This window comes from Hypanus sabinus, chromosome 9, assembly GCF_030144855.1.
Source record: "Hypanus sabinus isolate sHypSab1 chromosome 9, sHypSab1.hap1, whole genome shotgun sequence".
Lineage (NCBI taxonomy): Eukaryota > Metazoa > Chordata > Chondrichthyes > Myliobatiformes > Dasyatidae > Hypanus > Hypanus sabinus.
Window position 1 is genome coordinate 3,451,049 of NC_082714.1, and position 72,089 is coordinate 3,523,137.

General features: G+C 43.4%; 1 pseudogene; it reads left to right on the forward strand.

The window, feature by feature from the left end:
- The first annotated feature begins 31,847 nt into the window (after positions 1–31,847).
- Positions 31,848–45,397, forward strand: LOC132398774 (peptidyl-prolyl cis-trans isomerase FKBP3-like; annotated as a pseudogene).
- The last annotated feature ends 26,692 nt before the right edge of the window (positions 45,398–72,089 follow it).

Below are 72,089 nucleotides of genomic sequence, written 5' to 3' on the forward strand. Positions count from 1 at the left end.
AGCGTGATCTGACACAACTGTGTGGTCCTGTTGGTGACTGAGGTGACACAACTGTGTGGTCCTGTCGGTGACTGTGATCTGACACAACTGCGTGGCCCTGTCGGTGACCGTGATCCGACACAACGGTGTGGCCCTGTCGGTGACTGAGCTGACACAACTGTGTGGTCCTGTCGGTGACTGTGAGCATGATCTGACACAACTGTATGGTCCTGTCGGTGACTGTGATCTGACACAACTGCGTGGTCCTGTCGGTGACTGTGATCTGACACAACTGCGTGGTCCTGTCGGTGACTGTGATCTGACACAACTGCGTGGTCCTGTCGGTGACTGTGATCTGACACAACTGCGTGGTCCTGTCGGTGACTGTGATCTGACACAACTGTGTGGTCCTGTCGGTGACTGAGGTGACACAACTGCGTGGTCCTGTCGGTGACTGTGATCTGACACAACAGTGTGGTCCTGTCGGTGACTGTGATCTGACACAACTGTGTGGTCCTGTCGGTGACTGTGATCTGACACAACTGCGTGGTCCTGTCGGTGACTGAGGTGACACAACTGTGTGGTCCTGTCGGTGACTGTGATCTGACACAACTGTGTGGTCCTGTCGGTGACTGTGATCTGACACAACTGCGCGGTCCTGTCGGTGACTGTGATCTGACACAACTGCGTGGCCCTGTCGGTGACTGAGGTGACACAACTGTGTGGTCCTGTCGGTGACAGTGATCTGACACAACTGCGTGGTCCTGTCGGTGACTGTGATCTGACACAACTGTGTGGTCCTGTCGGTGACTGTGAGCATGATCTGACACAACTGTGTGGTCCTGTCGGTGACTGTGATCTGACACAACTGCGTGGTCCTGTCGGTGACTGTGATCTGACACAACTGCGTGGTCCTGTCGGTGACTGTGATCTGACACAACTGCGTGGTCCTGTCGGTGACTGTGATCTGACACAACTGCGTGGTCCTGTCGGTGACTGTGATCTGACACAACTGTGTGGTCCTGTCGGTGACTGTGATCTGACACAACTGCGTGGTCCTGTCGCTGACTGTGAGCGTGATCTGACACAACTGCGTGGCCCTGTTGGTGACTGTGACCGTGATCTGACACAACTGTGTGGTCCCGTCGGTGACTGTGACCTTGATCTGACACAACTGTGTGGTCCTGTCGGTGACTGAGCTGACACAACTGTGTGGTCCTGTTGGTGACTGTGATCTGACACAACTGCGTGGTCCTGTCGGTGACTGAGGTGACACAACTGTGTGGTCCTTTCGGTGACTGTGATCTGACACAACTGCGTGGCCCTGTCGGTGACTGTGATCTGACACAACTGCGTGGCCCTGTCGGTGACTGTGATCTGACACAACTGTGTGGCCCTGTCGGTGACTGAGGTGACACAACTGTGTGGTCCTGTCGGTGACTGAGCTGACACAACTGCGTGGCCCTGTCGGTGATCGTGATCCGACACAACGGTGTGGCCCTGTCAGTGACTGAGCTGACACAACTGTGTGGTCCTGTCGGTGACTGATCTGACACAACTGCGTGGCCCTGTCGGTGACTGAGGTGACACAACTGCGTGGTCCTGTCGGTGACTGAGGTGACACAACTGTGTGGTCCTGTCGGTGACTGTGATCTGACACAACTGTGTGGTCCTGTCGGTGATCGTGATCCGACACAACGGTGTGGCCCTGTCGGTGACTGAGCTGAGACAACTGTGTGGTCCTGTCGGTGACTGATCTGACACAACTGCGTGGTCCTGTCGGTGACTGTGATCTGACACAACAGTGTGGTCCTGTCGGTGACTGTGATCTGACACAACTGCGTGGTCCTGTCGGTGACTGTGATCCGACACAACGGTGTGGTCCTGTCGGTGACTGAGGTGACACAACTGTGTGGTCCTGTCGGTGACTGTGATCTGACACAACTGCGTGGTCCTGTCGGTGACTGTGATCTGACACAACTGCGTGGTCCTGTCGGTGACCGTGATCTGACACAACTGCGTGGCCCTATCGGTGACTGAGGTGACACAACTGTGTGGTCCTGTCGGTGACCGTGATCTGACACAACTGCGTGGTCCTGTCGGTGACTGTGATCTGACACAACTGCGTGGTCCTGTCGGTGACCGTGATCTGACACAACTGCGTGGTCCTGTCGGTGACTGTGATCTGACACAACTGTGTGGTCCTGTCGGTGACTGTGAGCGTGATCTGACACAACTGTGTGGTCCTGTCGGTGACTGTGATATGACACAACTGTGTGGTCCTGTCGGTGACTGAGCTGACACAACTGTGTGGTCCTGTCGGTGACCGTGATCCGACACAACTGTGTGGTCCTTTCGGTGACTGTGATCTGACACAACTGCGTGGTCCTGTCGGTGACTGAGCTGACACAACTGCGTGGCCCTGTCGGTGATCGTGATCCGACACAACGGTGTGGCCCTGTCGGTGACTGAGCTGACACAACTGTGTGGTCCTGTCGGTGACTGTGATCTGACACAACTGCGTGGTCCTGTCGGTGACTGTGATCTGACACAACTGCGTGGTCCTGTCGGTGACTGTGATCTGACACAACTGCGTGGTCCTGTCGGTGACTGTGATCTGACACAACTGTGTGGTCCTGTCGGTGACTGAGGTGACACAACTGCGTGGTCCTGTCGGTGACTGTGATCTGACACAACAGTGTGGTCCTGTCGGTGACTGTGATCTGACACAACTGTGTGGTCCTGTCGGTGACTGTGATCTGACACAACTGCGTGGTCCTGTCGGTGACTGAGGTGACACAACTGTGTGGTCCTGTCGGTGACTGTGATCTGACACAACTGTGTGGTCCTGTCGGTGACTGTGATCTGACACAACTGTGTGGTCCTGTCGGTGACTGAGGTGACACAACTGCGTGGTCCTGTCGGTGACTGTGATCTGACACAACAGTGTGGTCCTGTCGGTGACTGTGATTTGACACAACTGTGTGGTCCTGTCTGTGACTGTGATCTGACACAACTGCGTGGCCCTGTCGGTGACCGTGATCCGACACAACGGTGTGGCCCTGTCGGTGACTGAGCTGACACAACTGTGTGGTCCTGTCGGTGACTGTGAGCATGATCTGACACAACTGTGTGGTCCTGTCGGTGACTGTGATCTGACACAACTGTGTGGTCCTGTCGGTGACTGTGATCTGACACAACTGCGTGATCCTGTCGGTGACTGTGATCTGACACAACTGCGTGGTCCTGTCGGTGACTGTGATCTGACACAACTGCGTGGTCCTGTCGGTGACTGTGATCTGACACAACTGTGTGGTCCTGTCGGTGACTGAGGTGACACAACTGCGTGGTCCTGTCGGTGACTGTGATCTGACACAACAGTGTGGTCCTGTCGGTGACTGTGATCTGACACAACTGTGTGGTCCTGTCGGTGACTGTGATCTGACACAACTGCGTGGTCCTGTCGGTGACTGAGGTGACACAACTGTGTGGTCCTGTCGGTGACTGTGATCTGACACAACTGTGTGGTCCTGTCGGTGACTGTGATCTGACACAACTGTGTGGTCCTGTCGGTGACTGAGGTGACACAACTGCGTGGTCCTGTCGGTGACTGTGATCTGACACAACAGTGTGGTCCTGTCGGTGACTGTGATCTGACACAACTGCGTGGTCCTGTCTGTGACTGTGATCTGACACAACTGCGTGGTCCTGTTTGTGACTGTGATCTGACACAACTGTGTGGTCCTGTCGGTGACTGTGATCTGACACAACTGCGTGGTCCTGTCGGTGACTGTGATCTGACACAACTGTGTGGTCCTGTCGGTGACTGTGATCTGACACAACTGCGTGGTCCTGTCGGTGACTGAGGTGACACAACTGCGTGGTCCTGTCGGTGACTGAGGTGACACAACTGTGTGGTCCTGTCGGTGACTGAGGTGACACAACTGTGTGGTCCTGTCGGTGACTGTGATCTGACACAACTGTGTGGTCCTGTCGGTGACTGTGATCTGACACAACTGTGTGGTCCTGTCGGTGACTGTGATCTGACACAACTGCGTGGCCCTGTCGGTGACCGTGATCTGACACAACTGCGTGGCCCTGTCGGTGACCGTGATCTGACACAACTGCGTGGCCCTGTCGGTGACTGAGGTGACACAACTGCGTGGTCCTGTCGGTGACCGTGATCTGACACAACTGCGTGGTCCTGTCGGTGACCGTGTTCTGACACAACTGTGTGGTCCTGTCGGTGACTGTGATCTGACACAACTGTGTGGTCCTGTCGGTGACTGTGATTTGACACAACTGTGTGGTCCTGTCGGTGACTGTGATCTGACACAACTGTGTGGTCCTGTCGGTGACTGTGATTTGACACAACTGTGTGGTCCTGTCGGTGACTGTGAGCGTGATCTGACACAACTGTGTGGTCCTGTCGGTGACTGAGGTGACACAACTGTTTTTTCCTGTCGGTGACTGTGATCAGACACAACTGTGTGGTCCTGTCGGTGACTGTGAGCGTGATCTGACACAATTGTGTGGTCCTGTCGGTGACCGTGATCTGACACAACTGTGTGGTCCTGTCGGTGACTGTGATCTGACACAACTGTGTGGTCCTGTCGGTGACTGTGAGCGTGATCTGACACAACTGTGTGGTCCTGTTGGTGACTGAGGTGACACAACTGTGTGGTCCTGTCGGTGACTGTGATCTGACACAACTGCGTGGCCCTGTCGGTGACCGTGATCCGACACAACGGTGTGGCCCTGTCGGTGACTGAGCTGACACAACTGTGTGGTCCTGTCGGTGACTGTGAGCATGATCTGACACAACTGTATGGTCCTGTCGGTGACTGTGATCTGACACAACTGCGTGGTCCTGTCGGTGACTGTGATCTGACACAACTGCGTGGTCCTGTCGGTGACTGTGATCTGACACAACTGCGTGGTCCTGTCGGTGACTGTGATCTGACACAACTGCGTGGTCCTGTCGGTGACTGTGATCTGACACAACTGTGTGGTCCTGTCGGTGACTGAGGTGACACAACTGCGTGGTCCTGTCGGTGACTGTGATCTGACACAACAGTGTGGTCCTGTCGGTGACTGTGATCTGACACAACTGTGTGGTCCTGTCGGTGACTGTGATCTGACACAACTGCGTGGTCCTGTCGGTGACTGAGGTGACACAACTGTGTGGTCCTGTCGGTGACTGTGATCTGACACAACTGTGTGGTCCTGTCGGTGACTGTGATCTGACACAACTGCGCGGTCCTGTCGGTGACTGTGATCTGACACAACTGCGTGGCCCTGTCGGTGACTGAGGTGACACAACTGTGTGGTCCTGTCGGTGACAGTGATCTGACACAACTGCGTGGTCCTGTCGGTGACTGTGATCTGACACAACTGTGTGGTCCTGTCGGTGACTGTGAGCATGATCTGACACAACTGTGTGGTCCTGTCGGTGACTGTGATCTGACACAACTGCGTGGTCCTGTCGGTGACTGTGATCTGACACAACTGCGTGGTCCTGTCGGTGACTGTGATCTGACACAACTGCGTGGTCCTGTCGGTGACTGTGATCTGACACAACTGCGTGGTCCTGTCGGTGACTGTGATCTGACACAACTGTGTGGTCCTGTCGGTGACTGTGATCTGACACAACTGCGTGGTCCTGTCGCTGACTGTGAGCGTGATCTGACACAACTGCGTGGCCCTGTTGGTGACTGTGACCGTGATCTGACACAACTGTGTGGTCCCGTCGGTGACTGTGACCTTGATCTGACACAACTGTGTGGTCCTGTCGGTGACTGAGCTGACACAACTGTGTGGTCCTGTTGGTGACTGTGATCTGACACAACTGCGTGGTCCTGTCGGTGACTGAGGTGACACAACTGTGTGGTCCTTTCGGTGACTGTGATCTGACACAACTGCGTGGCCCTGTCGGTGACTGTGATCTGACACAACTGCGTGGCCCTGTCGGTGACTGTGATCTGACACAACTGTGTGGCCCTGTCGGTGACTGAGGTGACACAACTGTGTGGTCCTGTCGGTGACTGTGATCTGACACAACTGTGTGGCCCTGTCGGTGACTGTGATCTGACACAACTGTGTGGTCCTGTCGGTGACTGTGATCTGACACAACTGTGTGGTCCTGTCGGTGACTGTGATCTGACACAACTGTGTGGTCCTGTCGGTGACTGTGATCTGACACAACTGTGTGGTCCTGTCGGTGACTGAGGTGACACAACTGTGTGGTCCTGTCGGTGACTGAGCTGACACAACTGTGTGGTCCTGTCGGTGACTGAGCTGACACAACTGCGTGGCCCTGTCGCTGACTGTGATCTGACACAACTGCGTGGTCCTGTCGGTGACTGTGACCTGACACAACTGCGTGGCCCTGTTGGTGACTGTCACCGTGATCAGACACAACTGCGTGGTCCTGTCGGTGACTGTGACCGTGATCTGACACAACTGTGTGGTCCTGTCGGTGACTGAGCTGACACAACTGTGTGGTCCTGTTGGTGACTGTGATCTGACACAACTGTGTGGTCCTGTCGGTGACTGTGACCATGATCTGACACAAATGTGTGGTCCTGTCGGTAACTGTGACCATAATCTGACACAACTGCGTGGTCCTGTCGGTGACTGTGATCTGACACAACTGCGTGGCCCTGTCGGTGACTGTGATCTGACACAACTGTGAGGTCCTGTCGGTGACTGTGATCTGACACAACTGCGTGGCCCTGTCGGTGACTGTGATCTGACACAACTGCGTGGCCCTGTCGGTGACTGTGATCTGACACAACTGTGTGGTCCTGTCGGTGACTGAGGTGACACAACTGTGTGGTCCTGTCGGTGACTGTGATCTGACACAACTGTGTGGTCCTGTCGGTGACTGAGCTGACACAACTGTGTGGTCCTGTTGGTGACTGTGATCTGACACAACTGCGTGGTCCTGTCGCTGACTGAGGTGACACAACTGTGTGGTCCTGTCGGTGACTGTGATCTGACACAACTGCGTGGTCCTGTCGGTGACTGTGATCTGATACAACTGCGTGGCCCTGTCGGTGACTGTGATCTGACACAACTGCGTGGTCCTGTCGGTGACTGTGATCTGACACAACTGCGTGGCCCTGTCGGTGACTGTGATCTGACACAACTGCGTGGTCCTGTCGGTGACTGTGATCTGACACAACTGCGTGGCCCTGTCGGTGACTGTGATCTGACACAACTGCGTGGCCCTGTCGGTGACTGTGATCTGACACAACTGTGTGGCCCTGTCGGTGACTGAGGTGACACAACTGTGTGGTCCTGTCGGTGACTGTGATCTGACACAACTGTGTGGCCCTGTCGGTGACTGTGATCTGACACAACTGTGTGGTCCTGTCGGTGACTGTGATCTGACACAACTGTGTGGTCCTGTCGGTGACTGTGATCTGACACAACTGTGTGGTCCTGTCGGTGACTGTGAGCGTGATCTGACACAACTGTGTGGTCCTGTCGGTGACTGAGGTGACACAACTGCGTGGTCCTGTCGGTGACTGTGATCTGACACAACAGTGTGGTCCTGTCGGTGACTGTGATTTGACACAACTGTGTGGTCCTGTCTGTGACTGTGATCTGACACAACTGCGTGGCCCTGTCGGTGACCGTGATCCGACACAACGGTTTGGCCCTGTCGGTGACTGAGCTGACACAACTGTGTGGTCCTGTCGGTGACTGTGAGCATGATCTGACACAACTGTGTGGTCCTGTCGGTGACTGTGATCTGACACAACTGTGTGGTCCTGTCGGTGACTGTGATCTGACACAACTGTGTGGTCCTGTCGGTGACTGTGATCTGACACAACTGCGTGATCCTGTCGGTGACTGTGATCTGACACAACTGCGTGGTCCTGTCGGTGACTGTGATCTGACACAACTGCGTGGTCCTGTCGGTGACTGTGATCTGACACAACTGTGTGGTCCTGTCGGTGACTGAGGTGACACAACTGCGTGGTCCTGTCGGTGACTGTGATCTGACACAACAGTGTGGTCCTGTCGGTGACTGTGATCTGACACAACTGTGTGGTCCTGTCGGTGACTGTGATCTGACACAACTGCGTGGTCCTGTCGGTGACTGAGGTGACACAACTGTGTGGTCCTGTCGGTGACTGTGATCTGACACAACTGTGTGGTCCTGTCGGTGACTGTGATCTGACACAACTGTGTGGTCCTGTCGGTGACTGAGGTGACACAACTGCGTGGTCCTGTCGGTGACTGTGATCTGACACAACAGTGTGGTCCTGTCGGTGACTGTGATCTGACACAACTGCGTGGTCCTGTCTGTGACTGTGATCTGACACAACTGCGTGGTCCTGTTTGTGACTGTGATCTGACACAACTGTGTGGTCCTGTCGGTGACTGTGATCTGACACAACTGCGTGGTCCTGTCGGTGACTGTGATCTGACACAACTGTGTGGTCCTGTCGGTGACTGTGATCTGACACAACTGCGTGGTCCTGTCGGTGACTGAGGTGACACAACTGCGTGGTCCTGTCGGTGACTGAGGTGACAGAACTGTGTGGTCCTGTCGGTGACTGAGGTGACACAACTGTGTGGTCCTGTCGGTGACTGTGATCTGACACAACTGTGTGGTCCTGTCGGTGACTGTGATCTGACACAACTGTGTGGTCCTGTCGGTGACTGTGATCTGACACAACTGCGTGGCCCTGTCGGTGACCGTGATCTGACACAACTGCGTGGCCCTGTCGGTGACCGTGATCTGACACAACTGCGTGGCCCTGTTGGTGACTGAGGTGACACAACTGCGTGGTCCTGTCGGTGACCGTGATCTGACACAACTGCGTGGTCCTGTCGGTGACCGTGTTCTGACACAACTGTGTGGTCCTGTCGGTGACTGTGATCTGACACAACTGTGTGGTCCTGTCGGTGACTGTGATTTGACACAACTGTGTGGTCCTGTCGGTGACTGTGATCTGACACAACTGTGTGGTCCTGTCGGTGACTGTGATTTGACACAACTGTTTGGTCCTGTCGGTGACTGTGAGCGTGATCTGACACAACTGTGTGGTCCTGTCGGTGACTGAGGTGACACAACTGTTTTTTCCTGTCGGTGACTGTGATCAGACACAACTGTGTGGTCCTGTCGGTGACTGTGAGCGTGATCTGACACAATTGTGTGGTCCTGTCGGTGACCGTGATCTGACACAACTGTGTGGTCCTGTCGGTGACTGTGATCTGACACAACTGTGTGGTCCTGTCGGTGACTGTGAGCGTGATCTGACACAACTGTGTGGTCCTGTTGGTGACTGAGGTGACACAACTGTGTGGTCCTGTCGGTGACTGTGATCTGACACAACTGCGTGGCCCTGTCGGTGACCGTGATCCGACACAACGGTGTGGCCCTGTCGGTGACTGAGCTGACACAACTGTGTGGTCCTGTCGGTGACTGTGAGCATGATCTGACACAACTGTATGGTCCTGTCGGTGACTGTGATCTGACACAACTGCGTGGTCCTGTCGGTGACTGTGATCTGACACAACTGCGTGGTCCTGTCGGTGACTGTGATCTGACACAACTGCGTGGTCCTGTCGGTGACTGTGATCTGACACAACTGTGTGGTCCTGTCGGTGACTGAGGTGACACAACTGCGTGGTCCTGTCGGTGACTGTGATCTGACACAACAGTGTGGTCCTGTCGGTGACTGTGATCTGACACAACTGTGTGGTCCTGTCGGTGACTGTGATCTGACACAACTGCGTGGTCCTGTCGGTGACTGAGGTGACACAACTGTGTGGTCCTGTCGGTGACTGTGATCTGACACAACTGTGTGGTCCTGTCGGTGACTGTGATCTGACACAACTGCGCGGTCCTGTCGGTGACTGTGATCTGACACAACTGCGTGGCCCTGTCGGTGACTGAGGTGACACAACTGTGTGGTCCTGTCGGTGACAGTGATCTGACACAACTGCGTGGTCCTGTCGGTGACTGTGATCTGACACAACTGTGTGGTCCTGTCGGTGACTGTGAGCATGATCTGACACAACTGTGTGGTCCTGTCGGTGACTGTGATCTGACACAACTGCGTGGTCCTGTCGGTGACTGTGATCTGACACAACTGCGTGGTCCTGTCGGTGACTGTGATCTGACACAACTGCGTGGTCCTGTCGGTGACTGTGATCTGACACAACTGCGTGGTCCTGTCGGTGACTGTGATCTGACACAACTGTGTGGTCCTGTCGGTGACTGTGATCTGACACAACTGCGTGGTCCTGTCGCTGACTGTGATCTGACACAACTGCGTGGCCCTGTTGGTGACTGTGACCGTGATCTGACACAACTGTGTGGTCCCGTCGGTGACTATGACCTTGATCTGACACAACTGTGTGGTCCTGTCGGTGATTGAGCTGACACAACTGTGTGGTCCTGTTGGTGACTGTGATCTGACACAACTGCGTGGTCCTGTCGGTGACTGAGGTGACACAACTGTGTGGTCCTTTCGGTGACTGTGATCTGACACAACTGCGTGGCCCTGTCGGTGACTGTGATCTGACACAACTGCGTGGCCCTGTCGGTGACTGTGATCTGACACAACTGTGTGGCCCTGTCGGTGACTGAGGTGACACAACTGTGTGGTCCTGTCGGTGACTGTGATCTGACACAACTGTGTGGCCCTGTCGGTGACTGTGATCTGACACAACTGTGTGGTCCTGTCGGTGACTGTGATCTGACACAACTGTGTGGTCCTGTCGGTGACTGTGATCTGACACAACTGTGTGGTCCTGTCGGTGACTGTGATCTGACACAACTGTGTGGTCCTGTCGGTGACTGAGGTGACACAACTGTGTGGTCCTGTCGGTGACTGAGCTGACACAACTGTGTGGTCCTGTCGGTGACTGAGCTGACACAACTGCGTGGCCCTGTCGCTGACTGTGATCTGACACAACTGCGTGGTCCTGTCGGTGACTGTGACCTGACACAACTGCGTGGCCCTGTTGGTGACTGTCACCGTGATCAGACACAACTGCGTGGTCCTGTCGGTGACTGTGACCGTGATCTGACACAACTGTGTGGTCCTGTCGGTGACTGAGCTGACACAACTGTGTGGTCCTGTTGGTGACTGTGATCTGACACAACTGTGTGGTCCTGTCGGTGACTGTGACCATGATCTGACACAAATGTGTGGTCCTGTCGGTAACTGTGACCATAATCTGACACAACTGCGTGGTCCTGTCGGTGACTGTGATCTGACACAACTGCGTGGCCCTGTCGGTGACTGTGATCTGACACAACTGTGAGGTCCTGTCGGTGACTGTGATCTGACACAACTGCGTGGCCCTGTCGGTGACTGTGATCTGACACAACTGCGTGGCCCTGTCGGTGACTGTGATCTGACACAACTGTGTGGTCCTGTCGGTGACTGAGGTGACACAACTGTGTGGTCCTGTCGGTGACTGTGATCTGACACAACTGTGTGGTCCTGTCGGTGACTGTGATCTGACACAACTGCGTGGTCCTGTCGGTGACTGTGATCTGACACAACTGTGTGGTCCTGTCGGTGACTGTGACCGTGATCTGACACAACTGTGTGGTCCTGTCGGTGACTGTGACCGTGATCTGACACAACTGCGTGGTCCTGTCGGTGACTGTGACCGTGATCTGACACAACTGCGTGGCCCTGTCGGTGACTGTGATCTGACACAACTGTGTGGTCCTGTCGGTGACTGTGATCTGACACAACTGCGTGGCCCTGTCGGTGACTGAGGTGACACAACTGTGTGGCCCTGTCGGTGACTGTGATCTGACACAACTGTGTGGTCCTGTCGGTGACTGTGATCTGACACAACTGTGTGGTCCTGTCGGTGACTGTGATCTGACACAACTGTGTGGTCCTGTCGGTGACTGTGATCTGACACAACTGTGTGGTCCTGTCGGTGACTGAGGTGACACAACTGTGTGGTCCTGTCGGTGACTGAGCTGACACAACTGTGTGGTCCTGTCGGTGACTGAGCTGACACAACTGCGTGGCCCTGTCGCTGACTGAGATCTGACACAACTGCGTGGTCCTGTCGCTGACTGTGAGCGTGATCTGACACAACTGCGTGGCCCTGTTGGTGACTGTGACCGTGAACTGACACAACTGTGTGGTCCTGTCGGTGACTGAGCTGACACAACTGTGTGGTCCTGTTGGTGACTGTGATCTGACACAACTGCGTGGTCCTGTCGCTGACTGAGGTGACACAACTGTGTGGTCCTGTCGGTGACTGTGATCTGACACAACTGCGTGGTCCTGTCGGTGACTGTGATCTGATACAACTGCGTGGCCCTGTCGGTGACTGTGATCTGACACAACTGCGTGGTCCTGTCGGTGACTGTGATCTGACACAACTGCGTGGCCCTGTCGGTGACTGTGATCTGACACAACTGCGTGGTCCTGTCGGTGACTGTGATCTGACACAACTGCGTGGCCCTGTCGGTGACTGTGATCTGACACAACTGCGTGGCCCTGTCGGTGACTGTGATCTGACACAACTGTGTGGCCCTGTCGGTGACTGAGGTGACACAACTGTGTGGTCCTGTCGGTGACTGTGATCTGACACAACTGTGTGGCCCTGTCGGTGACTGTGATCTGACACAACTGTGTGGTCCTGTCGGTGACTGTGATCTGACACAACTGTGTGGTCCTGTCGGTGACTGTGATCTGACACAACTGTGTGGTCCTGTCGGTGACTGTGAGCGTGATCTGACACAACTGTGTGGTCCTGTCGGTGACTGAGGTGACACAACTGTGTGGTCCTGTCGGTGACTGAGGTGACACAACTGTGTGGTCCTGTCGGTGACTGAGCTGACACAACTGCGTGGCCCTGTCGCTGACTGTGATCTGACACAACTGCGTGGTCCTGTCGGTGACTGTGACCGTGATCTGACACAACTGTGTGGTCCTGTCGGTGACTGAGCTGACACAACTGTGTGGTCCTGTTGGTGACTGTGATCTGACACAACTGTGTGGTCCTGTCGGTGACTGTGACCATGATCTGACACAAATGTGTGGTCCTGTCGGTGACTGTGACCATAATCTGACACAACTGCGTGGTCCTGTCGGTGACTGTGATCTGACACAACTGCGTGGCCCTGTCGGTGACTGTGATCTGACACAACTGCGTGGTCCTGTCGGTGACTGTGATCTGACACAACTGCGTGGCCCTGTCGGTCACTGTGATCTGACACAACTGTGTGGTCCTGTCGGTGACTGTGATCTGACACAACTGCGTGGTCCTGTCGGTGACTGTGATCTGACACAACTGCGTGGTCCTGTCGGTGACTGTGATCTGACACAACTGCGTGGCCCTGTCGGTGACTGTGATCTGACACAACTGCGTGGTCCTGTCGGTGACTGTGATCTGACACAACTGCCTGGCCCTGTCGGTGACTGTGATCTGACACAACTGTGTGGTCCTGTCGGTGACTGTGATCTGACACAACTGCGTGGCCCTGTCGGTGACTGTGATCTGACACAACTGCGTGGTCCTGTCGGTGACTGTGACTGTGACCTGACACAACTGCGTGGTCCTGTCGGTGACTGTGAGCGTGATCTGACACAACTGTGTGGTCCTGTCGGTGACTGAGGTGACACAACTGTGTGGTCCTGTCGGTGACTGTGATCTGACACAACTGTGTGGTCCTGTCGGTGACTGTGATCTGACACAACTGTGTGGTCCTGTCGGTGACTGTGATCTGACACAACTGCGTGGCCCTGTCGCTGACTGTGATCTGACACAACTGTGTGGTCCTGTCGGTGACTGAGCTGACACAACTGTGTGGTCCTGTCGGTGACCGTGATCCGACACAACTGTGTGGTGCTGTCGGTGACTGAGGTGACACAACTGTGTGGTCCTGTCGGTGACTGAGCTGACACAACTGCGTGGCCCTGTCGGTGATCGTGATCCGACACAACAGTGTGGTCCTGTCGGTGACTGTGATCTGACACAACTGTGTGGTCCTGTCGTTGACTGTGATCTGACACAACTGCGTGGTCCTGTCGGTGACTGAGGTGACACAACTGTGTGGTCCTGTCGGTGACTGTGATCTGACACAACTGTGTGGTCCTGTCGGTGACTGTGATCTGACACAACTGCGTGGTCCTGTCGGTGACTGTGATCTGACACAACTGCGTGGCCCTGTCGGTGACTGAGGTGACACAACTGTGTGGTCCTGTCGGTGACCGTGATCTGACACAACTGCGTGGTCCTGTCGGTGACTGTGATCTGACACAACTGCGTGGTCCTGTCGGTGACCGTGATCTGACACAACTGCGTGGTCCTGTCGGTGACTGTGATCTGACACAACTGTGTGGTCCTGTCGGTGACTGTGAGCGTGATCTGACACAACTGTGTGGTCCTGTCGGTGACTGTGATCTGACACAACTGTGTGGTCCTGTCGGTGACTGAGCCGACACAACTGTGTGGTCCTGTCGGTGACCGTGATCCGACACAACTGTGTGGTCCTGTCGGTGACTGAGGTGACACAACTGTGTGGTCCTGTCGGTGACTGAGCTGACACAACTGCGTGGCCCTGTCGGTGATCGTGATCCGACACAACGGTGTGGCCCTGTCAGTGACTGAGCTGACACAACTGTGTGGTCCTGTCGGTGACTGATCTGACACAACTGCGTGGCCCTGTCGGTGACTGAGGTGACACAACTGCGTGGTCCTGTCGGTGACTGAGGTGACACAACTGTGTGGTCCTGTCGGTGACTGTGATCTGACACAACTGTGTGGTCCTGTCGGTGATCGTGATCCGACACAACGGTGTGGCCCTGTCGGTGACTGAGCTGACACAACTGTGTGGTCCTGTCGGTGACTGATCTGACACAACTGCGTGGCCCTGTCGGTGACTGAGCTGACACAACTGTGTGGTCCTGTCGGTGACTGTGATCTGACACAACTGTGTGGTCCTGTCGGTGACTGTGATCTGACACAACTGCGTGGTCCTGTCGGTGACTGAGGTGACACAACTGTGTGGTCCTGTCGGTGACTGTGATCTGACACAACTGTGTGGTCCTGTCGGTGACTGTGATCTGACACAACTGCGTGGTCCTGTCGGTGACTGTGATCTGACACAACTGCGTGGCCCTGTCGGTGACTGAGGTGACACAACTGTGTGGTCCTGTCGGTGACCGTGATCTGACACAACTGCGTGGTCCTGTCGGTGACTGTGATCTGACACAACTGCGTGGTCCTGTCGGTGACCGTGATCTGACACAACTGCGTGGTCCTGTCGGTGACTGTGATCTGACACAACTGTGTGGTCCTGTCGGTGACTGTGAGCGTGATCTGACACAACTGTGTGGTCCTGTCGGTGACTGAGCTGACACAACTGTGTGGTCCTGTCGGTGACCGTGATCCGACACAACTGTGTGGTCCTGTCGGTGACTGAAGTGACACAACTGCGTGGTCCTGTCGGTGACTGAGCTGACACAACTGCGTGGCCCTGTCGGTGATCGTGATCCGACACAACGGTGTGGCCCTGTCGGTGACTGAGCTGACACAACTGTGTGGTCCTGTCGGTGACTGATCTGACACAACTGCGTGGCCCTGTCGGTGACTGAGGTGACACAACTGCGTGGTCCTGTCGGTGACTGAGGTGACCCAACTGTGTGGTCCTGTCGGTGACTGTGATCTGACACAACTGTGTGGTCCTGTCGGTGATCGTGATCCGACACAACGGTGTGGCCCTGTCGGTGACTGAGCTGACACAACTGTGTGGTCCTGTCGGTGACTGATCTGACACAACTGCGTGGCCCTGTCGGTGACTGAGCTGACACAACTGTGTGGTCCTGTCGGTGACTGTGATCTGACACAACTGCGTGGTCCTGTCGGTGACTGAGGTGACACAACTGCGGGGTCCTGTCGGTGACTGAGGTGACACAACTGTGTGGTCCTGTCGGTGACTGTGATCTGACACAACTGTGTGGTCCTGTCGGTGACTGAGCTGACACAACTGTGTGGTCCTGTCGGTGACCGTGATCCGACACAACTGTGTGGTCCTGTCGGTGACTGTGATCTGACACAACTGTGTGGTCCTGTCGGTGACTGTGATCTGACACAACTGTATGGCCCTGTCGGTGACTGTGATGTGACACAACTGTGTGGTCCTGTCGGTGACTGTGATCTGACACAACTGTGTGGTCCTGTCGGTGACTGTGATCTGACACAACTGTATGGCCCTGTCGGTGACTGTGATCTGACACAACTGTGTGGTCCTGTCGGTGACTGTGAGCGTGATCTGACACAACTGTGTGGTCCTGTCGGTGACTGTGATCTGGCACAACTGTGTGGTCCTGTCGGTGACTGAGCTGACACAACTGTGTGGTCCTGTCGGTGACTGTGATCTGACACAACTGTATGGCCCTGTCGGTGACTGTGATCTGACACAACTGCATGGTCCTGTCGGTGACTGTGAGCGTGATCTGTCACAACTGTGTGGGCCTCCATGTGGGTCACATTTCACATCGTTCCATCTTTTATGAGTGAAATATCTTTTTTATTGAAAGTGTACTGTTAGTTATTGCCTCTTTGTTAACCAATAAATCACACCATTGTAAATTAGAATGGACATGGAGTGAATGTTTTCTGTAGTGGGTGAGTTTGGGAATGTGGGAGCACAACCTGGCAATAGAAGGACATCCCACTAGAACAGAAATGAGGAAGGTGATGAATCTGTGGAATTCATTGCTACAGACAGCTGTGGAGGCCATCACTGGAAATACTTAAAGCATAGTTTGATATTTCTAATTAGTTAGGACATCAAAGGTTACTGGGAATAGGCAGGTTAACGAGATTGAGAGAGATAATAAATCAGCAATGATGGAATGTTCCATCAGTGTAACTTGTATGAAGAGAGGGAAAGTTAAAATCTTATAAATCTCATTTTCAGGTTGTTATCTGGGACCAATGTTAAACCCACTTTCTGCTGATAGACCAGAACATACAGGCTTGATCAAATCTCTACTGGATCTCTTAACTTTGCCACTGCCAATAGGAATAAAGAATACAATAAATAAATAAGATTTAAAGATCAGAGAAAATTTACAAGGATGTCACTAGGACTTGAGCACCCGAATTACGGGGAAAGGTTCAATAGGCTAGGACTTTATTCCCTGGAACGTAGGAAAGGAAGGGAGATTTGATAGAGGTATATGTACAAGATTATCAGGCGTATAGAATCAGGTTTAATATCACTGGTATAGGTTGTGAAATTTGTTATATTTGCAGTAGCAGTGTAATGCAATACACAATATAGGAAAAAATTGAATTATAGTGATACTGTATGTATATTAGTTAAATAAGTAGTGCAAAAACAAAAATGTAGTGAGGTAGTGTTCTCCGGTTATATGTCCATTTACGAATTGGATGGAAGAGGGGAAGAAGCTGTTTCTGAATCACTGAGTGTGTGCATTCAGGCTTCTGTACCTCCTTCCTGAAGGATGCCACCTTTTTGAGGCACTGCTCCTTGAAAATGTCTTTTATGGAGGCTGGTATCCATGATGGAACTGACTAATTTTACAACTCTCTGCAGATTACTTCAATCCTTTGCAGTAGCGCCCCCACCCCTCCATACCAGATAGTGATACAGCCAGTTAAAATGCTCTTTATGGTACATATATCTGTAGAAATTTGAGAGTGATTTTAGTGACATACCAAATCTCTTTAAACTCCTCATGAAATATAGCCACTGTCATGTCTTCTTTATAGCTGTATTGATATGTTGGGACCAGGTTAGGTGCTCAGAGATATGAACACCCAGGAACTTGAAATTGCTCACTCTCTCCACAAGGATTCGTTTATGTTCCCTGCCTTACCCTTCTTGAAGTCGACACTCAGCTCTTTGGTCTTACTGATGCTGAGTGTTGGTATATCTTGCTCCTGTATACTTTTATTGTCACCATCTGAGATTCTGCCAACAACGGTGTATCATCAGCAAACTTACAGATGGCATTTGAGCTATGCCTAGCCATACAGTCATGGGTGTAGAGAAAGTAAAACAGTGGGCTAAGCACACATCCCTGAGGTGCACCAGTGTTGATTGTCAGCAAGGTGGAGATGTTATTTCCAATCTGCACAGGTCTTGGGTCTTCCATTTGGGAAGCTGAGGATCCAGATGCAGAGGAGGTACAAAGGCCCAGGATCTGTAACTTTTTCATCAAGTCTGTAGGATTGGTGGTGTTCAACACTGAGCTGTAGTCAATAAACAGCATCCTAATGTAGGTGTTCGTACTGTCCAGGTGACCCAAGGCCCTGTGGACAGCCAATTAGATCACATCTGAGGTAGACCTGTTGTGGCTATAGAAAAATTGAAGTGGATCCAAGTCCTTACTGAGGCTGGAGATGATTCTAGCCCCAACTAACCTCTCAAAGCACTTCACAGTAGACGTGCTACTGGACAATAGGCATTAAGAGCTTCTTCTTGGGCACTGGTATAATTGTTGACCTTTCGAAGCAGGTGGGAACTTCCAATTGTAGCAAAGAGAGATTGAAAGTGTCTTTGAACACCAACTTTTCACAGCCTTTCCAGGTACTCTATCAGGGCCTGCCATCTTGTGAGGGTTCACCCTCCTGAAAGACAGCCAGCTGTTGGCCTCAGAGACAGAAATCACAGGGTCACCAGGTGCTGCAGGGATCCTCAGCTGTAGTTTTATTCTCCCTTTCAAAGCGTGCATAAAAGGTGTTGAGCTATTCTGGGAGTGAAGCATCATTATGTTGAAGTACATAAAATACAAGCAGACTTTTTCCATTAAGGTTGGGTGAGACTAGAATGGAGGTCATGGGTTAAGGGTGAACCTACTTCACTCAGAGGGTGGTGAGAGTGTGGAACAAGCTGCCAGTGGAAGTGGTGGATGCGGGTTCCATTGCAACACATAGATGGAAGGGATTTGCAGGCCCATGGGACGAGGCAGAATTAGTTTGGCATGGACGGGCTGAAAGGCTGGTTTCTGTGCTGTAGTGCTCAATGACTCAATAAACCAGAGGCTGAGGGAACGGGAAAGAACCTTTCTGAACTTCTTACAGAGCCTTTATCATCATTTTGTGACTGTTGTTTGGATGAACCATGGATTAATGGTAAAACCTTCATCTCAGTCATAACGGTGTGGGTTCAGACGCATTTCAGGGACTGGAATGGCCTAACAAATTGGTTCAATACTGAGGGACAGAGGTGGTGCTCTCATTTTGGTGGAGGGATAAACTGAAGTACTGTCTGCTCTCCTTAAACCCAAATCATTGATCTGTGGGATCTTGCTGCACACAATCAGCTGCTACATTTTTCTCCATGAGTGATACAATTAAAAAAATACATTTCAAAGTCATGACGATATGACCTAGATTATCTTTCATTCACAGTATGAAAGGCCATCTAGACTACTAAATCTTTGCCAAATTTCAGGACAATCCTGTTGCCCCACTATTTGCCTCTAAAGGTTTAACTCATTCTCTCTCACACTTTCATCACCTTCCCCCATGATTCTCCTACCACCCAGCAGCCAAATAACTTACCAATCATTACCTCTATGGGATGTGGGGACACTAGAGCATGCATGAGAATCCATATGATCAGCAGAACATGTGAACTCCTTGCCAACAGAAACAAGGTGAGACAGAAATTGGTTCATTGGATTCATGAGGCAGCACCACCCTCTGCTGTGCCACTACAGTACTGCACCATTTTTAAAACAGGATGGTCTCAATGTTATTTTATGATTTTATTTAGAGATACTGCACTGAAAAGGCCCTTCTGGCCTAATGAGCCTAGATTGCCCTTTTATAGTCACGTGACCATTGTACCTACTAATCCATCCATCTTTGGAACATTGAAAGAAACCACAGCAGCTGTAGAAAATCCATGCAGTCAAGGGCAGAATGTACTAATTCAGGCATGGGCAAACTACGGCCCGCGGGCCATATGCGGCCCGTTAAGCTTTTTAATCCGGCCCGCAGAACTTGATGAAATTATATTAATAAACCTTGTTAACGTTTTTTCCCCGCAATTCTGGCATTTTCCCAATAGATGACGCACTCTATATACATTTGTGGCGACATCCGAACTGGCTCACAATTAGCCAGCGTTCCGGCTAAGGGAGATAGCCTGCGGGGGTTTGCGAGCACAGAGCTTTGGAGCCTCTGCGCCACGGGGGGCAGGTTGAGGGAGGCTTAAAAGTGAGGCTGGGGATTTCGAATAAAGTTTTTTTCTTCGACTGCAGTTACCGACTCCGTGTTGTAATTTTAGCGCTGCATGTAGCACACCGCTACACATTGACCTTTGTTGAGGTGCAGCATATTACTCCACATTTGCGCTTTACTCTTTGTTCGGCTCGACCTATTTGTGTGAACAAGCGTTCAGCATCATGAACATCAACAAAGCCAGCCACAGATCCAAGTTAACTGACCAACACCTCAGATCCATCCTGAGAATCGCCACAACAAAACTAAATCCAGACTTTGATGTGCTGGCTAAAAAGGGAGACCAACAACACTGTTCCCACTGAAATTAAAAATAAGTTTCTTCGTTGTGTTATGTAAAAAATGCATTTGAAAATATTTTTTTCAATATGCCTTACATGTTACATGTCATTTCTGTTAAGTGATGGACATGAGTAGTGGGCAGGTGCACATACGTTCTCAAAATAAAAAATGCGCTCCAAATCAAATAACGCGCTCCGCATACTGGCGCGCTGTCAGTGTTCTGTCTTTGTGCTGGTCGTTGTTGAGTTTTGGCACAGGGGACAATTGAATAAGAAGGAGCAGGACAAGTAGACCTGCATCTCCTACCGTTTTTGAAATAAAGACAGTCAGGAGGAGAGTGATGATGATAATATCTTGACGGATAACAGAATTTTCAGTGCTTTAAAATAATAACTGTTACTATTAAAAAAAGCTGTATTTTATTCATTTAATTTTCAGTGTTTTAAAAGTCATTTCAATAAATAGCTAAATACCATGGGACTTCAAAGACAGATATTTTGTTGTAATGCATTTGTTCATTTTCAATTGAAATTAAAGCATGTTTTCTACATATCCCATGATATTTTATTTTCTCTTATGAGGTGTATTACCAAAACTCTCCGTCCATCTGCTCCTGGTCCGGCCCCCCTTTCAAATTTTAGAACCCTTTGTGGCCCACAAGTCAAAAAGTTTGCCCACCCCTGTACTAATTCCTCAGACAATTTCAGGGTTGTGGGGGGGGGAGAGGGCGAGGGCAATGGCAATTATTTATTTCTTTTGCGCAGTGCTTAAAGTGTGGAATTCTGTGCTGCAGTCTTAAATGAAACCACATTAATATTTGTTTTCATTTATCTACAGGTCGAGATTTAATCTTACTCCTAACTTATTCCTCGGGTGGACACTGATCTAATAGAAGAGCAGAATGGACCACAGGAGGATAGGCAGGTGAAGAGAAGAGGCCAGTATCTCCATCACTGGAGGAACCCTTCACGTGTACCACTTTTGAAGTCTTTCAAAATTCCAAAAGTCTTAGTTAGACCTTGAACTTCTCTCTGATCTAGTCAAACTGACCCACTTTCTCTCGGTTTTATTTATAACTAATTTTTCACATGCATGCACCTTTAGAATACAGAGCAGGAGGAATTTCTTTAGCCAGAGTTCATTGAAACAGACGGCTGTGGAGGCAGAGTCATTGGGTATATATAAGGCAGAGATTGACAGGTTCTTGATTAATCAGGGCACCAAAGGTTATGGGGAAAGGCAGGAGAATGGTATTGAGAGGGATAATAAATTGAATATGATGGAATGGCGGAGCAGACTCGATGGGCTGAATAGCCTAATTCTGCTGAGCCTTATGAAAACTGTCCTAATTTTTTTTGACTTCTTCCCCCTTCCTTTCCAGTCCTGATGAAAGGTGTTGGCCCGAAACATTGACTGTTTATTCCTCTCCATAGGTGCTGCCTGACCTACTGAGTTCCTCCAGCATTTTGAGTTTTGTGCTCTGGATTTCCAGCATCTACAATATCTCTTGTGGATATAAAATGTTAACTCACAGATACTTTCTGACCTGCTGAGTGTTATCATCATGTTCTGGTTTGATTTCAGTTTTCCAGCATTTGCAGTATTTTTTTTAATTGCCACTCAATTAAAGTTGTATTCTCCACTCAAAGAGCAGTGGAATCTGGGGCAACTCTTAAAGACAACAGCAAATTGAGAAAATACAAGCAATTTCCTTTGTTTATTTGGGACATTGTGCCACTTAATTGGGACAAGAGACTGATCCTGAAGAGTTTCAAACTTGGGTGCACTCATGTGGCCATTAGACACCACACAGCATGTACAGTGAACAGTTTTTAAATATGCCTGTATTAGGCTATTCATTTGGGCTGACAGATATCAAATTAAAAAGTAGTGATTTCTGACACTATTTCGTGCAAGAAGGCAATGTCCATTATCTGCACTAGGTGTTTGCTCTAATTTTGCTCATTTACAGTCAAAAGGATGAATTTCTCCATCAATAGCTACAAGGAACTAATACATAGTTTTATATCACTGTAGCAGCATTGGTAGTGTTTATCGAAATACATAATAACTCAAATGTGCGAGGATTGCACGTGTATAGCCCAGTGGCGGCAGTTGGTGCAGTATGGAAAAGACAAGAAACATTAATTTGCCTCTTTTATACCTTTTTAATTATTTCCGTGAAACCGACCAATTGGAATGGTCTTTTAATTGACACTGGTCCCAGTGTGTACCAATTAACTGGAATTCACTGTACATCTGTTGAGAGACTGCAACTACAGTATGGATGACAACGGCATCTAATCTGCTATATACAAGGCAGGGTTCCAGAGCCAGGGCTATTTTCATTCTCTGCTGAATAATGTATAGATAAGCAAATGCTTCTCAAATGTCTGGAAATGCATGAAGCTAAAAGTTACGCTGCAGCTCAGATGGCAAATTCCTTCGACACAGATCAGATGGAAGCCTATATTAAACTAAACTAAGCTTAAGTAAATGGGTTTTAATACATATTCAGCAAAGGTGGGCTTCCTGCTACTCACAGGGTGTGCAGGGAAATGTATGAGCTTCAATATAATAAATAAGGGAAAACTGTAACAGGACAAGGAGCCAGGGAATAAGGAGAGGTCATAGAGCACTACTGTACAGAAACAGGCCTTTCAGTCCATCTAGTCCATGCCAAGTCCCATTGACCTGTACCATAACCCTCCATACCCCTCCCATCCATGTACTTATCCAAACTTCCCATAAATATTGCAATTGAACCTGCATCCACCATTTCTGCTGGCAACTAGTTCTACACTCACACCACCTTCTGAGTGAAGAAGTTCCTCTAAAACATTTCATCTTGCAGCCTCAACCCATGACCTCTGGTGTTTGTCTCACCCAACGTCAGTGGAAAAAGTCCGCATTTACCCTATCTATACCGATCATTTTTTTTTAAAAAACCTGTCAAATCTCGCTTCATTCTCCCACACTTCAGGGAATAAGGTCCTAATCTAGTATTCAACCTCTCCCTATAACTCGGGTACTCAAGACTCAGGAACATCTTTGCAAATGTTTTCTGTACTCTTTCAATCGTATTGATGTCTTTCTTGTGAAAGGTTTCACTGCTAAAGTAATGGTTTTTCTGTAGCAGCAGTGTTTGGGTTATGCCTAGAGATAACCGAGACTTTGGAATGTGCGCTGTCCGATGAAGGGAGTTTTTTTTCTTTGTGTGCCTGAGAACGAGGTGTTCTAGGTCTTTTGTTCAGCAAGAGTTGGAGAAGAACGCAGGACGGAGTGGAGTTGGAGTGGGGCCAGCAGTTGATGATGGACTAATGGATGGGAACCATTGTGCACCTTAGATGGTTTCATTAAAATGCACTTTTCTGTTTTCTTTACTAACCTTTTAGTCAAATTAAGAATTATAAAGCTAAATTGTTTAATTGCATATGGTGTACTGTCTGTTATTTCATGGTACTGACTTGTAATGGGGGAACTGATCACACCAGCAAGAGGTTATGCAACTCAGATTGCACACGTTTGGCGGGGCCAGAGACTGTCCTCCCTAGACTAAAGCAGCTGGCCAAACTTGAAGGTTGCACTAGTAAGTAGGTAACCAGAACTGCACAGATTTGGCCTTGCTGTCTTTTACACCTTCAACATTACATCCCAACTCCTCTACGTGGTACTCTGGTTAATGAAGGCCAATATGGCAAAAGGTCTCTTTATGACCGTGTCTGCGTGTGACACCATTTTCAAGGAATTATGGATCTGTATTTCCAGAGCTCTTTACTGTATTAATCTTATAGTCAGTAAGTTCAGAGAGGGGTAGTGACATTCCAGAACATCACATCTTTAAATAGGAATTATTAGATATCTACTGGGCTCAAAAGTGAATACTCTAGGTCCAAAGAGATATATCCCAGGTCATTACAAGAAAGGGAAGAGATTGCAAGGAGGGCTGACAGATTTCTAAATCTTTGCTGGCAATAAGTGAGGTGCCCAATGACTGTAGGACAAATGAGGTAATGATATTCATTTGGAGCCGCAGGGATAAACCTGCGAGTCCAGTATCAGTGTTAGAGAAGTTAATGGAAAAAAATCTCAGTGACATGATTTGGAAAAGCAGATACTAATTTAACATTGCATAGTTTTCTTCAGGAATTATCTTATTTGCCCAATTTGACTGAAAAGCAACAAAATTATTACTGAACAAAGTTATCTGTACAACACAGTGAAAGCCCTTTGTCCCACATTGTCAATTTAAATTGCATATCTACCTGCACGTGGCCTATAAACCTCCAAACCCTGCCTTTTCATGGAACTGTCTAAATGCTCTTACATGTTGCTTCCACCACCACCCAAGCTTAATACCACTCTGTCAAAGTAAAAACTTGCCTTCTAAATCTCCTTTATACTTTCCCCCTCACTTTAAAATGCCATTATTTGACATTTCCACCCCCTCAGAATTTTACAGATTGATATCATGCACACAGTTTTCAACAATACTGTTGACAAGGTCCCACATGGGAGACAGGTCCAAACAATTACAGCCCTGGGGATCTACAAGTTGGCAAATTGGATCCAAAGTTGCCTTAGTAATAGGAAGCAGACGGTAATGATTGAAGGTTATTTCTGTGATGGAAGTCTAAGACCGCAGAAACCAATGAGGTAACGCTTATGGTTTTGTCAGCACATCCAGATTTTCTTCTTCTCCCCCTCTCATTGGGCATGTACCACCAGGCTCAAGGACAGCTTCTACACCACTGTTACAAGACAAGGTTCCTGGTATGATGAGACTTCCGACTTCAAAGTCAACTTAGTTCTGATCTTGCACCTTATTGTCTGCCTGCAGTGCACTTTCTCTGCAACTGTAATTCTTTATTCTGTACACTGTTGTTGTTTTACCTCAATGTGCTGATATGATGAATCATTTATACAGATGGCGCGAGGTGGGGGAGGGTAAATAGCAGTGTGAAGAGGCATAGGGTGGATAGTAGGAAACTATTCCCCATAGCAAAGATATTCAAAACTGGATAGGTTAGGTTTATGGTAAGGAATAAAATCTACAGAGGATTTGAGGAAGAACTTTGTCTTCTAAAAGGTACAAAGATGCTCCACCGGAGTGCTGGAGGCAGTGAGGTGCAGCATCCATGCTAGTGTTGATGCTGCCCATGTTTGCTTGGCAGAAGATAAGCTGTATTGTGTTCAACTGCAGAAAGCTGCAATGTTCATTGGCTTGGGGACACTGTACTAAACATGAGTTTATTACAGTGGTATGGACACGGTGGGTTTAACAGCCCGTTTCTGTCCCTGATGAGTTTAGTACAGTAGTATGGACACAGTGTGTTCAATCGCCTGTTTCTGTCCCTAATGACTGACTAGTCCTGAATACTGCTTAGTCCTGAATAAGGAGAATACTGGCAGCCCTCATGTTATGGCTGTAAGGTAACAGAAATTCACCCTCATAGAACATTGAACAGTACATCACAGTATAGGCCCTTCGGTCTGCAATGTCGTGACAACCCTTAAACCCTGCCTCCCATATAACCCCCCACCTTAAATTCCTCCATATACCTGTCTAGAAGTCTCTTAAATTTCACTAGTGTACCTGCCTCCACCACTGACTCAGGCAGTGCATTCCACGCACCAACCGCTCTGAGTAAAAAACTTTCCTTTAATATCCCCCTTGAACTTCCCACTCCTTACCTTAAAGCCATATCCTCTTGTATTGAAGAGTGGTGCCCTGGGGAAGAGGCGCTGGCTGTCCACTCTATCTATTCCTCTTAATATGGGAATTCAAGAAATTACTACCCCCCCCCCAAAAAAATGAGAGACATAGAATAATATCTAATTCTTGTAAAATAAACAAACAAGTTTTTTTTTAATTTCTAGATGCATGCACACAAGACTGGGGAAAGTTGTGATGTGGGCAGTTGAATGTACAATGGATTTTGCTACCTGATTGATAATGGAACTTACCCCAGCAGAGCCAGCCTAATCAGAGGAACGCATGGTTCTGGACTGTGGCACATCATCCCTGCAAACAACAGACTATTTACAACTCTGACAACGGAACCAAATCCCAGAAAATACAAGCACTTCTAAAACTTACTGCTTCTTCAAGCCTTACAATTCAATATGAACACTGATTTAGTGCACACTATTAGATACTGCTTTTTGTTTTGCAGGTACTAGATAAAAAGGACAAAGTCATGCACACGTGCTGCTGAGAATATTGAGAACATGATTTGTAGAGTGTTTGAAAGTGAAAGTGGTGTGGGTTCCACTGGAACAGTTAAGAGTTTAGATAAGCACATGGACGGAAGGGGTAAGGAGAGCTGTAGTCCAGGTACAGTTTGATGGGACTAGGCAGAAGATCAGGTCGGCAAGGACTAGATGGACAAAAAGGTCTGTTTCTGTCTGGATTTCTTTGTACATGAATAGTTTTGTTTTCACCATCCACAAGTGTTGGAGCAAATGGATCTCCAAAACTGATTCTACGAGAGCAGACAATAAGAATGTGGCGAACAGCTGTGATCTGCCTTTCATTAGAATGCAATACAATTTGTTGTGACTGTATGCAGAGAAGTTGTCGCTCTAACTGTATTAATGCTTTACCCAATAATGGACATTTTTCAATTTCAACTGTTTCCATTTTTATATTACCCTAAGCTGCAGAATAACAATCTGATGCAACACAGAAATTGCTGAAGAATTCAGCTGGTCAGACAACATCTATGGTGGAGAATGGAGAGTTGGCAAAATGAGCTGAGATCCTTCATCAGGACTGGAAAGCAAGAGGGAAGACTGCTGGTATAAGAAAATGGGGGAAGCTGGCACCTTATAGGTGGATATGGATAAGAGGTGATGGGCAGATGAGGGAGTGGGGAGAATGAGAGTGATATAGGAAGCTGGGAGGTGATAGGTGGAAATAACAAAAGGATGAAAAATATGGAATCAGACAGGGGAGGAATAAAAAGGAGGGGAACCAGATGGAAAAATGTGCGGGTGAGGGGCAGGGCGAGAGGGAGGAAGACGGGGAAGAGAAGGGATGATGGGACAAGAGAAAACAAAAGGAAAAAGGGGAGGGGTGTGGTTTGATTACCAGAAGTTAGAGAAATTGATATTCATACTGCTGAGTTAGAGATTATCAAGGTAGAATGTGGTCTGATCCTCTAACCTGTGCCTAGCCTCAACCTGGCAGTAGATGAGTCCACAGATAGACACGTTGGTGTTATACTGTGAAATGGAGTTAAAATGGTTGCCCATCCTGGCTGGTACGGCAGAATGAATCTATGAGACAAACTGGTGTCTGGATGTAGCGAGCTGAAGTACTTTACCTGGGTGGAGTTTCAAGCCGGGGAGCGGGTGGAGCCCGCCTCACTCGAATGTATTCTGACCGCTCTTTGTTGTGATTGGGTGTCTCTTGAACAGCTTGCTCTGGAAACAGAATAAAACATTGTGTTAGATTTCCTTCTATTACTCAGATAATGATATTTATGTTTCACCATCAACTTGGGCTTTTACAGAAGATAAAAATTACAATAACTAAGGAATGATGACGTACTAAAGAAAACCATATAACACAGGAGCACAATTAGGCTATTCAGCCGATTGAGTCTGCTCCACCATTTCATCATGGCTCTCAACCTTACTCTCCTGACTTCTCTCCACAACCTTCGAAATCCTTACTGAATTAGGAACCTACAAACCTCCGTTTTAAATATACCCAGTGACGTGGCTTCCACAGCCAACTGTGGCAATAAATTTCAGAGATTCACCACTCTCTTGCTAAATACATTCCTCCTTATCTCTGTTCTAAATGGATGTCCCTATATTCTGAGGCTAAGCCTCCGGTCTAGACTCCCCACTCTAGAGAAAACATCTTCTCCATGTCCACTCTATCTAGGCTTTTCAATATTCAACAGGTTTCAATGAGAACCTCCTTATTCTTCTAAACTCCAGCAAGGACCAGAACCATCAAATGCTTCTCATATGTTATTCCTTTCATTCCCAGGATCATTCTCCCGAACCTCCTATGGGTCCTCTCCAATGCCACATCCTTTCTTAGATAAAGTCCCAAAACTGCTCACAATACCCCAAATGCGGTCTGACCAATACCTTATAAAGCCTTAGCATTACATCCTTGCTCTTATATACTAGAACTTTTGAAATGAATGCTAAAATCTGATTGAAAAATTGACAGCTGCTCTATTACTCACCAATCTGCTCCATTATATTCCGGGTTGAACTGGTGACAGGTGGATGTTCCAGAGTTTCTAACTCCTGCAAAACAAAATTGTGTTTGCAATTGATGAATATTTGATTTATTGTGCAAGTTGATCTTTTATTTTTTTTTAAAACATGAAGCAGCATTATCTACACTGTTTCCCCCACTTCTGCCACAAAAGAGAGTTTAAGGTTTAAGATCAGTAAAAATTCACGTATACATGCCTGCAAACCTTAGGATATTAATTACTTTGAAAATTCTTTATACAATTGATCAAAAGAGGTAAAGAATTTAAATATCACCCCTCAAACTCTAGTATTCAGTTCAAAGAAGGTGACAATATTGGCCTGAAGTTGGCCACTGGTTTCACCAGAATGTTCAATTTCCAAAAGGTGATGCCTCAAAGACAATCACTATCTAGGACGTGCCCTCTTCTCATTACTACCAGAAAGGTGGTATAGGATCCTGAAGATCCTATGTTTTCTGAATGGACAAGGAACCCATGAACACTACCTAACTATTCTCCTTCACAACTACAAAGACTGACAAGCAATCGATGTGCAAAATACCATAAAACATAGAAGACAAAAGGACAAACAGTGCAAATACAAAAGTGTAACAAATAATAATACTGAGAGCATGAGTTGTAGAGAACTTGAAAGCGAGACCATAGGTTGTGCAAACAGTTCAGTGATGGGGTGAGTGTAGTTATTCATGCTGGTTCATGAGCCTAGTGATTGAGGGGTGATAATTGTTCTTGGACCTGGTGGTGAGAGAACCAAGGCTCTTGTACCTTCTTCCTGATGGCAGTAGAGAGAAGTGTTCACTTTCAACAAGGACCAGACAATGAAGATATCCAACAAAAGAAAATCTACTATCAGCTCCTGATGTCCAATGACAATTCCATCACAATCTCCCACTATCAATATTCTGTGGGTTACCACTGACTTAGAGACAAGAGCACCATGGTAATGTTGTGGTTGGCCTAACACCATTACAGTTCGGGGCAAGGAGTTCAGAGCTGAATTCCAACATCATCTGTAAGGAGTTTGTATGTCCTCCCCCAGAATGTGTGAGTTTTCTCTGTGTGCACTGTTTTTCCCCCTATAGTCCAAAGACATATCGGTTAGTGGGTTAACTGGTCACTGTAAATTGTCTAGGGTTAAATTGGGGGCTGCTGGGCAGTGCGGCTCAAGGGGTGGAAAGGTCTATTCCAGATCGTATCTTAATTAATTAAAAATAAATAAATAAATAAAAAAGCAAGCATGTCAGAGGCACGGAACCCTGCAGAGAGCAATTGGACTAACTCCCCAAAGTCAGTCTGCCATCTACAAGGCTGATGTCAGGAATGTGATGGAATATGCTCCACCTGCCTGGATAAGTGCAGCTTCAACAGTCAAGAAATTTGACACTAGACAAAACACAGCAATTGGCTTGACAGACACTCCATCCATAACCAGTCATTTGCTCCAGTATCAACACATTGTAGCAGTAGTTTGTACCACCCACAGGATGCCAGGTGTCCTTAGACAGCCCTTTCCAAACCCACGAACTCTATCAGAAGGGCAGTAAAATCAAAGGGAATCCCACCACCTGGACAGTGCCCTCCAAGCCACCATCATAGGCAGGACTTCCTGGTGGCCAACCATTTTAATTCTACTTCCCATTCCGATATGTTGGTCTATGGCCTTCTCGACTGCCACAATAAGGCCACTCGCAGCTTGGACAAATAAAACGTCATATTCGTCTGGGTACCCTCCAATCTGATTGTATGACTATCAATTTCTCTAAATACTGGAAATTTCTACCCCTCCCCCTCATCTTTTCCTATTCCGGCTCCCCTTTCCTTACCTGACCATCGCCTCCCTCTGATTCCCCTCCTCCCATGATTCTTCTTCAACCCTCTACATTTTCCACCTATTCCCAGTTTTTCACTTCACCTCCCCCTCCCCCACCTAACCATCTTCCCCTTTACCTGGTTTCACCTATCACCTGTAGCTTGTAATCGCTCCCCTCCTTACTCTGGTTCTCCCCCCCACCTTATTTTCCAGTCTTGATGAAGGGTCTCAGCCTGAAATGTTGATTCTTCATTCCACAGATGCTGCCCGACTTGCTGAGTTCCTCCAGCATTTCCTACATATATAAATCTGTAATCTCTTGTGCTTAGTTTTGAAGATTTGACTTTATAATCAATTGAGGCAGCATCTCTGGAGGGAAATAAACAGTCAACATTTTGGACTGAGACTTTCAATAGGACTAGAAAGGAAGGGTGAAACTCTTCCACCTCTCAAATTCTTAATTCATCCCCCTCCCCTATCCTCCCGCCCACCTTCCCCCTCACCTAGTCTCACCTTTCACCTGCCCGCTTGTATGACACCCCTACCATCTTCTTATTCTGGCTTCTGGCCCCTTTCTTTCCAGTTCTAATGAAGGGTCTCAACCTGAAACATCAGCTGTTTTTTCCTCTCCACAGATGCTGCCTGGCCTGCTGAGCTCCTCCAGCATTTTGTGTCTGCTACTCTGGATTTCCAGCATCTACAGAATATCTTGTGTTTATGGTAATATATTTTACTTCTTTGTCCAAATCATTTGCAGACAGTACCCTGCGGTTGACAAAGAGGATGCAGTAAGATATGGCTTTTGAGGAGCTAATACAAGTCAAGGGAACATACCATAAATAGAAGGTTACTAATTGTTGTGGAAGAACAACAGGACCCTGAAGGGCACTTCACAGATCCTTAGACGTAGCAGGGCAGGTAGTTAAGGGAAATGGGATTGTTCCCTTTAATAGCAGACACAGATTAAGAACATGAAAGTTATACTAGAATTAGATACAATGCTAGTTAAAAAAATAATAAATCACGGGAAAAATGTGATTGTTCTGAAAGTGGTGCAGACATTTACAAGGATGTCGACAGGATGGAAAATTTATTCAAAATGTTCTCGTAGTTAAACCACAGGAGACCAAGGGGAGAACCTCATTATGTTTAGGGAATTATGAGAGGTCCAGAGGAAATAGGAAGGAATTACTTAGCAGATGAGGGCACAGATTTAATGTAACTGATGGAAGGATCTGAGATGCGATGGAAATATGTTTCCATTCAAAGAGTGGAAGGGACGTGGAATCCCAGGCTGAAAGATGGTACAACAGAAACTCTACCCATTTAGAAAGTACATGTGTGTGCATTTGAAGAGCTGTGACCTGCAGGGTTGTAGATTCAATGCTAGTAGGTCTGATTAGGCTGCTAAGCTCTTCTGCATCTAGCAAAGATAGATCTTAATAGGGTGGATATGGAGCAGATGCTTTCCCCAGTGGGAGTCATCATAAAAATAAGAGGTTGCCCATTCAAGATAGAAATGTGCTTTTCCCTCTCAAACTGTCTTGAATCGAATTGACTTTATTTCCTACATCCTTCACATATGAGTAAAAATCTTTACGTTATGTCTCCATCTAAATGTGCAATCATAGTAAATTTGTAATAAGTAGAACAGTCAATGTAATATTCCTCAAAGGATGCAAAGTCTGAGATCCTTAGGGCAAAGATATAGAGTAAGCAAGGGCTGAAAGATTTCTGGGGCTAGCTGGGACTGCAAAGGGCCCCTGCTCCTATTTCAGTTGGTTAATTGGACTGAATGGCCTCCTTCTGCATCATGAATATTCGATAATTCAATGAACACAACCTGTCAATACTTTACTCCATTAGTATTACAACCATTTTCAAAAATTTACATCATTTACAAAGACTGCAATAAACCATCTGCAGAAATCACAGGGCAGTGTTTAATAGTTTATTCTCTTCAGCTTAATTTCACCTTTCAGGATTTGATCTGTAGACCTGAAAAACCTTGACCTCTCATGCTTCTTTCAGTGCACAACCAAATCACCTCTGAATATGCTGAGAATTTCTACAGCTTCTGTTTTTCTCAGGTGAGTTCATGATTCTCACTATCACCGGGTGAAAACATTTCCCCCCATTTCCCACTAATCCTCCTCCCATTTACTGCAAATCTATGTCCATTGGTTCATTTGCTATGGCAAATAGGGAATTAACAGGAGGGAATACGTCCTTTGTACTCTGTCTGGGCATCTTAATTGTATGCACCTCATTTCAGTCTCCCTCAATTACTTCTGTTCCACAGAAAACAATGCTAACTTACCCAATCTATCCTCACCAGTTACATTCTCAATCCTGGAAATACATTTATAATTTTCTTCTGGTAGTGCGGCTAGAACTACAGCAAGTATTCTCCCTATGGTCTAACCTACCTGATATAAAGCCTTGTTCTGGTTTTCTATGAATTGGGTAATTGTGGAAACTATCCCATGTACCTTTTTAACCAGTTGTTAACCACTACATTTGGGGATCGATGGTCAGGCCTCATCTCTCAATATCCTTCCATTCATTATACATCCCTTGCTCTGATGCACTTCCAACTGACATACTCTCCAAACTGCAATTCATTTGTCAATACTTTGCTCAAATGAGCTCAAAGTCAATTTATTACCAAAGTAGGTACAGTACTGTGCAAAAGTCTTAGACACCCTAGATTTTTTTTAGATGGCATGGCCTCGACAGGCCTGATCTAAACATCAGAGGCTGTCTGGGCAGACAGAAGCAAGAAAGCCATAATCTGCAGAACTGTGACAAGTTCTCCAAGAGGTTTGGAACAAGCTACCAGCCAATTTTCTTAAAACTGCATGATAGTGTACTTAAAATAATTGATGTAGTTTTAAAAGCAAAGGGTGGTCACACCACATATTGATTTGATATAATATTTTTATTGTTTATTGCTTTTTATAGTAATTTTATGATATTTAGAAACTTTTCATTTATTTTTGAAAACATTGCTTTACAGAATTTTTTCAATATGTGTTACCATAAACTACCCTGAGATTCATTTTCCTCCACGCATTTACAGGAAAATAAAGAAATACAATTGAATTTAAAATTACACATAAACAAAGATTGACAAAACAATCAACTTGCACAAGAAAAACTGTGCAGCTTAAAAATAATAGAGAACACACGTTGTAAAGGGTCCTCTTTCTTCCTAGGGTCTAAAACTACCTTTCTCATTGTCAAACACGAGGAAATCTGCAGATGCTGGAAATTCAAGCAACACACACAAAATGCCGGTGGAACGCAGCAGGCCAGACAGCATCTCATTGTCAACCACTCATCCAGCTTCTGTTTCTTCTTTTACATGCTACTTGTGCTGCTCTAAATCAATTATACACAAGTGATCAATTACAAAGCACCGTGGAATCCCAATAATAACAAACCTCCAGATACTGACATTACTTGACCAGTGAACCAGGTTTTCATTCTCCCTTGGAGTGCATGGGACTTTTAATTTTTTTTGACCAGGCTGCCCAGTGGGGAACTTACCAGAATCCATGCTTACTAGACAAATGTATTGTCCTCATCTACCCTCTGTTACCGCTTCAAAAATCCAAAAGTTAGTCAGACAAGACTTTTCCTTAACAAACCAGAAAATGTCCATTCATTTCCAAATGAAGCATCACACTGCTCTTTGGAATCAATTCCCTTAACTTGTCCAATATTGATGTATGATGTTAATTTCTTCCTCGTTTTAACAAGGGAACAACGTGAGCAGTCCTTTAAACTTCTAGCTCTCCTCCTGTAACCAGAGAGATTGAAAGATTGCTGTCCAGGTTTCTACAATTTCCTCCTTGCATTTTTGAATAACCTGGGATAGGTTTCATTCAGCTCTGGCAATTATACTTTTATAAAGATGCTAAACCCATTAATCTTTCAAACTTACCCACTTTAACTAAAACATCAGCACTCACTATGATGAGGGTAACTGTAAAGTATTCATCAAGCACCTTAACAACTTTCTCTGCCTTCACAAGGTTACCTTTCAGATCCCTGATAAGCTCTTGTCTTAAATATGTTCTTGCTCTTTATACAAGTATAAAAACAATTCTGGATTTGGATTTTCATTGATTTTACTCACCAGTATTTTCCCCATAACTGTGCTTTGTTTTTCTAGTTTCTCTCCTAATTTCACTCCTGCATATTCTAGACTTATGGAATCATTAACCCTTCCCATTTTTCAAATAGAGTTGTACCGTCTGTGCACCCGATCATCCAGGATGCTCTCAAGCGGTTCCCAACCTGGGATCCATGGAACCCTCAGTTGACGGTCGAGGTCCATGACATAGAAAATGTTGGCAACCCCTGTTCTAGATTTGCAGTCCAACCCTTTCTCACTGTGGGAATCTTTACCCAGAAACAGCAAAATAGCCACCTTAAACACCTATCATTATTCTGAGACAATTATCTTTAGTACAGTATAACTATATCTCAGCCTAATAAATATTGGTCTTTATTCCTATTTTATCTTATTTCCCTTTCCATATGTACGTGACCGCTAACAGAACTGATTACAAAAATTTCATTTACATTTAACTGAAATTGTCATATTGCCCTGATTGGAGCAAACATTTTACATATGATATTGCATCAATATTCTGACAGGAACAATACTGTCCCAGGATTTTACAGAACACATGAAAAGAGAAAGAAGGTAAAAATGTCAGAAATAAATTACAAGCAGTTATTTTCTAGCATTATTTTCCCTGTAGGAAGCTTCTCCTACCAAGAACACACATTAAAAATCTCTTAGCAAATTTCCCATGATTTTATAATCATATCTTACAGTAAATGTTGAAAATTATTGTCACATATCTCTGAATTTCCAAAATGTATCTCAGGAGCATTATACCTCTCTGGTCTACAACTAACCCATTACTGTCAAAAGCAGTTGTTTAAATTTCATTCTTCATTCTCTCAAGACCCTCAGTCAATAATCTCTTTCATATTAGATCCTTGCATTTTCTGATCAATGTGCATCAAGCTATGACATTGCTGCTGATACAACAATATTGGACAACTGGATGTTACAAGGCGGGTCCTCAAGCTAGTATTTTGGAAGGGCGAGCTTAAAGAGCCTGAAAGGTTACCTTCATCCACGCATTTTTTTAAATTGATCTAAGGTATATAAACCAGAGTTGCAACACAGTTCTACACAAGCTGTGTAATGCACATTAAACCCAAGCATAATTCAAGACATAATACTGCTACATCTGACTAACAAATTTATGTGCATTAATTTTGTTCTGAACAAAGTTAATCTGTTGTATTTATCTGGCACTTCAAATAAAAAAGACATTGCAATGTTATTTAAAATGAGTATTATTAAGCAAAAAGACTTGAGACTGAGTTACAGATCAGATTTGGTAAATGACTAATATATGGCCAAAGAGGGAGGTTTTAAGGAGCAGCTTAAAAAGAGGAAAGAGGATGAGAGACTAAGTTCACAGGCAGCAAAATGTTTCTGCAATATCATTTACCTGAGTGAAATCTGGCCAAAGTTCCTGGCCTGGTCTTAGTTCCCAAAAGGTCCCTTCTTGCTGATTGTGAACGTTTTCACAAGGAAACTTATGTACAGCGGAAGTATCGTCTTTCACTTCTTTCCTTCTATTCAGTTTCTCCAATCTCCATTTTACACTGTACTCTGAACAAGTCTGTTGGCCAGCATTTCCCACGTTATGCAACATGCCTGTGTTGTTAGGTTCTCCACTGTGAAATGTCATTGACTGAAGAGTTTGCAAACTCGTCAAAGACTCCTCTAAGCTAACTGAACAGGAGCGGACATTAGTCTTTCGGCCTCGTGGATAATAATGTTTTCTATCAGGCTCAGTAAAATTGTTCTGTTTGCCACTTTCTGCCACTTCTTCCCTGGAGTTCAGCTTTGCTGAGGAATCAGCGAGCGGGCCAGGCCATAGTGTTTTATCTGCTTTTGTGACCATCTTTACTAATCCAGTCTTTGTTCTTGCAACAGGAGTGGAGTTCCTGGTGTCTCTGCTGTCTGCACTATCAGAACTGGATTCACTCAAACTCAAATCACTCAGGAAGGAGAGGAGGCTGATATCACTGCTTGAACTTTCATCACATGAGCTAAATCTGCTCTCTTTGCTACTGGTAGGGGATGGACTAATACCATCTAGACTGGAAGAATCCTCTCCCTTCATCGAATGGCTGAAGCTGAAAGGAATTGGTGACCATTTTCTGAGTCTGGGAGATGGAGGCAAACAACTGTCCATACTTGATCTTTCTGAGTCATTGTCTCCATGGCTGGTCTGAAGTTGATAGTTTACTACTCTAAATTCTTCACAACAAGACTTTCCATAATCATCTTTGTCTTTGTCAATCCAAGAACTAATAGGTTTTTCACTTTCAAGGGACATTGGTCTATCTGTGTATAGACTCAGATTAAATTCTTTGTCAATCTTGTTGTTTCCCCTGACTGGCTGAGGAGATTTTGACACTGCAGTGGTGACCTGGGGTGTTGAATAATTTCCACATACACTGCAGGATTTGTCATTGTCTATCTGCAATCTGACCAGCTGGTTAATTGCATGTTGCTCACTAGAATGCGGTAGATATAGAACATTTGGACAGCTCATCTCTCTCCCTCTGGTGTCTGTGTTGAATGTTTGCTAGAAAATGAATTAGATTTGTTAAAAAAAAGAAAATTTTGCAATTAATCTCTTAGCAAAAATTGGTGGGTAGGGTGGAGTGGTGGGTAGAGGGGAAACACCATCATGAAAATAAGATAGCCATACTGCAAGTCTTCATTTCCTGGTATCTTTTGCTCATTCTTCCAGATATGAAGACAATAATAACATAAGACAGAAGCAGAATTAGGCTACTCATCCCATTGTCTGCTCAGCAATTTCATAATGGCTGATTCTTTATCCCACTCAATCCCATTCTTCTCCCTTCTCCCTGTAACCTTTGATGGCCTGACTAATCAAGAACCTAGCAATTATTGCTTTAAGTATACCCAAGGACTTGGCCTCCACAGCCTCTGTGCCAGTGAATTCCAGAGATTCACCACCCTCTGGCTAAAGAAATTTCTCCTCATCGCTGTTCTAAGGGACATCTTTCTATGTGTCCCTGGTCCTAGACTCCCCCACTATATACAGGAAACATCCACACAAAGTCTTTCAATATTCAACAGGTTTCAATTTGATGCCATCCTCATTCTTCTAAACTCCAGCTAGTATAGGCCCAGAGGCATCAAATGCTCCATGTACATTAACCCTTTCTTTCCTAAGATCATTTTTGTGAACCTCCTCTTGACCCTCTCCAACCCATATACTACATACAATAATTTTCCTTCATCTCACTGGTCACTAGTTACACCCTTTTGGAAGGCATTGAAATGTAGTCTACATAAAAATACATGGACAACAGTCCAATCAGATCTCCAACCTTCCTCCTTTGAAATATAAAAGTAATGCACATAATATAAGAAATCAAGCAGCATCTATGGAAAGTAAGAAACAGTCAATGTTTCAGGCCGAGACCCTTCATCAGGACTGGAAAGAAAGGATGAAGAATCCAGAATAATGTGATGGTGGATGGGAGAGAGGCATACAGCATGAAGCTGTGAGGTGGTGGTGGGTGGGGGAGGGGTATGAAGTATGAAGCTGAGAGGTGATCGGTGGAAGAGGTGAAGGGCTGAAGAAGGAGGAGTCTAATAGGAGAGAAGTATGGACCATGAGAGAAAGGGAAGGAGGGGCACGTGTTTTTAAAATATAATATTTTAACACTGATATAACAGATTAAAACTGAGCTTTGGAGTTTTAGTATTCTGAATCAACACACAAAAGTCTATAAAAAGAGGAGAATTAATATTTAATACCACCTTATTTGTCTGTAATGTACAGGAACACTAAATAACAGCATGTATTAGCCTCTAACAGAAGGAAAAGTGCCAAAGCATTTATCAAAGAAAAAGAGCACTCCAAGTGTTCCCAGCATAATTAATTGGTTATAACCACCAACAATAAGATTCATAAACTCCTTATCCTCAGTCCCAATGAAGGGTCTCAGCATGAAATATCGTATTTATTCCCATCCATAGATACTGCATGACCTGCTGAGCTCCCCCAGTATTTTGTGTGTGTATTCCTCAATACTCACTCTTTCATTTTATTATATGATTTAATATTTGGCAGAAAAATATTACTCCTGATATTTAATGTCTCACTAATTTTTCCACTTGGCTTGAAAAATCATCAAAATCTAAATGGAATTAAGTAAAATCTTAAATCATTCCAATCACCTTTGAAGAGAGCTTGGCCATTTTAAATGAATTCCTTTTCCCACAAGGCCAACAAGACAGCTTGCAAAAAAAACCCAGTGTCAGCACAGTAAGCTACTTGTAAGAAATTCAATTCCAGTTGAACAGAAACTTAAGACTATGGCAAACATAAAACTGTGCTTCTTAGGTGCTTAAGTTTGTGACTGCTGTTGTGACCAAAATCTTGCAAATATCAAATTGTCCTACTGACTGTCTTACTTACAGTATTCAGTTAAGGTTTACCTTCCTCTTGGTCAAATCTGTTTTTCCTACAACTGAATAGCTGAACCTGTTAGGTAAGCTTTCTTCATCCCAGTAGAGGTGATAATACTGTTTTTCCATTCCCTCACATTGATGTGCACCAATTTCCTCCTCCTCATCAAATTCCCAGTCTTCTATGGCAAAGTCTTGATTTACCAACTCAGGCCATGGCATTGGCAGAGCCTTATTAGCCACAGCCCTTGCCTGTAATCACATTAAGCTATAGTGTTAGAATCAACAAATGTCTACAGCAATTTTGTCATGTTAACTGTCATCCTCATAACTTTTAATATTCCAAATAATTCTAAAATTACTGCATGTCATGAATGACAATACAAGCAAAATGGAAAAAATATAATGAGCATGTTGGCATAATAAAAGATTCCTTACTGATTCTATAATTAAATAAATAACTAAACAAATAGGCTGACCACTAGAACAAAGCTAGAACAAAATATACATGAAGAGCTACTGATGAAGATGGGTATAATTTCTAATATTTCTAAGCAAAAATATCAAGATAGTACCCCTAACATTGGAATTCTTGTCCTCTCTATAGAGAAAACTACTAGAACTACTAGAACAGATTACAGCCATGAACCAATACCTTCAAGCAAGGGGTCCATTTGGGAACCCCTGATTTATACAAATATTCTAAAGAAATAACAGTATATGACTCGCTCCTTGTTCTCCTGCACAAGTGGCAAGAATAAAGGGGAGCAATGAGAGATCCTTGCCACTAGACTGAACATAACTAAAACAAATGAGCAGGGGTTGCAAAAAATACAAGTGTGTTATAGAAAACTCATATTTAATTACAGGTTTTGTACTCTAATAACAGTCTGATGATTTTCAATCAGATGCACTTCATGTTGTTTAAGAACTGGTAGAATACAGTGAAATAAAATGCTGATCCCCCAGATCAGGCAGCAGAAACAAACAAGCAAAATGCCTTAGGATTGATCACACTGATGGCTGGTTATAGAGTATAGGTAGTGGTGTTTGAATAAATTGCCTACATTTTGTCTCTTAAGACAGATCTATTCTCATATACTATTGTGACAAGAATTTAGTGAACACATTGTATTTTAGGAACCTATTTAATTGTTTTCAAATATGAGCTCGTCATCTGTTAAATTCCTCGGTATTATTACTTTGGAAGACCTGACCTGAGCCCAGCATGTAAGTGCAATTATGAAGAAAGCACAGCGACTTTATGATTTTGGGGAGATTCAGCATGACATCTAAAACTTTGACCAAACTTCTGTAGAAGTGTAGTGGAGAGTATATTGACTGGCTACATCACAGCCTGGTATGGAAACTCTGACACCCTGGAACAGAAAATCCTGCAAAAAGTAGTGGATATGGCCCAGTCCGTCACAGGTAAAGCCTTCCCCACAACTGAGCACATCTACATGAAACATTGTCGCAGGAAAGCAGTATCCACCATCAGGAACCTGTCCCACCCAAGACATGCACTCATCTGCAATCAGGAAGAAGCTACAAATGTCTCAAGACTCACACCACCAGGTTCAGAAACAATTACTACCCCCCAACAGGATCTTGACCAAAGGGGGTAATTTCTGTCAACTTCACTTGCAATGTTCCCACAACCAGTGATACCACTTTCAAGATCTCTTCATCACATGTTCCAGATACGTATTTCATTATTATTCATTCTTTTCGTATTTGCTCAGTTTAGTGTCTTCTGCACTCAGGTTGAGTGCCCACGTTGTGCAATCTTTCATTGATTCTGTTATGGTTATTCTATAAATTTATTGAGAATGCCCACAAGAAATGAATCTCAGGTGACAGATACAGTTTGTACTTTGGTTATAAATTTACTCTGAACTTTGATCCACAAAACCAATAAAATACAAGTAGGGCATCAAGCTCTTTAAGAATATCCCACCAGTTAATATACCATGGCTAATCTATGCTGGCTTCTACTCCTCTTTTGTGCAATTTCTCAACACACCTCAGTTCCTCAAGCGATCAAATATTTATCCACTTGCGTAGAACATAGAAAATTTACAGCACATTACAGGCCCTTTGGCCCACAATGTTGTGCCGACCATGTAACCTACTCTAATAGCGGTTAGAATTTCCCTACCACATAGCCCTCTAAGCTCCATGAATCCAATAGAATTGTGGCCACTACCCCCAAAATGCTCTCCCACTGAGAAACCAAGAATCTCTTAGAAGACCCTATTGCAGGGGTGGCCAACCTTTTACATTCCATGCGTCAAATTTTTTCATACACCAGTTCAGATGTGCCATACAACTCTTGTACCCCCATTCAACTCTTCTAAAAATGTTAATATAAACATATTTAGCATTTTTACATGATATATTGATTTAATATAAAAACAAGAAAAACATTACTTTAATGAGAGTTTTAACAAATATATTTTGTCTTCTTTTGATTTAATCCTTTTTCTTAATCACATATTCTTTCCTTAGCTCAGACCCAAGCACTAGCTTCAGTTTTCCTTCTATTTCAGTCTGACTTTGTGTTTTATAGTGGCTAAGATCATGTCTTCCATTATGTGAGAAAGTGTTTTCACAAACAATGCACAACAGTTTTCCTGACAGATCCACTATAAATAAGAACTCATTTTCCCACTGTTCATTGAATTCAGCTTACTATTACTTTCTGCTTTTCTTTTGCTCATTTATTTTCTTTTGCACTGTGATGGGTAATTAAATGTAAAACCAAGCCTTAATGTTGAAAAAAAGTACAAAACTGCAACTGTTCACAAAGGATGAACAAAGCAAGACTCTGTAGCGCACGAGCGTCAATTGTAAACTGGCAAAAACCTGCAACGCACCGCTGGTGCAGACACCTGGTGCCTCAGGATCAAACAAGTATCAAACATGTATTGAACAGTTATGGAACAACTGCAGAACAAAAGTCCTTCTTTCCTAGTTTTTTTAAAATTGAAAACAGATTAATGTGAAAGAAAATAAAATTCGCCAAAAGATGTGCATGAAATAATAAAATCGCTAAAAATAATTGCTAAGTTTTAGATTTATTCTCAGTAAAACCCATTTCTAGCTCAAAGCTACTTGAATTCCTGTTATAGATTTTTTTCTACAAATCAGTTTTTGGTTAATACTTTTTGCATGAGCAGGCTTACTTTTTATTATTATTATCACTGGGGTACAATGTGCCACTTTTGGCACATGCGCCATAGGTTGGCCATCCCTGCCCTACTGTATCCGCTTCTACCACTGTTGCTGGCAGTGCATTCCACACACCCACCACCCTGAAAAACTTACCTCTGACCCCCTGTATCTACTTCCAAGCACTTTAAAACTATGCCCCCTTGTGTTACATTGGTTCAGTCCTGGGAAAAAGCCTCTGGCTATCCACACGATCTCATCATCTTATACACCTCTTTCAGGTCACCTCCCATCCTCCACCGCTCCAAGGAGAAAAGGCCAAGTTCACTCAGCCCATTTTCATAAGGCATGCTCTCCAATCCAGACAACATCTTTGTAACATCTCCTCTGTACTCTCTATATCCACATCCTTCCTGTAATGAGGTGACCAAAACTGAACACACTGTACTCCAAGTGGGACCTAAGGTCGTTCTGAGCTGTAACATTACCTCATGGCTCTTGAACTCAATCCCACGAAGGCCAACAGACCATATGCCTTCTTAATAACTGTCAACCTGCACAGCAGCTTTGAGTCTCCGATGGACATGGACCTCAAGATTTCCCAGATCCTCCATACTGCTGATAGTCTCACCATTTATATTATATTCTGCCTTCAAATTTGACCTACCAAAATGAACCACTTGACACTTACCTGGGTTGAACTCCATTTGCCACTTCTCAGCCCAGTTCTGCATCCCATCAATGTCCCACTGTAACCTCTGACAACCCTCCAGACTATCCACAACACCCTCAACTTTTGTATCATCAGCAAACTTACTAACCCACCCTTCAACTTCCTCATACGGGTCATTTATAAAAATCACGAAGAGGAGGGATCCAAGAACAGATCCCTGCAGAACACCACTGGTCACCATCCTCTATGCAGAATGCGAACCATGCACAACCACCCTTTGCCTTCTGTGGGCAAGCTAGTTCTGGATCCACAATGTAAGGTCTTCTTGGATCCCATGTCTCATTACTTTCTGAGGCATGGGGAACCTTATCAAATGCCTTACTGAAATCCATATACACTACATCTACTGCTCTTCCTTCATCAATGTGTTTAGTCACATCCTCAAAAATTCATTCAGGTTCGTAAGGCATGACCTACCCTTGACAAAGCAATGCAGTCTATCCCAAATCAGATTATGTCTGTCCATATGTTCATAAATCCTGTCTCTCAGGATCTTCTCCAACAACTTGCCCACTACTGAAGTATGACTCACTGGTCTGTAATTTCCTGGGTTATCTCTACTCCCTTTCTTAAACAAGGGGATATTTGCAATTTTCCAATCCTCTGGAACTTCTCCCATCTTTATTGGTGATGCAGAGATCATCACCAGAGGCTAAGCAATCCCCTCCCTCACTTCCTACGGCAGCCTGGGGTATATCTAGTCCGGTCCTGGCAACTTATGTAACTTAATACCTTTCAAAAGCTCCACCACATCCTCTTACTTAATGTCTATACACTCAAGCATTTCAGTCTGCTGTAAGTCATCCCCATAATTGCCAAGGTCCTTTTCACTGGTGACTACCGAAGCAAAGTATTCATTTAGTACCTCCATTACCTCCTCCAACTCCATGCACGTTTCCCACTCTCCATCTGCTCCCAATTTATGTTTTCAAGTCTCTGCCTAATTGCGGAGATTTCCCCCTATCCCAGTTAAAGGTTTTCCCAAATTTTCTGCTCCTATCCCTCTCCAGCACTATGGTAAAGGAGATAGAATTGTGGTCACTCCCCCCAAAGTGCTCTCCCACTGAGAAACCTGTCTCCTGACCAGGTTCATTTCCCTATATCAGATCAAGTACAGCCTCTCCTCTAGTTGGCTTATCTACATATTGCATCAGGAAACCTTCTTGAACACACCTAACAAACTCCACCCCATCTAAACCCCTTGTTCTAAAGAGATGCTAGTCAATAATAGGAAAGTTAAAAATTACCCATCACAACAACCCCATTATTATTGGACCATTCCAGAACCTGCCTCCCTATTTGCTCCTCAATGTCTCTGTTACTATTGGGAGGGAGGTCTATATATAAAAAAACACCCAGTATGTTATTGCCCCCTTTCTGTTTCTGACCCACCCACAGTGACACAATAGACAATCCCTCCATGACTTTCTCCTTTTCTGCAGCTGTGATACTATCCCTGATTAGAAATGCCACTTACCCACCTCTTTTGCCTCCCTCCCTGTCATTTATGAAACATCTAAAGCCTGGCACACTCAGCAGCCATTCTTGCCCGAGTCATCCAATTCTCTGTAATGGCCTCAACATCATAGTTTCACGTATTGATCCACACTCTAAGTTCATCTTCCTTGCTTATGATACTCCTTGCATTAAAATAGACCAATCTTGGGATGTGCCTGGCGGGCGGGCTTGCTAGAATGAGCCTGCCAGAAGCCAGTCTGGGAGACGGCGGACGGTGATGGCCATGGAGCCAACGACGAGCAGCAGCGGAGCAAGGATGTAGCTAGAAAGGACATCATCCAGTTTTTGCAGCAGAATGCCTCGGACCTGTTTCTAGGTGAATATAAGTTAATGGGAAATATCAAGAATGTTGCCAAGACTGCAAAGAAGGAACAGCTAATAAATGCCTACAATCACCTTTTTGAAACTAAGAGATTTAAAGGCACGGAATCCACAGAAAAGGTCACCCATAAGCTTAAAGATGTGAAAGTGGGGGCGGCTCAGGACAAAGTAAAGGCGAAAAAAACCGAATTGCCTGAAAGTGAGGAACCTCCAAAGTACACCAAAACAATGTTGCAAAAAGGCTACAAAATCAACTTTCCCAAGAAGGGCGACATGGTTCACTGTTGGTATACGAGGATGTTAGAAGATGGGACCATGTTTGACTCAAATGTTGCTTCTGGCTCAAAAAAGCAGGCAGCTAAGGCTTTCAGCTTTAAAGTTGGAGTTGGTAAAGTTATCCGAGGGTGGGATGAAGCACTCCTGACTATGAGTAAAGTCCCGGATACAGATTGAATCTGATTGGGGTTATGGTAAGAAAGGGCAACCAGAAGCCGATTCCACCAAATGCCAAACTTATTTTTGAAGTTGAGCTTGTAGATATTGAATAACCCCAAATCATGCTTGAGAATATTACCTCTAAACTGTCCAATGTTGCTCAAAAAGATATCTGTAGATTAAGCTAATTGAATACTAAAATACGCATCTTCTGGACAAAATTGTGAAATTGTACAAAGCCTACGTGAATTTTGGTATGATTACCTACTATGCTGATGGTGGAATGATGCTTAGAACAAGATTAAAAGCTGCCAGAACAAAATAAAGCTGTTTTGGAGCCTCCACGGATATTCTTTTAAAAAAAATAGACCCCTTAAATCATCTAAGTGCTTCTTTGCTCTATCATCTGCCTATCCTTCCTCAGAATCTCTCTACAAGCAGTCACTACTTGTGCGCCAACCCCATCCTCTGCTTCTTCTAATTCCCACCCCTCTGCAAATCTAGTTTAAACCCTCCCCAATAACTTTAGCAAAACTCCCTCCCAGGATATTGGTTTCCCTCCAGTTCAGGTGCAACCCGTCCCACTTGTACAGGTAACCCCCTTCCCCAGAAAAGGTGCCAATGATCCAAAAAACTTGAAACCATGCTCCCTGCCCCATCTCCTCAGCCACTCATTCATCTGCTCCATCTTACTGTTCTGACCTTCACTAGCTTGTACCACCAGGAGTAATCCAGAGATTACCACCTCAGAGGTCCTGCTCTTCAGCCTCCTTCCTAACTCCCTAAACTTACTATGCAGGACCTCGACCACTCTCCTGCCTATGTCATTGGTACCAATATGTACCATGATCTCCAGCTACTCACCTTCTCCTTCAAGAATATTTTGCAACTGCTCAGAGAAATCCTGGACCCTAGCACCTGGGAGGCAACACACTATCCTGTTGTCTCTTTTGCAGCCGCAGAATCTCCTGTCTATCCCCTATCTGCACTTTAAACACTTCTTGTGATCCAGCTTCTATCATCCACTGGGGCAGAGAATTCTAGAGGTTCAACACCTGGTACTATTACAAAAAAAAAGTTATTTTTAAAGTTCATTCATTTTACCATGAAGGCCAAACTACATACTGGACCAATCTGCTAGCTTATTGTCATTCATGTACTCGAACATCTAGATCACTCTTAACTTCATTCACTTGCAGTCTCCTTCCATTTAAATAATAACCTGCCTTTTGATTCTTATCGAAGTGCACAGGCTCATACTCTCCATTTGCCTGCCTTCTGCCCATTTGCTCAATCTCTCTCTATCCCACTGCAGAGTCACAATACTCTTATCACAACCATGCCCTTCCACCTATTTTTACTCCTCATGTAGGTGAAGGATGTAAGAAATAAAGCCAATTCAAAACCCTTTGATCTGGGAATCTAATACCTAACCAAATATTCACATCCAAGTTTGTTTTAAATAATTTCTCAGGATGAGAAAACCGGGGAAACCTTTCCGGGGAACGCGTTAAGACGGCAGCGCGATATTAATACGCAGCAGCCTCTCCGGACTCTGGATTGGGGATTTCCAAACGTTATGTAGATTTTCTGGTGTAGTCTGTTTTGTCATGTACTTTTGTGATATCATTCTGGAGGAACGTTGTCTCATTTTTTAAACTGCATTGCATTTGTGGTTTCTAAATGACAATAAACTGAATCTGTTAGGTTGTAAATTAATTTTCAAAACTTTAGAGATTGTAGAAAATAAAGATTTCTAGAACAATTTTAATGCAGAACATGTGACAAAGTAGCCACTTCAGTTTTACATCTATCGCAATAGTTATCTATACTAGGAAATATTTTAGATAGTCTCTCCTTTGTTAAGTAATAATGGTGTACAATTTTAGATTGAATTAAACAATGGTTGGCACATGCAGAAGAAGAATTTATGTTTTCAAAACTCGAAGCCAATCTTCATTAACAAAGGTCATATTAAGTTCTCTCTCCCAATCTTGTTTAAACTTTAGTGATAGGTTCTCTTTTCGTAACAAAAATAAATTATAAATTCTACTAATGGAACCTTTCACTAAGGGATTCAAATTCAAAATGGTATCCAACAAATCAGATTCTTTAATTAATTTACAACCTAACAGATTGACTGTTCTATTTGGAATAGTTCAGAGTCTCTCATTTTCAGATCAACATGTAATCGCATTTGTTACACTACTGGCAAGAAGGGCTATCTTATTAAAACGGAAAGATATTTCTTCCCCTACATTAATAGAATGGTTTTCTCAAGTGATGTTATGTCTTAGTTTGGAAAAAATTAGAAGTAGAATTTTTGATCCTCGATTTGATTTTGAGAGAAGATGGGGTCCTTTTGCCAAATATTATCATTTAATTTGAATTAAGTTATATTGTATCCTTCCAATTTTTTTTAAAATATGAAATGGCGGTTGATGACTTTTTTTTATATATTTAGATGATGGTCAAATGTATTGCTCCGGGGGGGTTTGATTCCTAATGGGTGTTTTTTTTTAGTTAGCGGGGTTTTTTCCCTATTTAGATGGGGTTCTTTTTTCCCCTTCTTTTTCCTATATAAACTTTTTTTTTCCATTTTTATATTTTAAGATCAGTTTTTTCTTCAGCTTTATTAATTGTATACATATTAATCTGTTGAAGTTTTGTATCATTTTATATCTGTTGAAGATTATATATTAATAAAAAGATTCTAAAAATGAAACTGAATCTGAAATTGTCCATGTACAATTTGCTAATTTAAATCCTATTTCTAACCGTTTTTATTTTGTAAAGAGTAAGTTAAAGCACTTTCAAACCTACAAGTGGCCTTTGAAGGTCAGTGAAGAATCCAGTCATCTGTAGGAACTGAGCAACTACAACAGAATTTTTGCAATTAACTGCCTGTGTGCTTCAAATAATGCAAGATTCAGAATGCTGTCTTCCAGTTAGTATAATTGACAAAACATTACAGAGGAGACTTACTAGAATGTTACCTGGGTTTCAGCACCTAAGTTACAGAGAAAGTTTGAACAAGTTAGGTCTTCATTCTTTGCAGCGTAGAAGGTTGAGGGGGGACTTGATAGATGTATTTAAAATTATGAGGGGGATAGATAGAGTTGACGTGGATAGGCTTTTTCCATTGAGGGTAGGGGAGATTCAAACAAGAGGACATGAGTTGAGAGTTAAGTGGCAAAAGTTTAAGGGCAACACGAGGGGGAACTTCTTTACTCAGAGAGTGGTAGCTGTGTGGAACGAGCTTCCAGGAGAAGTGGTAGAGGCAGCTTCGATTTTGTCATTTAAAAAAAAAATTGGATAGGTATATGGACAGGAAAGGAAAGGAGGGTTATGGGCTGAGTGCTGGTCAGTGGGACTAGGGGAGAGTAAGTGTTCGGCATGGACTAGAAGGGCCGAGATGGCCTGTTTCCATGCTGTAATTGTTATATGTTCCCTCTAAACTGTGCACGCGCACACGTTTTTCAACCAGCGCACAAAGGAAATTAATGTGCACACAAAAGGTTAGTTACCTGAAATAGTGTAATTAATAATTATACTTATTGAAAAAACCTTTTAGCTAAATGTTTCTGTTAACTAGTTAGTCGGTTTTTCAAATATCACAAATCACATCACTAATTTACATCAATTCACCTTTCCTGTTCCAGTTTGAACAGCTGCATCACGGCGGCAGCCATCTTTGGCGGACAGTGTTCATATCATAAACTTCACTTTTGGCGATGAACAAGTGAATGCCTTATGTTTAAAATACCATGATTTTCAAACTTTGCTCAAATGGTGGCACTTGTACTTCAAAATGAACAGCTTTGCGACCTTGCACAGTTGATGGACATTGGGGGAACCTTTCTTGCGTCTAGTGCAGACTGTGAGAAGAAGTTTTAGCCTAATGAATCAACTCAAAAACAAGCTGAGAAACCGTTTAGGTGAATGTCATTTGAATATGTTAATGAGAATCAAAAGCTATCAATTGGATGGAAGTTCTATTAGCCTAGATAGAGTTTACAAAGAATGGGTAAATGCCAAAGACAGGAGAGAGAAAAAATAACTGAGTGACTTAAATATGTATGTTATTTTGTTGTTATTCTGTGCAGTTTTATGTCAAATATTTTGTAAACCTACATAAACTGCCATGTGTGCATTCAGTGTGCACATACTTTTGTCACAGGAAGAAGATTTGCACAACATAAGATTTTTGTGCACACTGACTACTAAAAATTAAAGGGTACATTGCTAAGCAATTCCCTTATGATGGTTAAACAGCTACCATTAGAAGCTTTAATCGTCCCAACAAATAACTTTTCGAAGCGGCCTTAATACTTGGGCTTCAAACTGAACAGAATATCCATTCTGTTCAAAACATAAATATTTAAAAGTCAAGGAATTAACCCATTTCCAGAGTCCAGCACAAATCAGATGGTTTCTAACAAATTAGTCAAAGCCCAAGGGGTCTAGGACCTGAAACATTGTTTAATTGTTTAACCATATAACCATCACAGCACGGAAACAGGCCATCTCGGCCCTCCTAGTCCGTGCCGAACTCTTAATCTCACCTAGTCCCACCTACCCGCACTCAGCCCATAACCTTCCACTCCTTTCCTGTCCATATACCTATCCAATTTTACCATAAATGACACAACTGAACTGGCCTCTACTACTTCTACAGGAAGCTCATTCCACACAGCTATCACTCTCTGAGTAAATAAATACCCCCTCGTGTTTCCCTTAAACTTCTGCCCCCTAACTCTCAAATCATGTCCTCTCGTTTGAATCTCCCCTACTCTCAATGGAAACAGCCTATTCACGTCAACTCTGTCTATCCCTCTCAAAATTTTAAATACCTCGATCAAATCCCCCCTCAACCTTCTACGCTCCAATGAATAGAGACCTAACTTGTTCAACCTTTCTCTGTAACTTAATTGCTGAAAACCAGGTAACATCCTAGTAAATCGTCTCTGCACTCTCTCTAATTTATTGATATCTTTCCTATAATTCGGTGAACAGAACTGCACACAATATTCCAAATTTGGTCTTACCAATGCCTTGTACAATTTTAACATTACATCCCAACTTCTGTACTCAATGCTTTGATTTATAAAGGCCAGTGTTCCAAAAGCCTTCTTCACCACCCTATCTACATGAGACTCCACCTTCAGGGAACTATGCACTGTTATTCCTAGATCTCTCTGTTCCTCTGCATTCCTCAATGCCCTACCATTTACCCTGTATGTTCTATTTGGATTATTCCTGCCAAAATGTAGAACCTCACATTTCTCAGCATTAAACTCCATCTGCCAACGTTCAGCCCATTCTTCTAACCGGCATAAATCTCCCTGCAAGCTTTGAAAACCCACCTCATTATCCACAACACCTCCTACCTTAGTATCATTGGCATACTTACTAATCCAATTTACCACCCCATCATCCAGATCATTTATGTATATTACAAACAACATTGGGCTCAAAACAGATCCCTGAGGCACCCCGCTAGTCACCGGCCTCCATCCCGATAAACAATTATCCACCACTACTCTCTGGCATCTCCCACCTAGCCACTGTTGAATCCATTTTATTACTCCAGCATTACTCTAACGACTGAACCTTCTTAACTAACCTTCCATGTGGAACTTTGTCAAAGGCTTTGCTGAAGTCCATATAGACTACATCCACTGCCTTACCCTCGTCAACATTCCTCGTAACCTCTTCAAAAAATTCAATAAGTTTTGTCAAACATGACCTTCCACGCACAAATCCATACTGGCTACTCCTAATCAGATCCTGTCTATCCAGATAATTATTAATACTATCTCTAAGAATACTTTCCATTAATTTACCCACCACTGATGTCAAACTGACAGGTCTATAATTGCTAGGCTTACTTCTAGAACCCTTTTAAAACAATGGAACCACATGAGCAATACGCCAATCCTCCGGCACAATCCCCGTTTCTAATGACATCTTAAAGATCTCTGTCAGAGCTCCTGCTATTTCTACACAAACTTCCCTCAAGGTCCTGGGGAATATCCTGTCAGGACCCGGAGATTTATCCACTTTTAAATTTCTTAAAAGCGCCAGTACTTCCACCTCTTTAATTGTCATAGGTTCCATAACTTCCTTACTTGTTTCCCACACCTTACACAATTCAATATCCTTCTCCTTAATGAATACCGAAGAGAAGAAATCGTTCAAAATCTCTCCCATCTCCCTCGGCTCCACACATAGCTGACCACTCTGATTCCCTAAGGGGCCAATTTTATCCCTCACTATCCTCTTGCTTTTAATATAACTGTAGAAACCTTTCAGATTTACTTTCACCTTATTTGCCAAACCAACCTCGTATCTTCTTTTAGCTTTTCTAATCTCTTTCTTAAGATTCCTTTTACATTCTTTATATTCCCCGAGCAATTCCTTTACTCCATGCTGCCTATATCTATTGTAGACATCCCTCTTTTTCCGAACCAAATTTCTAATATCCCTTGAAAACCATGGTGCTTTCAAACCTTTAACCTTTCCTTTCAACCTAACAGGAACATAAAGATTCTGTACCCTCATAATTTCACCCTTAAATGACCTCCATTTCTCTATTACATCCTTCCCATAAAACAACTTGACCCAATCCACTCTCTCTAAATCCCTTCGCATCTCCTCAAAATTAGCCTTTCTCCAATCAAAAATCTCAACTCTAGGTCCTGTCCTGTCCTGTCCTTCTCCATAATTATATTGAAGCTAATGCTATTGTGATCACTGGACCCGAAGTGCTCCCCAACACATACATCTGTCAGCTGACCTATCGCATTCCCTAACAGGAGATCCAACACTGCCCCATCTCTAGTCGGTATTTCTATGTATTGTTGCAAAAAACTGTCCTGCACACATTTCACAAACTCTAAACCATCCAGCCCTTTTACAGAATGAGCTTCCCAGTCTACGTGTGGAAAATTAAAATCTCCCACAATCACCACCTTGTGTTTACTACAAATATCTGCTATCTCCTTACACATTTGCTCTTCCAACTCACGCCCCATTAGGTGGCCTATAATACACTCCTATCAGTGTTACTACACTTTTCCCATTCCTCAACTCCACCCAAATAGCCTCCCTAGAGGAGCTCTCTAATCTATCCTTCCAAAGCACCGCCATAAGATTTTCTCGGACAAGCAATGCAACACCTCCTCCTCTGGCCCCTCCTACTCTATCACACCTGAAGCAACTAAATCCAGGAATATTTAGTTGCCAATCACACCCTTCCTGCAACCATGTTTCACTAATAGCTACAACATCATAATTCCAGGTATCAATCCACGCTTTAAGCTCATCCACCTTTCTTACAATGCTCCTAGCATTAAAATAGATACATTTAAGATACTCTCCACCTCCTCCTCTCTTTTCATCCCTAACAATGCATTCAAATTTATTATCCTTTTCTTTCTTCTCCCCTACATCTTCGGGCTGAGCGCATCCCTTCTCCATCACCTGCCTTTCCTCCCTCACACACTGTCTCTTTACTTGCTCTACTGGTGAACTAACCTCCTCTCCCATAGTTTCCTCAAATTGATTCCCGCCCCCCCATCTTACTAGTTTAAAGTCTGCCCTGTAGCCCTAGCAAACCTCCCCGCTAGGATAATGGTCCTCCCAGGATTCAAGTGTAACCCGTCCTTCTTGAACAGGTCACGCCTGCCCCAGAAGAGGTCCCAATGATCCAGAAACTTGAATCCCTGCCCCCTGCTCCAATCCCACAGCCACGCATTCATCCTCCACCTAATTCCATTTCTACTCTCACTGTCGCGTGGCACAGGCAGTAATCCCGAGATTACTACCTTTGCGGTCCTTCTTCTTAACTGCCTTCCTAACTCCCTATACTCTCGTTTCAGGACCTCTTCCCCCTTCCTACCTATGTCATTGGTACCTACATGTACCACGACCTCTGGCTCCTCACCCTCCCACTTCAGGATATCTTGGACGCGATCAGAAACGTCCCGAACCCTGGCACCAGGGAGGCAAATTACCATCCGGGACCTCCACCTCCACAGAACCACCTGTCTGAACCCCTGACTATCGAGTCCCCTATTACTATGGTCCTCTTTCTTCTATCCCTACCCTTCTGAGCTACAGGGCCGTCCTCTATGCCGGAGGCCCGGCCACTGTCACTTCCACCAGGTAGGCTGTCCCCCCCAACAGTACTCAAACATGAGTACTTATTGTCAAGGGGTACAGCCACTGGGGTACTCTCTAGTACCTGCCTCTTCCCCTTCCTGACCAAAACTATAGTTTCTGTTTCCAAAACTATTGTCTAACCTCCTGAATGCTTTCAACATTTTCTGTTGTTTTTTTCTGATTTTCAGCTTTTTTTTGCTTTTCATTTCATTTATACAAAACTTGAGAAAAGCAATAGAACAATAAGAGAAAGGACAGAGTAAGAGAAAATAAAACAGGTATTGAGTGGCCTCCATTTACATCAGCATTCTTTGTTAGTTGAAAGTTATTACTAGAATGGATGACAACTGCATTTGCAAATGCACTCTGCCCAGAAGCAATCAGAAGCGGCTGTGGATGAGCAGCTCAGCAAAGCATGGAAAAGGCATTTCAGACCAATTGAACCCTCTGCTCAAAGTCTTGAATAGGACTTTGAGGTAAATTTCCACAACGTAAGTATAACAACATTTGCTAATACAAATATCAATGCAAAATGGAATATACAATGTACTTAATAAGAAAACATAACTGTATACCAATGAAAAAAATGGCTGGAAAGAACATGCAGTATAATATTTACACTTAAATTTTTATATTAATTACAAAATAACTTTTGGAAAAGTGGCAGCTATTATGTGCACTGCAAGGCCCTACTTGCACTGTTATAATGACCAGATCTATCTTTAAGATGTTGGTTGTGGGATAAATATCGGCCAGGCAACCAGCCTTTCTTTAAATTGTGCCATAGCACCCATTTCACCCATGAGAGAAAGCAGATGGAGCCGTAACTTAATGTACCTTCTGCAGCGCAGTACATTTAAATGTGTATATTATAAAATGCAAAGTTACACTATTGCATTTTACAGGAACAGCTAGGCAGTGGAGGGTCAGCTGCGTTGTTACTGGAAAACACAATGGTGTAACACATTTCCTTATTTACAAGGACCTGTGTCTAAGCTCTTGTGTTTAGTTTACATCTGGAGCTCCATATTTAGCAATGCAGGATTCATTTTATAATTCAGCCTGGGTTTGAGCCAATTTAACTAGATTATTTTCATAATTAAAGATAAAAATTAGCAATGTAGTAAAACGCATCTTGCTCTATGGTTCATTATTGTTCAGCTTAACATACTTCTGTGACACATAGAGATGGCAGTGGCCCTTAGTAAGGGTACATCATTGCCCTTGTAATTTCCAGAGGTAACAGAAACATTATGAGGAGAATCTTCATGACGAAGTACAGTTTAAGGTAAGTCAAGTGTTACGAACCCTGTAACTGGGTTACTTACCAGCAAAGATAGAGACGTCCGTTGGAGTCTGGTGATACTATTTTTAACAGTATTTATTAGCAAAAATATACAAAAATAATATCAATGCAAATATACAGATAATATATGTCATCAATACTAAACCTAAAAGTGCGGGTATAATAATTATCAATAAGAAATAAGCTCTATCATTATCTAGGGGATAATGAATTGTCCGATGGAAATATAAAGTTCGTTTCAGTTCACACAGGCTGCCGTCGTTTGTTTGTCGCTGTGTTGCAATTGTTGGAGAGAGAGAGAGAGAGAAATAGAAGAATAACTTGCCGACTTTCCTTGGTACAGTCTTGATCCGTATCCGTCCTTTAGCTAGAATGTTCCGTGGAGGACTCCCCACCCAGGCAAGGATGGACATACACACAAGCCCCCCCCCCACCAGTCTCGTACGGGGTCTCAGGTGTCAATCAGGTTAGGATGATGCAATCCCTCAACCAGACCACTCTAGTTGTCCCCTGAGGGGTTTCAATGAATATTACAGTACTCAATACACAATTCCTTCTCCAAGAGACAATAGCAGTAATCAGTGGTTCCGTTCTGCTTTGTTAGGAGACATTCCACCTTGTTGTGTATTCTGCGTCTCTCTATAACAACTGCCTTTGCTGGGATCCTGCGTCTCTCTCTCTCATTATTGACATGATGTGTCTCTCTCTCTCATTTCCTGGGTCTCAGACCCGAAATAATAGCGATCCTGCGATTCTCAAAAAGGAGGGGGCGACTTTGCACCCTTCAGCCCCTCAAAGTGGCTCCACATTCGTAACACGAAACAGTGAAACCAAGGTTGGGTTTCAGAAATGTAAACTTTATCAGAAAGTGGTGGGGGTGGAGTTTCAAGATGGCGACGTAAGCATCTGCCTTTTAGGCGCTCTTTATTTTTTTAACTATAATCACCCTTTAATTAGACCTTTTCGAACTTAATCATATGAGTTGCTACCTTTGATTGACCCTTTTTTCCTAAAATAATAGTTGATCTAATCTTGTCAAACCTAAAATGGCTACAAGTAAGAAATCGGCTAAGGATCCTTTATCCATCGACGCAATTGTTGGTCTTTTGGACACTAAACTGGATGTTAAATTTGCGGCTATGGAAAGTAAATTGGACAATAAACTGGATGCTAAATTTGCGGCTCTGGAAGGCAGACTAGAAGGTAAATTGGACAGTAAACTGTTAAGTTTGGAAAGGAGGATTACTTCGAGAATATCCGATCTTGAAGGAGTTGTTAAATCGCTTGAAACTAAGTTTCAGTCGCAGGCGTTAGAGGTTCAACAGCATGGAATTAAGATCACGACTCTTGAACAATCAATTTGTGAAAAAGCACGTATAATTGAAGTGTTAGAGAAGAAGATAGAGTCGACTGCTAAAACTTTAGATCAGTACAAGTTTAAAATTACTGATCTTGAAAATCGTTCTCGCAGACAGAATTTGCGCATCATCGGAATTCCCGAAAAAGTTGAGTCCGGTGATTTAACTGAATTTTTCTCTAAATTACTGTGGGAAATTTTCGGTGGTGAAGGTTTGAAAAATGAACCTGTTATTGACCGCGCTCATAGAGTTGCGAGGTTTTCGTCTGTGTCTGATAAACCACGAGCGGTGATTGTTCGCCTTCATTATCCTCGTGAGAAAGAGCTTCTAATTCGATTAGCTCGTAAAAAAGGTATGATCTCCTACAGAAATTATTCATTTCGAATAGTTGAAGACTATTCGTATGAAGTTATGAAAGCCAGGATCGCTTTTAAACCAGTGATGGCAGAGATTCATTCGTTTGGTTTTAAACAAGCTTTAATGTATCCAGCGAAACTTAGAATGGTGCTGCCCGACAACAGTCTACACTTTTTTATCACTCCTGAAGAAGCGAAGAAATTTGTTGAAGAATATCGATCCTCTAGTGCAACTTGAACTATGAGTTACATTGAAGATTTTTTTTTGGAGAGAGGATGTTATTTCATTTTAAATTTTAACCCTGGAAGTTGGGTTATAACTTCTTATTTTGAACTATGGGTCTGGGTCTTTTTTTTTACCATTATTATTGCTTATAGATGCTGTTTTAATCTTTATAATATCCTTTTTTTATATACGTTTGTATTTTGTAATAATGAATTATTTTTTTCAAAATGTCGTTTCTTCTTCCCATAAGTCTTTACTTTTTATAAGCGTTTATTTGCTTGCCTGTATTTAGAAATGGAACAAAGGTTTTGAATTCTTTTTCTTTAGTTTTTTTTTAAATATGTTGTAGTGTCTATTAAATCTTTTTTTTTATATAAAAATATTCTATTTTGATAACTTTTTTTTACTATATTTTCTCATTAGATTGCTGAATTTATATTCATATTTTGTAATATGGCTTTCTCAAAATGTCGTTTCTTCTTCCCATAAGTCTTGGCTTGTGAAACGTCATCTTTGTATCTGAATATGGAAATTCTTTTTTAAAGGTGTATCACATTTTTAAACTTTAATGTGCATTTTTTTTTATAAATGATCTTTCTGGTTTTACTATTTTAGTTTTTTTTTGATTTGTCTGATATGGGTGTGTATGTGTATGTGTATGTATATATATATATATATATATATGTAGGTATATATATATATATATATTTTTTTTTTGCAACTCTATATTTTAATTGGGGTGTTATATAGTTTTTTCTTAAAAATTTTCTTATGGAGCTGCCATCTTGAAATGGGGGTAATATTAGTATTAGTTTATGCGCCTGCCGCTTGGCTTTCTTTCAAAGGGTGGGGGGAGGGGGGAGGGATCTTTTTTCATGCTTTTGCTTTTTATTTTTTTGCTTTTAGTTTATGGGCTGACTTTAAATTGTTAATATTGTTGAGGTGTCAGGATCTCCGGTTGCTCCTGAATCAATTTTCCTTCTTCCTAAATTGTGGGTTATGTGTTTTTTTAACCTTTTATGATACACACAATTAATATTGGTATGATGGATAAATCTATTAACTTTATCTCGTGGAATACTAATGGTTTAAATCATCCGATTAAACGTAAAAAAATATTTAAAGTATTCCATAGATTGAACGCTAATATTATTTTTGCACAGGAGACCCACATTAGGAGGGAGGATAATCAACGTTTTTTTAGGTTCTGGAAAGGTCAACAATTTCACTCAAATTGTACCGCTAAAATTAGGGGTGTGTCTATTTTTATAGACGCCTCAATTTCGTTTACACATTATGAAATTATTTCTGATCCACAGGGTAGATTTTTGTTGATAACTGGTTCACTTTTTAATCGGAAAGTTGTTTTAGTTAATATTTATGCTCCAAACTTTGATTGTCCTGAATTTTTTAAACGGTTATTTACTTCTCTTCCTAATTTGAATGAATATATGTTGATTATGGGTGGAGACTTTAATTGTTGTTTGAATCCTTCGATGGATAGATCTAAACCTATTCGAACTCTTCCGAATAGATCAGCTTTACTTATTAATTCTTTTATGGTTGATTCTGGAATTACTGAAATATGGCGGTTTTTGAACCCTAAAGGTAAAGAATTTTCATTTTTTTCACATGTATATCATAGTTATTCTAGAATTGATTACTTTCTTATTGATCATCGTTTATTAACAGATGTTATTGATTGTAAATACGATTCTATTGCTATTTCGGATCATGCGCCTCTGAAGTTATCTATCAAGATTTCGGATTCTTCTATCAATACTAGATCTTGGAGACTTAATGCTACTTTACTTCAAGATCCAGAATTTATTACCTTCATAAAACAACAAATTGACTTATTTTTTTCAACAAACTATAATGAAGAGATTGATAAAGGAATACTTTGGGACTCTTTCAAGGCTTTTATTCGTGGACAAATTATTTCATATTCCGCTGGTAAAAGAAAACAAAGATATTCAGATATAGCTTTATTGGTGGATAAAATTAAAGAAATTGATAAGATTTATTCCGTTACTCCTACCAAAGAACTTTATAAGAAGAGAGTTGAGCTTCAAATGGAACATAGTTTATTATTATCTTCTTCAATTGAGAATCAATTAATTAAGACTAGGGCTCAATTTTATATTCATAGTGATCGAACTGGTAAATTGTTAGCTAATCAATTAAAAGCTATTTCGACTAAGCGACAAATTATTAAAATTCGTAAACAAGACGGTAATTTAACTACTGATTATAAAGAAATCAATAACACTTTTCAAGATTTTTATAAATCTTTATATCAATCAGAATTTGACGGTGACCGGTTTATGATGGATAATTTTTTTAATAATTTGAATATTCCTAAACTGATAGATGAAGATTGTAGCTTGCTTGATGCTCCTATTTCTATGGATGAAATAAGAGAGGCTATCTCATCAATGAATTCAGGGAAAGCTCCTGGTCCTGATGGTTTTATTGTAGAATTTTTTAAAACTTTTTCTTTATTGCTTTCTCCTTGGCTATGTGAAATCTTTAATGATGCGTTTGTTAAGAAGAGATTACCTCAATCGTTTTATGAAGCTACTATCTCTCTAATTCTTAAAAAAGATAAAGATCCTACCTTATGTGCATCTTATCGCCCTATATCATTATTAAATGTAGACTCTAAGATTCTTACAAAAATTTTAGCCATTAGATTAGAAAAGGTATTACCACAGATTATTTCAGAAGATCAAACTGGTTTTATTAGGAATCGATATTCCTTTTTTAATATTAGAAAATTGATTAACATAATTTATACTTCATCACCTACAACCCCAGAATGTGTTATCTCATTAGATGCTGAAAAAGCCTTTGATAGAGTTGAATGGACATATTTATTTAATGCATTGAGAAACTTTAATTTTAGTCCTAATTTTATATCATGGATTAAATTAATATATTATAAACCTGTTGCTTCTGTTCTTACAAATAATTATAGATCCTCTTTTTTTCAATTATCTCGTGGTACGAGACAAGGTTGTCCTTTAAGTCCTTTACTATTTAATATTGCATTAGAACCTTTAGCTATTGCTATTCGTGAGTCTCCTAATATTTTTGGTATTACCCGTAATGAGAAGTTATACAAATTATCGCTTTATGCTGATGATTTGTTGTTATATATTTCTAATCCTAGTAGGTCTATTCCTGCTATTTTATCCTTGTTGGCTCAATTTGGTAGTTTTTCTGGTTATAAGTTAAACTTAGATAAGAGTGAGTTATTCCCTTTAAACGCGCAAACTTTATTGAGTGATAGGATGCCATTTAAAGTTGTTACTGATAACTTTATCTATTTAGGTATAAAAATTACCAAGAAATATAAAGATTTATTTGGACTGAATTTTTTACCTATGCTTCATCAAATTCAGCAACTTACTACTAGATGGTCTCCCTTATTTTTATCATTAGTTGGTCGGATTAATGCTATTAAAATGATGATTTTACCGAAATTTTTATATTTATTCCAAGCTTTACCAATTTTTATTCCTAAATCTTTTTTTGATAATATTGATTCAAAGATTTCCTCATTTGTTTGGCAAAATAAAAATCCTAGGTTAAGCAAAAGGCAATTACAAAAGTCTAAAAAAGATGGTGGTCTAGCTTTACCTAACTTTAGATTTTATTATTGGGCGAATAATATTCGTAACCTAATGTACTGGAAACTAGATTTGGATTCACCTGTGTGCCCACAGTGGGTAAATTTGGAATGTAGTGAGGTTAAGGGATATTCTATATTTTCCGTTCTTGGTTCTTTTCTTCCTATTGATTTAGCCAAATTCAATAAACAGATATCTAACCCTGTTGTTAAACATACACTACGAATTTGGTTTCAATTTCGCAAATTCTTTAATCTGAAAAACTTTGCTTTGGACAGCCCTATTTTATGTAATTTTTTTTTTAAACCTTCATTGACAGATCAAGCTTTTAGTATATGGAAAAGGAAAGGTATAAAATGTTTTCGTGATCTTTTTTTTGAAGGTACTTTGATGTCCTTTGATCAACTATCCAACAAATTTGAATTACCTAAATCTAATTTTTTTAGATACTTACAAATTAGAAATTTCTTACATAAAATTCTTCCATCTTTTCCTAATTCAACTCCATCGGATTTTTCAGATTTGATTTTTACTTTTAATCCTTGTCAGAAGGGATTAGTAGCTTTTATTTATAACATGATTATGAAGATACAGCCAGAAATATCGGATAGAATTAGACAAGAATGGGAAAAAGAACTTCGATGTAATATATCAACAGATAAATGGGAAAAAATTTTACAAATGGTTAATTCCTCCTCTATTTGTGCTAAACATGCTTTAATACAATTTAAAATTGTACATAGAGCTTATATGTCTAAAGATAAACTTGCCCGATTTTATTCGCATATCAATCCTCAATGTGACAGATGTCACTTAGAAGTGGCTTCATTGACTCACATGTTTTGGACATGTCCCACTTTACATAACTATTGGAAGGACATTTTTGATGTCATTTCCTCAGTATGGAATATCGATTTACAACCCCATTTTATTACTGCAATTTTCGGTATACCAAATGAAGATGGCAATCAACTTTCCCCTTCAATCAGACGAATGATTGCCTTTGTAACATTAATTGCCAGAAGGTCTATATTACAAAACTGGAAAGAAGTAAATCCTCCTACTACATTTCAGTGGTTCTCCCAAACTATTTCTTATTTGAGTTTGGAAAAAATCAGAAGCACTATCTTTGATTCTTCAATTAAATTTGAAGAAACCTGGGGACCATTTATTCGACACTTTCATATGAATTAATTTGGCTTATTTCAGATCCTTTTCTCTACTTATACTTGTTCAGGTATGGAGTTCTGGAGTTCTTTTCTTGACACCTTTATATATTTATAAAGTGTTATTATTGCCCATGTTAGTGTTAGTTTAGTATTTTTTTTCATTATATATTTTTTCTCATATATAATTTCAATTTTTTTTTTCTCTTTTTTCGACGATTATTTTTGTTTTTCATATATATTTACATAGACTTGATTGATTTATGCACCTTTTGTTGATGGATGTTTTAATAGGATATTATTATCCTATTACTAATGTAATCTCAAGTTTATTGAATCTGTAATCTAGTCATTATTTTGTGTTGTTTTTTTTTATATATGAAATTTAATAAAAAGATTGAAAAAAGAAAGAAAGTGGTAAGGAGATCAAGGTCCTGATAAAAATAATAACAAATGAGGTACTGTGATTTTTTAAAAAAAAATACAGAATAGCTGCTGAAGCAGCAAGAATATGAAACAGCCAGCAATGCAGGAGGTAAAGTTTAAACAGAAAGTGACTATCATTAAATTGGTAAAAACAGAAGACCACAATGGACTAGACTGAACAAAATCTCCTCTGTGTAGGACTGTATGTCTACATTCACACTTCAAGTCCTGGAACAGGTATGATTGTGCTCGCTCAGAAAGGCAAGCTACAATGCTGTCCTCATGAGCCCCTCTCTCTTACAAGATATCAGACAGGAATAAAGTTGGATGATGTTTTGCCTGTCAAGTGTTTTTTCAGATATAGGGAGCATTAGTGAGGCTAGTTATCAGAATCAGGTTTACTATCAACAGCTAATGTCGTGAAATTTGTTAAATTTGCAGCAGCACTACAATACAGTAGTTGGTGAAACTCCTGTTTACTGGGTGTATCTAGAGATGTGGCTCGTTAGCCCCTTGTTAACAGCCACCAGACTCAGTGGTAAGAAAACCACTTTGCTCAGACTCTGTATGTCTAGGGTCAATATGACTTGAGTCCATCAAATCTAGGAGGTTGGGATACCTCGCCTACCCAAACCTCAATCTAAGCAAATACTGTGTAAATGTTGCCCCCTTGCAATTACCTGTCAGCAAGAAATAATAGTTCATACACTGCATACAATTATAAAGTATATTTACAAATTTCAGCTTTATCAAACATGTAGTAGGGAAAAAAACAATAAAATGAGCCCATTACAGTTAACCCACAGGTCACCAAGCTTTATTGCACCGTGGACCGGTTTAATATTGACAATATTCTTGTGGACCGGAATTCTTGTGGGGGGGGGGATTTAATCATGACTGGAATGTGGATGGCAAGTCTACTATTATCTAACGAATTTAATATAAGCACACAGCGCATATTTTCCTCGCATGAATATAGTGATGTCAATTATAAGTCACTTGTAAGTCAATAGCATCATAACATTTTAAGTAACGTTTGAATATTAAATACAGTACATATTTTCCTCTCATGAACATAGTGATAAGTCAATAACATCATAACATTTTAAGTAACATTTGGATCTTAAACACACAGTGCATATTTTCCTCGTATGAACATATAAAATCATTGCAACACATCAACATCGCTGAATCAGTGGGAGCCTTGGGCTTGTGTCCCTGCAACAGGATGGTCCCATCGAAGGGTGATGGGAGACAGCGATACTCAAAGGGGGTAGCTTATGACCAGTTCATTCCACAATTTAGTTTCCACTTGCTCATGTTTTTTCCGCTCAAAAAACTCAGCAGGTTTGTCTTTAAGTGCAGGGTGCTTGGACTCAAGGTACCGAAGAAGTTTTGAGGGCTTCATTGCCTCATTAGACAGCCTCCGAGCCCGAACTCCAGCTTCTCGCCCGCCCACCACCAGACGCCTTGGCCAGGTGCAGCTGGTCGCGGGCGGGGTGAGAGCGACAGACTGAGCAAGGAGTGCCACAGGGCACGCGCCCACCCTCTTATAGGTAGGTAGGATCCATCAGCCAACAAAAGCTTGGCTCGAGGGATGACTTTCAGTGGATCGCAGAGAGGCAGCTGCTCTGCTACTTATGAAACCCTGAGCCCGAATTAGGCCATCTGCGAATATTTTAGCACCGGGTTCCCCAAGAGCATTCGGTGTGTTAAACAGGGTTAGAGGCAGCGCCCATCTGTCTGTGCTCCAGGTCAGTAGCAGCGGCACTTCTTGCCAGCCGGTTACCTGAAGCCAACCAGAGATCCCTGACGCTAGGGTATCACTGCGTTTAGGTGACTGATGACTTCGCGTGCATTCAAGTTCAACAGTGGGTGTGACAGGGAATGAGGAAGGGTGCAGCTGACTCATATCGTTTCATATTGCCAAATCATATAATTTCCTCGCGGCCCAGTGGTTGGGGACCACTGTACTAGTGGGATATGTCACTACCATTTACAAATGGATTGGAGGTCATGGCATCATAAAACTCTTGTGGAAAACTGTGTTGTTAATGATGGGTTGGTTAATTTCAAGTCATAAGGACATGACTATCTTTGGTGGGGTGAGAGTATAATGTCCTGGTTAAGATTTTTACTACTATGCTGCAGGTGTTACATTTTAGTAGTTCTGTAAGAGCATGTTTGTGTTTGAGCTAAAGATAAGGAGCTATGTTGTTCAACTTAGAAATGTTGTCAGCCAATCAGGATAGTGCAATTGGGAGAAGGTTCTAGAGAACATTGGGCAGAGAGGTTTATGTGATGAACACTGGTGTGGGTTGAGGTCCTTTTGGTGGGAGCTGCAAGAGGGAAGATGGCTAAGGATGCTGTCCTGGTTGCACAAAGTTCTTTGTGCAGATAAATGGCTTCAAGGAGGAAAGACCAATACTCCCAGTTGTTTGAGATGGATGTGTGCTTTTACGCAAACTGTGGGTCCAGCGTGTAAGCTAAAGGCAACTTCAAGATGAGCTCCAACTTGTGTGCACATTTGGAATGGGTTAACTCACTGGTCCCCAACAACCAGGCCACAAAGCATGCGCTACTGGGCCGCGAGGAAACGATATGAGTCAGCTGCACCTTTCCTCATTCCCTGTCACGCCCACCATTGAACTTGAACGGACGCGAGGTCATCAGTCGCCTAAACACTGTGACACCCTAGCGCCAGGGATCACTGGTTGGTTTCGGGTAACCGGCTGCCTTGTACAGCTGGTGAGAAGTGCTGTTGTTACTGGCCTGGAGCACAGACAGATGGGCACCACCTCTAAACCGGTTTAGCATACTGAATGTTCGTGGGGAACCCGGTGCTAAAATATTCACAGAAGATCTAATTTGGGCTCAGGGTTTCGTAAGTAGCAGAGTAGCTACCTCACTGTGATCTACTAATGAAAGTCATCCCTCGAGCCAAGCTTTTGTTGGCTGATAGATCCTACCTACCTATAAGAGGGTGGGCGCGTGCCCTGTGGCACTCCTCGCTCAGTCTGTCGCTCTCACCCCGCCCACGACCAGCTGCACCTGGCCAAGGCGTCTGGTGGCAGGTGGGCGGGAAGCGGGAGCTTGGGCCCAGAGGCTGTCTACTGAGGCAATGAAGCCCTCAAAACTGCTTCAGTACCTTGAGTCCAAGCACCCTGCACTTAAAGACAAACCTGCTGAGTTTTTTGAGTGGAAAAAACTTGAGCAAGTGTGACAGAAGTGCTGAGAGCCACGAAAACTAAATTGTGGAATAGTCTGGGCATAAGGAACCCCCTTCAAGTATCGCTGTCTCACATCACCCCTCGATGGGACCATCCTGTTGAAGGGAACCAAGCCCAGAGCTCCCACTGATTCAGTGATATTGGTGTGTTGCAATGATTTTATATGTTCATATGAGGAAAATATGCACTGTGTGTTTAATATCCAAACATTACTTAAATGTTATGATGCTTTGACTTAGAAGTGACTTATAATTGACTTATTACTATATTCATGTGAGGAAAATATGCGCTGTGTGCTTAATATTAAATTTGTTAGATAAACCCTTTTAGAAATGAAATTGAGTGTATAAGCCATGTAAGTGACTATAGTCGACTTATAATCTATATTCTGATTGTGATTAACTTCCCCCCCCCCATCCCGCATCGACTGGTCCACAAGAATATTGTCAATATTAAACCAGTCCACAGTGCAAGAAAACATTGGTGACCCCTGCTTAAGACCAAAAGCTATAAGAGTGGAATTAGGCAACTGGCCAATAGAGTCTGCTCCACCATTTCATCATGACTGATCCATTTTTCCTCTCAGCCCCAATCTCCTGCTTTTCCTCCCCACATTCCTTCATGCCCTGATCAATCAAGAATCCATGAACCTCTGCCTTAAATATACATAAAGACTTGGCCCCCATAGCTGCCTTTGACAATGAATTCCACAGATTCACCACTCTCTGGCTAAAGAAATTCCTCTGCATCTCCATTCTAAAAGGATGCCCTCTATTCTAAGGCTCTGTCCTCCGTTCTTAGACAGTCTCCACATCCACTCCATCAAGGCTTTTCACCATTTGATAGGTTCAATGAGGTTACCCCTCATTCTTCTGAATTCCAGTGAATACAAGCCCAAAGCCACAAACTATCTTCACATGACAGGTCGTTTAATCCTGGAATCATTTTCGTGAACTCCCTTTGTACCATCTCCAGTTTCAGCACATCTTTTCTAAAATAAGGGAACCAAAACTGCTCATAATACTCCAAGTGAGGCTTCACCAGTGCTTGACAAAGTCTCAACATTACAACTTTTATAATCTAGTCCTCTTGAAATGAATGCCAACATTGAGTTTGTCTTCCTCACCACAGACTCAACCTGTAAATTAATCTTTAGGGAATCCTGCACAAGGACTCCCAAGTCCCTTTGCACCTCAGTTTTTTTGTATTTTCTCTCCATTTAAAGAAGTCAACCCTTTCATTTCTTCTACCAAAGTGCATGACCATACACTTGCTGGCACTGTATTCCACCTGCCATTTCTTTGCCCGTTTTCCTGATCTAAGTCCTTCTGTAGCTATTTCCACAAAACCTATCCATCTACCTTTGTATCATCTGCAAACTTTGCAACAAAGCCATCAATTCCAACATCCAAATTATTGACATACAGTGCAAAAAGGATTGGTCTCAACACAGAACCTTGTGGAACACTACTAGTTACTGGCAGCCAAGCAGAAAAGGTTCCCTTTATTACCACTCTTTGCCTCCTGCCAATCGCCCACTTCTTTATCCATGCTAGAATCTCTTCTGTAATACCACGGGTTCATAGCTTAATAAATAGCCTCATGTGGCACCTAGTCAAAGGCCTTCTGAAAATCCAAGTACATAACATCAACCTAATCTCCTTATAATCTGCTTGTTACTTCTTCAAAGAATTTCAATGGATTTGTCAGGCAAAATTTTCCCTTGAGGAAACCATGCTGACTATGGCCTATTTTATCATGCGCCTCCAAGTACTCTGAAACCATATCCTTAATGCTCAACTCAACATGTTCCCAGAAGTCAGACTAACCAGCCTATAATTTCCTTTCTTCTGCCTCTCTCTCTTCTTGAAGAGTGGAGTGAGGTTTGCAAATTTTCAGACTTCCAGACTTTAGTGATTCTTGAAAGATCATTACTAATACCGCCACATTATCTTCAGCCACCCCTTTCAGAACCCTGGGGGATACACAACCTGGTCCAGGTTACTTATCTACCTTCAGATCTTACAGTTTCCACAAGAACCTTCTCCCTTGTAATAGCAACTTCATAAACTTCATGACCCCTGACACCTGGAACTTCCACCATACTATTAGTGCCTTCCACAGTGAAGAGTGGTACAAAATACTTATTCAGTTCATCCACCAATTTCTTGTCCCCCATTACTACCTTTCCAGCATAATTTTCCAGTGGTCTGATATCTACATTTACCTCTCTTTATGTATCTGAAGTAACTTTTGGTATCCTCTTTAATATTATTGGCTAGCTTACCTTGGTATTCCATCTTTACTTTCTTAATGACTTTTTTTTTAGTTGTCTTAGAAACATAGAAAATATACAGCACACTACAGGCCCTTCAGCCCACAAAGCCGTGCCAAACATGTCCCTACCTTAGAACTACATAGGCTTTACCCATAGCCCTCTATTTTTCTAAGCTCCATGTAGCCATCCAGGAGTCTCTTAAAAGACATTACCATTTCTGCCTCCACCGCTGCCGCTGGCAGCCCTTTCCACGCACTCACCACTCTCTGCATAAAAAACTTACCCCTGACATCTCCTCTGTATCTACTTCCAAACACCTTAAAACTATGCCCTCTCAAGCTAGCAATTTCAGCCCTGGGGAAAAGCCCCTGACTATCTAGGAAATGCCTCTCATTATCTTGTACACCTCTATCAGGTCACCTCTCGTCCTCCTTCTCTCCAAGCAGAAAAGGCCAAGTTAATTCAACCTATTCTCATAAGCCATGCTCCCCAATTCAGGCAACATCCTTGTAAATCTCCCCTGCACCCTTTCTACAGTTTCCACATCCTTTCTGTAGTGAGGCGACCAGAATTGAGCACAGTACTCCAAGTGGGTTCTGACCAGGGTCCTATACATTACCATTAATGCTTTTTCACGTGTTGGGTGTTCGATGTTTTCTTGAATGGCGTTTTTTTTTTTTGTTTCATGTCTACCTGCATGAGGACAAATCTCAGAGATTAATTCTGTATACACACTTTGAAAATAAGTGTACTTTGAATGTTGATTCCATACTCAGTCATGAGGGATTTGTGATCTCAAGGGCAGTGACTCTCACTTCTCCAAATAGCAGGTCCTTCTTTGAGAACAGACACCCAGGAACAAGTACATAGAACCCTGAAAATGATTTTTTGAAATTTCTATTCATTCAGCTGATGGCAACCCATCTTGTGGCTTTGATGAACTCAGTGTGGTACCTAATCAAAGGCTTTCTAAAAATCCACAAACAACGCCTACGATACTTTTCTTCACCAATTAGTCAAGCAAGATTTGGCATTTCAGACTCCACACTATTTTTAGAAGATACTCTTCTGTCAACTTAACTGTAAACTCTAATCTTTCTCAGCACTGTCATTACGCTAAACAATAAATATTTGTCAGGCCTGCACTAATATGCTAAAGGTATAAAACCATACATGGAGATTGATGTGATCAACTGGGAACAATCCATAGAGTCAAAACCTTGTTTTGACAGTCTCTTTTTCAGAATACAAAGTACACCATTCAATTTACATAGACTTTTAAAACGGTTAAACTTTTTTAAAAAATTGGGAGTCAGTCACTATCATGCACATGAAAACTGAGTTTGCAACCCGATTCATGAAGTTTGGGGGAAGTGCTAGAAATAGAACAGGGTGGATGTCTTGGCACGGGCAGTATATTCTGGAGGGATTACTTGTGGCATAAAATTACTCTATGAGTCAGTGAGACTTTTCTTTAAATGTCAGTGCATCTTAATGGAAAGGTGTAGAATAGCAACATAGGCGCAAATCATATTAGAAAGTTTTAAAACTGAGAACATTTTGTGAAAAAAATAATGAATAAACTCCAGAAAAATAGTTGCTTGGACTTCTTTCGATACTCCGGCATCCTCCTTCAAATCGAGCACTCGAAACCACAGCTAAACCCACAGGAATCATGAAAAACTGTTCACAAAAGTTATCCGATCAAAATTAATATATCCCAAAATTAACTCAATCTGCTAACTGTAGTAAACATTGCTCCAAATCATACCAAGAGCGAAACTTTGAAACAGACGGGCAATACTGCACAACGTTTGAAATATCAACACGTTCCTGATAGGTAATTTGCACAACGCTCAATGGTGCTTAGACCAAATATTTCAATTGATGGTCAATGCGGGGGAGGGGGGGGCAGGTAACAAGTGCGTCAACCTTATGTGGTGGGCTTTCCCTATCACAAACTCGTTTTATTTTTTAAATTCATGGATTCAGGGTTTCTACAACTTCTTCTGTTGAAGCCACAAATGAAATACGATGCTGTTCTAACTCTCAGGGAGAGTCTGGGGTCCCGCTACCCACTTTCATACGACCTCGGTGGATATCCAAGCCCAGAAGTGTCTCAGGCCGGAACACCCCTCGCCCTATATATACCTGGCTCTTGGAGCCACTCCGATCCTCGTTCCCGTTCTGCTTCTTTCGCTCTTGGTGCCGGGTGGGCTGCTGCTTCTCCGGCTCGGCGCCCAACACCGCTCCCAGCCGCTCCAGTGTCTTATCGATGTCCTCAGGAGTCATCTCCATGGAGCGGGCGGCCGGCTGGGCCGAGACGAAGACAGGCGCGGCGCTCCGCTCCTTGAGTTTGGCCTTACGTTCATCCTCACGGTCTGCCTTCCTCAGCGACAACAGGACGACCACGAAGGCCAAGAAGGTGAGGCAGAGGGAGACCAGCCATACCTCATCCATGGCAGCCGAACACACTCAGCCCACGCCACGGGCACGCGTTCGCCTCTCGCCGACTCCACCCCGCACTCAGTCGACTCCGCCCACTTGACTGTCAGCCAATCACTTGTCAGAAACAGAGACAGACAGCGACACTCTACCAATCGCACTCGTTTTTGTTTCACCAATCGCGGACCAGCCAACTTGAAGGACGCAACCAACCGATCGACTGAACAGAGGAGCAATCGGAGACGCGCTTCATCCCATCGCTCCGCCTCCTAGCCAACCGATGTGTTCGCGAGCTGTCGGGACCAGCTCCAATTGCGGCGCATGCGCGGTTTCGTTTTTTTTCCCGCCTGCTGTAACGGATCGCTCATGGCGTCGATGAACGAAGCTGCGGTAGCCGGCTGTCGGGACGGGACCGCGCTGACCATTCAGCTACCGCTTTTCAACAACTTCTTACAGAACCCCTCGGGCTTCAGCAACATTTCATGACCATCATGGTGACGGCGGCAAAGTGCTGCCTTCGAGTGCAAGTCACGCCAGAGCTGCGGGATTTAAACTAGAGAGCAAAAGTCGGCAAATCCGGCAGCATCTGCTGCAAAGAAGTGCAAAGCGACAGAGAAAATAAAAGTGTTGTGATAAGATGGAGACCAGGGGAGATGGAGGGACAGCAAGAGAAACCAGAAGTTGGCCATTCAACCATTCCAGCCGATTTGCTCCTCAGAAATTTCTGGCTAACTAGATTTTGCCCTCAGTTCCTTCCTTGGGCATTACTTCTGACCTCCTAAAGTCAATAGCTCACTCTCCCTCAGTCTACGCCTTGACTCGGAGTTTCTGAGAGGTATGGAGTTCCATAGATTCACATCCTCTGAAGAAGAAATTCTCTCCTGTTCCGTTCATAAATCGATATTCCATTATTCTGAAACTCTGTCCCCATGGAGAAATGTCGTCCCGGCATCTAACTTGTCCGGGTAGAATCTTACACATTGCAATATAGTCACCAGTGATTCAACTAATGACAAAAGTGCGAGCATTGCCAGATCAAAGAGCAGTAAAGGCTCGTGAATAATAAAAGGTATGTCCCAATCAAGTTTATTATCACCGACCTGTGCCATGAAATGTGTTGTTTTGTAGCAACAATACAGTAAAATACATTAAAGCTACAATATGAAATATATGAACATAAGTAATGGAAAAATATAGCAAAATAATGAGATAGTCTTCATGGCTTCATGGGCCGTTCAGAAATCCGATGATGGAAGGGGAAAAAACGTTCTTGAAACACTGTGTGTCTTCAGACTTCTGTGCTGGGAACAATGACCTCAGACATTTCCTGGGTGATGAGGTATATCTGGGAGAAGGTAACAACTGACATTTGAACTTAGAGTGAGGAAAGGTCTGAATGCTGGAAAGATGAGATACTAGGCCGAAATAGCTTACTAGCATAAATTGACTAATTAATTTTGAATCTAGCAGGCTGGATGAGGAAGTGAGGTGCTCTACTTTAGGGTTATGTTTTGATGAAATCGCGTAGAAGCCAATGGATAAACAATTCAGAGTGGGAGAATTAAAGTGAGAGACAAGTGGAAGTTTGGTCATCATTTTAGAGAGTAAGACATTTAAACAGAACTTGGCCATTCAATCAGGGCAGATTTAGTTTCCTTTCCAACCCCATTCTCCTGGTTCTCCCCATAACCTTTGATGTCCTTGCTCATCAAGAACCTTAAGGTATATTGATTTTAATTTTATAACATAATTCAAGAAATAAAGGCTATATTCAAATGGAAGTATGTGTAACTTATTTATTCTAAAAGGGAGGGAGAGAGAAATCTGACAACCAAAGACCAATTACTTTATCATAGGGAAAGAATTAGAAGCTATTATTGTAGCCATTCAAATACAGCACTTAAAAAAATTAAAGGTAATTAGCCAAAGTCAACGGTTTGTGAATGTGATATCGTGTATGACTAACTAATTAGAGATACCCCAGTAAGTAACAGGTACTGTAAATAAAATGGAACATAAGTTGATGTATTTAGATTTTCAGGAAGCTCTTGATAGGATCCTGCACCAAATGACATTGCATAAAATAGAAGCTCATGGTTTGTAGATGCTAACATTTTGTCTTAGATGTAGAGCGGCTAGCTAAGAAAAAGAGAACAGACATAAAAGGGTCTATTATTAAAAAAAGGTTTGTCACGATGTAATGAATGATGTAC